Source organism: Tachysurus fulvidraco, chromosome 9 (assembly GCF_022655615.1).
Source record: "Tachysurus fulvidraco isolate hzauxx_2018 chromosome 9, HZAU_PFXX_2.0, whole genome shotgun sequence".
Lineage (NCBI taxonomy): Eukaryota > Metazoa > Chordata > Actinopteri > Siluriformes > Bagridae > Tachysurus > Tachysurus fulvidraco.
Window position 1 is genome coordinate 11,266,067 of NC_062526.1, and position 71,808 is coordinate 11,337,874.

The 71,808-nt window shown below is 38.5% G+C and overlaps 4 protein-coding genes across 6 annotated transcripts in view; 3 read left to right on the forward strand and 1 right to left on the reverse strand.

Moving 5' to 3' along the window:
- The first annotated feature begins 16,521 nt into the window (after window positions 1-16,521).
- On the forward strand, window positions 16,522-25,755 carry cdk7 (cyclin-dependent kinase 7). Its single transcript, XM_027138594.2, has 12 exons — window positions 16,522-16,678; window positions 17,546-17,605; window positions 19,293-19,326; window positions 19,453-19,520; window positions 20,379-20,447; window positions 21,134-21,244; window positions 21,939-22,057; window positions 22,165-22,264; window positions 22,730-22,816; window positions 23,196-23,345; window positions 24,659-24,803; window positions 25,518-25,755. The coding sequence occupies exons 1-12, from the start codon at window positions 16,613-16,615 to the stop codon at window positions 25,544-25,546; spliced, it is 1,038 nt and encodes a 345-aa protein (XP_026994395.1). The 5' UTR covers window positions 16,522-16,612; the 3' UTR covers window positions 25,547-25,755.
- Window positions 25,756-28,660: 2,905 nt separating this feature from the next.
- On the forward strand, window positions 28,661-48,709 carry serinc5 (serine incorporator 5). Its single transcript, XM_027138406.2, has 12 exons — window positions 28,661-28,846; window positions 35,564-35,731; window positions 37,724-37,902; window positions 38,569-38,651; window positions 39,396-39,489; window positions 40,697-40,908; window positions 42,492-42,584; window positions 44,573-44,696; window positions 45,429-45,498; window positions 45,643-45,679; window positions 46,145-46,292; window positions 47,359-48,709. The coding sequence occupies exons 1-12, from the start codon at window positions 28,820-28,822 to the stop codon at window positions 47,501-47,503; spliced, it is 1,380 nt and encodes a 459-aa protein (XP_026994207.1). The 5' UTR covers window positions 28,661-28,819; the 3' UTR covers window positions 47,504-48,709.
- Window positions 48,710-49,231: 522 nt separating this feature from the next.
- Window positions 49,232-59,751, reverse strand: thbs4a (thrombospondin 4a). The gene is made up of 21 exons (XM_027138405.2): window positions 59,500-59,751; window positions 58,822-59,019; window positions 58,336-58,583; window positions 58,141-58,243; window positions 57,966-58,048; window positions 57,809-57,860; window positions 57,527-57,681; window positions 55,922-56,059; window positions 55,224-55,301; window positions 54,952-55,146; window positions 54,767-54,871; window positions 54,551-54,658; window positions 54,294-54,453; window positions 53,179-53,297; window positions 52,413-52,465; window positions 52,156-52,337; window positions 51,833-52,060; window positions 51,465-51,661; window positions 51,054-51,226; window positions 50,382-50,521; window positions 49,232-50,295 (listed from the first exon to the last, which is right to left on the reverse strand). Exons 1-21 carry the CDS (start codon window positions 59,576-59,578, stop codon window positions 50,231-50,233), a joined length of 2,859 nt encoding a protein of 952 aa, XP_026994206.2. The 5' UTR covers window positions 59,579-59,751; the 3' UTR covers window positions 49,232-50,230.
- A 2,872-nt stretch (window positions 59,752-62,623) lies between these two features.
- The window catches only part of mtx3 (metaxin 3), an 11,094-nt gene continuing 1,909 nt past the window's right edge, over window positions 62,624-71,808 (forward strand). Inside the window, exons 1-9 of one of the 3 annotated variants that reach the window (XM_027138563.2) lie at window positions 62,624-62,740; window positions 63,332-63,401; window positions 64,919-64,995; window positions 66,105-66,197; window positions 66,363-66,545; window positions 66,974-67,050; window positions 68,428-68,585; window positions 70,066-70,154; window positions 71,638-71,808. The exon at window positions 71,638-71,808 is cut by the window's right edge and continues 1,909 nt beyond it. In XM_027138563.2, coding sequence (XP_026994364.1) covers window positions 62,660-62,740; window positions 63,332-63,401; window positions 64,919-64,995; window positions 66,105-66,197; window positions 66,363-66,545; window positions 66,974-67,050; window positions 68,428-68,585; window positions 70,066-70,154; window positions 71,638-71,745 — 936 coding nt within the window. In that variant the 5' untranslated portion in view covers window positions 62,624-62,659 and the 3' untranslated portion in view covers window positions 71,746-71,808. The remainder of the gene's footprint in view (window positions 62,741-63,331; window positions 63,402-64,918; window positions 64,996-66,104; window positions 66,198-66,362; window positions 66,546-66,973; window positions 67,051-68,427; window positions 68,586-70,065; window positions 70,155-71,637) is intronic. The other 2 variants (XM_027138564.2, XM_027138562.2) reach the window with 2 other exon arrangements.

Genomic DNA, 71,808 nt, shown 5'->3' on the forward strand with positions numbered 1-71,808 from the left:
CTTCAGTATGTTTGATTTACAAGGTGGAGGACTGCTGTGGAAGATGCTGAAGCGCATGAAGATTCTGTCAAATGTATTTATGTGCTTTCGAGTGCAAGAATTGTTCATCCCGTTCATCGAGAATGGATTGGAATTCGTTTTTAGCTTAAGATACATACTAATGATCCTAAAGGTGTATCCATATGTTTTACCCTCCAACTGCCAGTGAAATGAAAGGTGTAGTTTAACAGCCTTTATTCTGAGCCTTTGTGGTACCAACTACCTGGTTCTAAAATAGCATGGAATCGTTTGTTCTTCTTCCTCCTGCCTGTAACTTCTCAGTCCAGATACTTGAAAGTGCAAAAAAAAAATGTAGAAGGCAACATCTTGAATTGTTCTGAGTTTAACTAAACAAGCCAAAGCATGTCACGGCAGTTCACTTCAATAACGGCTCGATTAGTAACAATAAACTGTTGCAGGAACAGCCCTGAAGATACTTGTTTGCGAACCTAATACTCTCAAGTGATTCCCTTAGTGGTGCCCATGTTGTGTGAGCATTGATGGGTATTGACCAAGGACTCGGGACTTTACTCCTCTCAATGGCAGAGCTCAATCTTTTATCCTGCTTAACTGCTGCTGGCCAGCTGTCTGACAGCTCTCAGCATCTTTTTCCCTTACGGCTGCCTGACAGGTGACGGATGAAATGCTACTGAAAACAACAGCCATCACCTGAGTGCCTGAATCCACACTAGAATAAACGTCTTTGTTTATCCATCACATGGTGGCAGTCGTAATGGTGTAACGCTTGGACAATTCCAAGATGAGTCAAATACTACTGTTAATAAATCATTTTGGGCAATTAAGTCTATTACTGTGGCGTTTCCTGTGGAGTCTTGGGTGTTTTAGTAGGTTTATAGACTTCAAAGAACACATTTAGGTAAAATACTGCATGTATTGTTTGTTAGCTGAAGCAAAAAAAAAGCTTGTAATTATAGTTTAGGTGGAGCTGTTTGCGGTGGGTTGACGTGGCTATTAACAATACAATCATTGTCTTTTCCAACAGAAGAAAATATTGCCCTGCAATGCACTGGGGTATTCTTGCTTCACAACCAGTGTTCCCAAGATCCCAAGGCTCCGGAGACAAACCTGGCCAAATGAAAGGGAAGAAACTGTGAGCTACTGTGCATTTCCAAACACCAGCGTTCCTTTTTCTGGAGTTAACCCCATTGACCCCAATTCCCATTTCTTTGCTACCACTATGTTACCACACTGAACAGTATTTGCTTCCTCAGAGACACATGCAGCTACTGAATACTGCATCATTATGAATTTCTGCTCATGCTACTACTCTTCTGCATATATGGGGACAGAAGCTGCTCTACAGGACTCTAGGCTGTGGTATTAACAGGATTTGAAAACAAATATTATACAACAATACATGACCAAAACAGATAGACTGTACTGAACAAACAATTGTGTTATTATTGATTTGGGGAAAAAATTATAATCCTAGACAGAAAAAGAACAACTTCTCCACCATAAGCTTCTTCCTAGATAACCCTCTACTATATACAGAGACAGACATGGCTCTTCTAAAAACTCACAAACCAAACTAGTCTTGAAATTCATCTTTCTTTCTTTTTTTTTTTTTTTTTTGGATAATAACCACAATTTCAATCAGATCTGAGCCCAAAGCTTATATAACAATAACCCCTATCTGGCCCCAAGGGCAAACCAACTGTGAGCTAATTGTCCAAGACTACAGTCTGTTCAAAAATAGGTTTATTATTTTCACAAATATGCCAGAGGCATATGCTGGATTTTCTGCTAATTGCACGAAAGAGTTCTGTGTCAGCAACGTCGCCTCTGGCTGCTTCTAAAGGGAACAGATTCAGACGTTTGTCCTTCAGGGCCTTTGTGCACTGATCTGCTCTCTTCTCTTTCTGGGTGCATCTCAATTAGGACAATCACAGCTTTGTGTTGCAATTATCTGAAATGTACATTCACTGCACCAAAGAAAAAAATAGCCTTTAATCGGTACAATCACATATCCATTCTTGCTATGCAATGGATGTTTTGTTTTAGCAAGTTAACAAGCATTAACAATATTAACGCAATGTGAAAATCAGGCTTGGAACAAGACAAGCCGTTGCTGCATGGTGAACGACTGAAGCTCTGGAAATCCTTGACAGTAAATAAAGGAGTAAACATAAGATTTGGGCTGATTAAGTAAGCAGACTAACAGTGTTTGCTCCTCCCTGGGCCTGGCTATCACACATACTGTGAGTGTGAAGAGATTCCATCCAGTAACTCAGCCCCTTTTAAGGCGATGAACAGAGCATACTGAGACAGCCTCGCAAAAAAAACAGCCCTGCCAAAAAGTCGACATGTTCACACTTTGCTCCAGTGCAGTAATAAATACTGGGGGAAACCTTTGAGGTGTAACAACATCTCCTTTGAACTCAGGATGCCAAAGGAAGCAGTCTCCAAAGCCAAACACAAAATCACTATTTAAACCGTTTTGCTATTGGTGAAATTTTAGCAGCTAACAACACATATCCATGAAAACTGATGACTATTAACAGGACTAGAAGATGATATAAAAGAGGAAGCTCTCTTACAAATGGCAAGTCACGAATTCCATTCAGCACTTGTCTCATTACAGTCTATTCATCGCAAGCAGAATCAATGAGCCAGCGTTCAAACACTTGTCAGCTACAAGCCCAGTGGCATATTCATAAGCTCTTAGATGAGAACTTTCCAGAAAGAAGCTGTAGAGAATACACAGCTCACCACCTAGGGAGAACTGACCGTTATACCCGTCTACAGATCAGCATGTCTGGAGTAGCAGGGTTGACAGCTCTCCCAGTGAAGCCAAACAAATGCCTGGAAGTCCTCTACAAACTACTTAATTCATCTCCCTTCACCACAGTTGTTCAAGGCAGACCTCAATGGCCATAAAGGCAATGCAATACAGATGCAAGTCTGTGGCTTAGGCCAGCTAAATACAGTATACAATGCGTCAGAGGTTGAAAAGTAACATATAATCCGTCTCTTTTTGCATGATAGGATGACATTGGTTGGGTTAGACATGGCTACCATATGCCACTGTAAGTGTCCATGATTACATCCTCTCATTTTTGAAGCTTGGATAGCCACTAGCCATGGGTGAGGAAATGACGTACAGTACAAATCTGCTTTATTTAGGGTGCTGGGAAGAAACACTGAGTGCTGAATTTGAATGACTGGAGCAAGCTAACTCAGCGAAAAACATCTGTCAGCAAAAAAATCCAAAAACAGCTGGGATATTGTCCTAAGAAAAATCTCATCTGGCGCCGGTGGGTAAAACACCAATGATTCTTCGAATGAAAGCAAATTCCGTTCACCATCAAACCCATTTTTGTCTGACTTTGTGAAATAAAATGATTTATAGACAAAGAGGTTAAAATATAAGAACATTTTTTTCACTGTGTCTGTTCAGCATAACCACCTAATTACCCTGTATCAAATCCATTGATACAGAACAATCTATACATCCTCTATACATCCAGCGATGCATGAATGCCTTCATGTCATTATTTTTCTCTTGTGTTGCCATTATCTAATAGCCAGAGCCATATTTTTTCTTGTGGTCTTCTTTTCTTTTAGCAGAATAACTAATGCATTATTGTTAAGCTAGATTTTTTTCATCTGATGAGACAGGAATTTCAACCACAGTGTGGAAAACAAAATGGCTCAAAAAAAAAAAGTCCTCCTCCCCCTCCTCCTCCGCGTCTCACTGCCAAAAGGTGTTCTTGCTCTGATAGTCTATTTGGAGTGGCTGCCAAAAATGAGATTTGTCCTTGGATATCTCCCGCTCTTCCTTTGTCTCTTGTCAGGACTTGGACGTCCTCCAGTGAAACTCATCCCAGCCAGGAAAGAGGGAGATCTATCCACATACATAAACATCACTTGGATTTGTGCTTTAGTCAAACAGTGCTGCATTCCTGTAGTGCAAATCAAATATGCTATATGTGGCAAAAAATATATATATATATATATATATATATATATATATATATATATATATATATATATATATATATATATATATATAGCTTTGTGTTCAGGAGGGCAGAACTCGAGTGAAATGCAATGCCACTATATACACCAGTTTACTGCAACAAATATCAGTATCTGTATTCGATTTAAACATGAACAAAGTGGGCGGGGACTAAACCGGAGAGGTTTTCGCTTTCTTTTCAGATTTTAATATGAACTATGTTCCTAGAATATTGAGTAAAACTCAAATGTAGGAAAAATCGTCTGAATTCTGGCTACTTCAGAACCAGAGATTTTTTCTGACAAGCTATCATAATAAATAAGCCACACACTTCTTATTTATACTTACAGTATATTGGTTTAGAACATCGTTGATTTTGAACAATATATTCAATATTTGGTTACATCGCTACTAGGAATCTTCTTGTTATGGATTCTGTGACTGTGTTTAAGAAATGATCTCAGTAGCTTTTCACTAACCCACTGCCAAATTACCACAGCACACTCAACACACCTCTATCTCAAACCGAATGCTTACAGAAAAATGAGGGTCTCTATTGCATTCAATAACAGGCCCCACATGTCCCAGTCATGTTAAACCTTGCATGTGTACTGCAGAAAATCAGGTTGTCATGGCAACTAAAATTATGGCAAACAATGTAAATCATTCTCATGCATGCCTCAGTCCTGCCCCAGGCTAATACATAGCATTAGTCTCCATCTCCAAGACTATGGCAACCATAGCTTATAAAACTCCAGTTACTTGAACTGGATGAATCATCTCAGCAGGACTCTCACTGCTCTGGGGTAAACTGAGGGGTAAAAAACCTCCCCATCATTAACCAAATGCTTAATTAACAACGTTCCCTTAACACTCGTGTAACACACTGAGTGAATATTGAACCAGATGTTCATATACTGCCTCATATTATACACAGTCTTTCTACTCCACTAAGCACATTCACTGCTTTAAAGAGAAATCTATCACAACAAGGATACATTACACATAGATGTATGTGTAATAGCTGTATTTTGTATTATTCTCTTTTTAAACTTTTACCATCTACTGAACCATATTACAGAAGTGACCACAGGAAATATTATGCAACTGCTACATATACCTGATCTGATACTTACATCCTCGTCCTGGAGTCGACTAACTTCAAGCTTCTATTGCTTCAATATGCAAAATGTCAAAAGCATGATGTTAGTGTGGGTGAGTTAAGATAAGTTGTGCTGTGCATTTATGTGTGTCCTGTCTGTCAACAGCTTAGAACATTTCAGCATAAAAACACATGATTGGATCAAGGAAAAACAGACACTAATCCAGCGTTGCAAGCTTGTATCATCTAAATATTTGTGTTGCTGTATATTAAACATAGATTACCTCACACTTCATCCAGAATACCTCATCAGCTACTACAAGAGTCAAAAACCACTATGAATCAAAGCACTGCTTCCTGACTCCACCACTTTAATAATTATAATCAACCAATAATTTCAATAACCAACCAAATAGCATATATTGCTTAGTGGTGCTGCATCACACCTCCTGGATCACCGGGTTAATCCTGGCTTACTGCTTGTGTGTAGTTTCGCATGCTGTCCACAGGATTCCTCTGGGTTCTCAGGTTTTCTCCCAGCTACCAAAAACATGCCTGTACTTGGATTGGGTATGCTAAATTCCTTCTTGGTGTGAATGAGTGTACAAATATATATGCAAGGTGCCTTGCGATTGGAATTCTATTCAGGGTTTGCTCCTTAAATCTACAATAACTCAGACCAGGGTTTAAAAAAAAATATTCCTGAAGATGATGAATAAATGAATTAAATGTTACCATGTTACCCAAAAATTGCCAAACTTGCATTAATATATATTAGGATCGCACACCTGGGTGGGGTTTAAATAAAACACTGTGACATAGTGATTTAAGAAAAACAAGCAGATTATTGTTCTTCACTGTAAGTTCTTGAACTATCCATTTGGATGAATGTCCATAACATCCTAAAGTGCTATTAACCTCCTCTACGCGTAGCCTATTGGTGTTGGACTACTAAACAGAAGGTCATGAGTTCAAATCCCAGGTCCATCAAGCTGCCACTGCTGGGCCCCTAAGCAAGGCCCTTAATTGCTCAGTATTATAAACTGAAATACATTTGTAAGGTGTTGGACTACTAACCAGAAGGTCATGAGTTTGAATCCCAGGTCCACCAAGCTGCCACTGCTGGGCCCCTGAGCAAAGGCCCTTAATTGCTCAGTGTTGTAAATTAAAATACATTTTTAAGTCACTCTGGATAAAGGTGTCTGCTAAATACCAGAAATGCAAATGTGGAAATTCAGCCCACATCGTGGCTTCTAGTGGAAATTACACTCGATGTCGTATTTGCGCGCCTACGCGTAATGACAGTAAATTACCAAGAGATCCTCATAAACACCGGAGTCCTGTGGTACAGCATGACGCAAACCCTGTGTCCAGGAGCTAAAGGCATAAAGATCATCGCTTCAAAGTGTTACAGCATTTCCTAACTAACTCCCTGTTACATATTAAACACGCCGCTTCATAGTAACACAGTTTCACAGAACATCAACAGCTCGTGCCGACGCGCACAGAACTCTGATCCGATGCCAATCTGCATGAAATACAACTTTCGGGCCACATTTTTTTGGGCGCTGACTTTGAGGATTCTCGGACCGGATGGATGTCAATAAGACACGATCACTGAAGGTTTAGTCTCTAAAAAGGGAAACTTACCCATTTCCGAAGCGCGCGGTCACGTCCTTAAAAACAAATCCATCCGGTGACATGAACGTGATCACAGATGACAAGTTTGCAAGCGGATAAAAACGGTGTTTATGAAGGGAAAATGGCGTCAACTGAAATCTCCCGACGTGCTCAAAAGCAATAACAACAAAAATAATAATAAATGAAGAATCGATCGAGAAGGAAATTGAAACGCGGATGCAGCACGAAATAAGAGTGAAGCAGAGGAGACGTGCGACGAGCTGCAGGGTTTGTGTTCCTCAAATGGACCCAGAGTTCAACTGCAGGGGGGAAAAAACACAACACCGTCCTACTGCACTGCACTGATCCTCTTCTCTTCTCTCGAATCACACACACACTCGGGGGTGGATCGACTGGATCCTTTTCCACTGCGGAGGGGAAAAAAAACCAAACGTAATATCCAAAGTCCTGCTCGTGTTGCGCCACGACTGAATAGCAGTCATGCAAAAATAATAATAATAAAATAATAATAATTATAATAATATTAATATCCTGGTTTTGGTATTTCCTCGGTTTTGATATGAGTTCGATCGGACTTAGGTACGGCGACTAGCTCCTCTGGACTCCATCTGTATGTGCATGTGTGTGTAGTCTGTGTGTGCGCGCGCGCGTGCGTGTGTGTGCGTGTCGAGTCCCGCAGCAGGTTTTTTTTTTTCTGATAATGATCTTGCAGAAACACGCGCTGGGATTCTGTTTGATGAGCGAGTCATCGCGCGCTGCTCAGTGGCGCCACTTCCTGTCCGCTTTGGAGCACAGCGTTAGCCTGATGCTAATGACATTCTGTCACTAATAAAGTCGCTAGCTTGTATCGTTAGCTACACGTTTTATATATATATATATATATATATATATATATATATATATATATATATATATATATATATATATATATATATATATATATATATGACAATAACAGAATAAATTAATAGCCTCTGTAACATTAGCCCTTATTCAATATCTACTTGTTATTAATGTTAGACTTGTAAGTGTCACCAACATTATAAACGCTTTTATTTGATTTGTTAAAAGAGGTGTGTGTGTGTGTGTGTGTGTGTGTGTGTGTGTGTGTGTGTGTGTGTGTGTGTGTGTGTGTGTGTGTGTGTGTGTAAGAAATTATACATAAACACTGGCAAAGGCAGAGTCTCACTACTCACTTATTACAAGCTTTTGCTTTGTCGTTCTGCCCTTTCATAAAGAGGCTTTAGTGCATAACATTTTATGGCTCCTTGCCTTGTTATTTCCATCCCTGGCACCAGGCCATTGTTGCAGTATTGTTAGAGGTGCCAAAGATGAGCATAACAACAACAGACAGTCTGATGACTAAATGAAACCTTTCTGAGCTGATTAAAGAATATTGCTTTCTCCTTTCAACGTCACATGTTATTCGTTGCAGGTACAAATTTTCCTTAGACATGCACAAAAGGACTGTGCACAAATGCACTGCTGTTTGAGTCATAAACCAGAAAATCCAGAATGGGATCCAAACACACAAGATGATACCTGAAGAAGGAGCCTGAGAAAATAGCATATGCAAATATGCGCATAGTTTGATAAACTTTGAACAAATTAACATGGTACAGTTTTTACTAGAACAATATGAGACACTTTTCTTTTAACATACAATTCAGAGTGTTGTTGTTGTTGTTTTTTGTTTGTTTGTTTTTTTTGTTTTGGGGTTTTTTTTACCAGCTATTCGTGCCCTACTGATATTACATTTACAAATATATAGTAAAGCAAGGTTGAAAAAAAAACTGCTATCAAAGTGTCAATGAGTCATAACAACTTTTGTCAATGAGTCATAATAGCTATTACAGAAAAATAACATTGATAAAACCTAAATAAAATCTACAGCACTGTTCCGACCCACATTAACTCCACTCTACCTTGAAATATAATCATTCAAATACTTTTGAAATCTTATTAATTTTGCATTTATGTGCACAATCCATTTAACATCTCATGCTTGAAATGCCTTTTTTTCATGAGTCATCCATTACAGATTATGGAAAAAAAAATGATTTCTGGCATTGATTTCTGGCATTTTCTGGAATTTACTTGTGGTAAATTCTTCCACATTCACACCCAGTGTGTTGAATCCACTACAACCCTAACAAGGATAACGAATAAAAAAAAACTGAAGATGATTGAATGAATGAATGACATTCATCCTGAAGCATTCTTTACTAATGAGTGTCTCTTTCACATTGAACTGCATAGAAAGCAATCCAAAAAACCTTTATTTTTTACTATGTACTAGTATAGTGTAACTATATAGTTAAACAACTTGTGTAAGTATCTAATGTCACTGAAAGTTATCAATATTGTCTAAATCACAAATCAATATCTGTAATATGTGTTCGTATTATTTCCAAAGCCAAAATGTCATTTTCTATTAAATGAAAAACTGGGGGGAAAAATGCTCAGGTGCTCAAACCCCATGCTTCATGTTTATACGGATGAAAAATTCTCTAACAAGGACACACGCTATGTTGGGCATACAGTAATTGGGGTCTGGACCATTAAAATGTGATCAGCAGAAAGAAAAGAACATACAACACCACCCAAGTATAAAAATCATTTCCCAGCTTTTGTTCATCAATAGTTTAGAAGTGAAACAGTATCTCACAACACAGATATTGCCAAAAAAAAAAAAAAGGCCACCCCACAAAACTGAGCATCCATGCATGAGGGGAAACCACAGACATGCCAACAATCAGAATTTGAACAATTTGAAGAATTGCTTCAGTCATTTAAGTGGTTGAAAAAGGAATAAAGTACACCAGTCCAAAGTAAGAGATTTTCATGAAACTGGCCTGTGTGGGAGGGTGCCAGGAAGAAGCTATTACTCAAAAAGAGTCATGTGAATGTACATCTGGAACTGTATCTCTGAAAGTAAGAAAGTAAGTAAGTGAGAGTGTGACCTAGCTACAATGTGGGAAAATTTGTTGTAGTCAAAATCAGACCAAGATAAATCTTTTTGGCCAAAATTCAAAGTACTTTGTGTGGTGCAATCCTCGTGCTTCAACAAACAACATTCCTAAAGTAAAGTATGGGGTTGGCACAATGTTTATCAATCAGGAGAAAGGACATGTTGTTGAAAGTGAAAGAAGCAGAGCAAGAACACAATACAAGGAAATGCTGTAGTAGTCTGCAAAGAAACTGAGACAAAGTCAGTGATGGCTAAAGTTATAAGGGATTGACTTAACAGTTAGAAAGAAAGAAAGAAAGAAAGAAAGAAAGAAAGAAAGAAAGAAAGAAAGAAAGAAAGAAAGAAAGAAAGAAAGAAAGAAAGAAAGAAAGAAAGAAAGAAAGAAAGAAAGAAAGAAAGAAAGAAAGAAAGAAAGAAAGAAAGAAAGAAAGAAATCCATCAATAAAAAGAAAGTAATCAGTTCTGAAAAGTGTTTAGTCAGTGAAATTATTTTTCTCATTAATATGACATTGAACATTGCTGAAAAAATGGTAGAATCACTTGTCCAACTAAATCTGTATATCATCATTTATGTTTCACCGTTGTTGTTTTTTTCTCCTATTAAACAGCATTGTAATTGCACCAGCAATGTCTCATATCACCCTGTGATGTCATCATGACGCCAAACCACTACCATCTCACAGCATCAAAAATACAGCATTAACCAACTAATTGTCAGCAGAATGTTTAAATCTAAACATATTTATTGTGTTTAAGAGTAGAGTTTTCCTTTAATAACCTTCAAAGGAGGGTTGCATGCCTCTGTAAATATAGGGATATATGGCACATTCCCTGTAAGAATATGCATTATTCTTCTGATGCTCTTTGTGTAAGATGCTTTCCACACAATATATCCTTTCAAAAGTTAGTCAATAATATCGGTTAACATCCAGTCATGAGGAAGGCCTTGCCTGCAAAACTAACGCAATGTGGATACAAATGCAATTTCAGGCACTTAACAAGAGTAATAGAGCTTCACGTGAAAAGAATGAATGCTGACAGGGTAATTAATTTTCTTCTATCGTCTATTTTCATGCCGCTCTACATGCTTCACCTCTCTCAGACTCCATATGGGCTTATAGCTGAGCTGTGTATTGATTAGGAGGGTTTTGTAATGATACACTGAGACCTCTTCAATATAGAGGTCAGCTGCTGTTCCCCTGACAGCCAATCAATGTGTTGACTGCATTAGTAAATAATCCTCATAGGTCAAACCCAGGAAATCACAAAGACTGGCAGCGATGCAAAGAAGTCCGCCAATTTTTCCTCTGCAAATGTTGCCATGGATACCACATGCAAGGAGTTCAGAGACTCCAGCGCTCTGCATAAGACTATACATTTTTAATTCACTCAACACAAAGAGACACATCGATTTCAGCAGTGTGTTGTTTGCTTGTCTTTATTTCAACTACCCTGGAAACGATTCCTGTACTAAAATAGAAAATAATTGAGTATTCAAGTGACATTTCAGTGAATATTTGATATGAGTCAGACATTCTGCTAACTATACATACATTGTCAGTGATACAAACAATAATTAATGTCAGGACACGAGTCTGATTATTAATTATCTAATTATCCAGATTGGCAATCCTTTTATAGCATATAAAATAAATAATATCATCTACTCCTCAGTTATGAAATCAGAGCCTATTAGATATGTTTAGCTGAGGTTTTAAAACTTCAAGTGAAAATGTCAGCAGTTTCTAAATTACTCTGGATATGAATGAATTTAGATAACCCTGTTTTACATTTACATTTACAGCATTTGGCAGATGCCCTTATCCAGAGCGACGTACATAAGTGCTTAAATCTCTAACATTGAATACATTAATGCTGGTTCACTAGGTTACATACTTAAGATACCATGAGTTTAAAACATTTGTTCAAAGTTACTATGAAAAAGTGTTAAAGGTTGTGGGATTTTTTGTTTTTGTTTTTTAATGCAAAAGATAAGGAAAGAAGTGCTAGTTGGTCCATTTTTGGCTTTGTAGGCCAGCATCAGTGTTTTGAATCTGATGCGTGCAGCTACCGGAAGCCAGTGGAGGGATCGCAGCAGCGGGGTAGTATGCGAGAACTTTGGCAGGTTGAAAACAAGCCGGGCAGCTGCATTTGGATCATTTGCAGAGGGCGGAATGGGAATAACCCTTGCTCTCTTGAAAGTAGTTGGTACCTGACCAGATGCTATGGATCTATTGATGATAATTGTAATGAAGGGCAGAATGTCTTGCGAGATAGTCTGGAGCATAGTGGAAGGATCCAATGGTCAGGTGGTAGGATTGCAGGACTGGATGAGTTGTAAAATCTCTTCTGCTGCTACAGTTTAGAAATGTGACAACGAAGGTGTAGGGGAATCCATACTCTGAAATGTAAGTGCAGTTGGGGCTGAAGTGAAGGTCCAGCGGATTTCCACAATCTTCTCCTGGTAGAAAAAGAATCCTCTCTTTTCATACATGACACTGCATGATGACATGTTAATCAGTCTGAGTTAAGCAATGCACATTTGATCAGAGAAATAATGACTGTGGTGTCTAAACTAGACAGCTGTTTGGCAGCAGTCAGCTTTTTTTTTTTTTTTTAAGACACTTGCTTACTCATCACTGGAATGAATGTGCAACACCAGAGTGTGTTGATTTGGTTTCACAGATTAACATCTACTCGCTCACCAACAACCTAACAGTTATGGAATGAATCATTTTAAAGCTGAACAGTGAGTGAAATGACTAACATGTTCATCCAGCTTGACTGATCTGTGTCAGTTTGCTGTACCAAAGCTTTGTTTAATCCTTGTGCAAATGAAAAAAAAAGCCACACAAAACAGGGTGATTGGTGTGATACTAAAAACAAGCATAGGTTTTATGATCAGGGATGGATTATTATGCATTGTGCGAATGATGGAGGTAACACTACAAAGCTGTTGCATCATATTTTGTTTAACATTTGTAATGATGTGGCCTGGTGTCTCAAAAAAAAGCATACATGAAAATGAAACATCTCATTTAGGTTTAGTTTAACAGATTTGTTGCAATTAGGTGGTTGCAAAAATGCATTTGTGTCATGAAACCACACCAAAATCATTTTGTAATTTGAGGACGCAGAATCGAACAGCAGTTGGGGAAATTTATCTGATGGGGTTAGTGCACCAAACCACAAATGTGTTTATCAAAGTCAGAGGAAATGGGCGTTCTCTAAAGAAAAGAGCCTAAGCCAACCACTTCCTGTTAAGATGGGAAACTTCTGATGGTGTTATAAAATGTACAGTAAACAAGTCAAACAAAAAAGGTATTGAAAAGGAAGCAAGACTAAGATTAAAGGAGGATAATCCTTTAGTATTGGTTTTAGTAATCAATTTGCAGATAAACATATTTGACCTTAGTGTGTTACATTAAATGTTTATTTTCTAAGTACTTTCATAGTAGAGTTTCACTTGCTGTAAAGGCAATTTGCACTGAATTTCACACTCATGGCATTCAAAAAGAGGAGAAAAAAAGACTATGAACAAAACACACTTAACGCCTGTCAGTTTGCTAATTAGCTTCATGTAACTGGTCACAGAATATAATTTTATCATTTTATTCATTTGAGATAATATTTTTCCATTTAGATGGATATATTTGAAACCATAATAACAGGAAAAATATGGCTTTTGAGATGTGTTAACGAGGTGTAATAACAAATCATTTGCAAGTTTGTGTCCTAAATTCTACTTATTACTCACATAAACATACATGATCACATCCAGATGAAGTACTGAAGACTTTTAGCAAGGAACAGCTTTCTCAGAAAAAAAGCCACTAAACTGTGTTGTTCCCTGATGGGGCAACAGCATCAAATGTACACTCTCAGTATCTTTACTATGCATCCTTTGTGTAAAAATGTGCAGTTGTATACAGTACCATTTAAGCTTTAATGTAAATATTTATATACATATAAATATGTGTCATATACACATTCCAAATATCAACCACCTCAGAAAAAATGGGAAGGTTCGGGTTAGTATGCTTTTTGTTATACAGTCTATCTATCTATCTATCTATCTATCTATCTATCTATCTATCTATCTATCTATCTATCTATCTATCTATCTATCTATCTATCTATCTATCTATCTATCTATCTATCTGTGATTGGACTATGTTATAGTACCTAATTAATTTTACTCTCTCTCTCTCTCTCTCTCTCTCTCTCTCTCTCTCTCTCTCTCTCTCTCTCTATTATATATATATATATATGTGTGTGTGTGTGTGTGTGTGTGTGTGTGTGTGTGTGTGTGTGTGTGTGTGTGTGTGTGTGTGTGTGTGTGTGTGTGTATGTGCGTTGGTTTTTCAAAAGGACACTAGCGCCATCTGCAGGAATTACGAGTTAAATATCACAATAAACTTGCGCTTCAGCTACTTTTACTGCTTTTACTGCTAGGCACCACTACAACAACTATTAGCAGCAGCAGCAACTTGAGTGAATTGAACAACTGAAATGAACTTAGTCCCCTTTGTGCTTTAATGAAAGCATGTATTTGAGCTGACACGAACTCTATGTGTTTGTGTAAAAACGTATAATCCATTGTAGATCAAATCCATCAGAGTCGTCTCTAGGCACGCTGCAGTAAAAGAGATTAGACATGAGGAATATCTGATCTTTTTCTCCCATTTTCAGATTTAAATATAATATAGTGTAATGAACATAAAGACTGTTTACTCTGACAAAAATAAAATAAAGCACGAAAATCTCTTCAAGACCACAACAGCTTCAGTCTTAAGTTTATGGCCCACTTAATAAACATAAACTCTATTAAATAGCATTAGACTTTATACGTGCAGAGGTAAAGAAAGAAAGAAAGAAAGAAAGAAAGAAAGAAAGAAAGAAAGAAAGAAAGAAAGAAAGAAAGAAAGAAAGAAAATAGCAACAGAGAAAGTAACTACAGCAGCATCCTCTAAAAAGGCATTGTAATGCAGCCAGTGATGGACAGTGTTGTTCGGTTGGGTTTTGAATCATGCTAGATAAAATGTTGATGTTATGAATAATCAGGGCCCTTCCTCTCTCATGCTTCACGAGGAGCATTGGGCCCTGTTGCCCAGCAGAACAAAGAAATTGTGAACCTTTTTACTCTTGCCCATGCCTAAGAGTGTGCAATTTTCTCAAAACCTCACAATTTTCTCACAACAGCTGTATACTATATGCATCACTGCAATGGGCTACAATGTAAAGAAATACATATGGAGATGCAGTCTAGAGGGCATGTCATTCTGTGTAAACATTGGCCATGACTGTCCCTGACCGGCTGCATGAATCTCCAGCTCTGGGCTTGTTACTGTTAACTTCATACCATGTCATTTATTTCTCCTGTGAACACTGTTAGGGCTGTTGCACTTGGATTCACAAAACTACTAAATAATGCTCAGACAGTTAAATACAAGTAAAACAAACTTAGGCACCAAAAAGAAACCTTATATTGATATTGAGATCAATTTAAAAACAGGAATCAAACACAAACTTTACAGTACACTTTACTTTCCTTCTTCATAGTGACTCCTACTTTATTGATATGAAAGTGCATTAAGATCTATTCATTAATAACTACATGAAAATATGAATAAAGAGATAAAATTACATAATAAATATAGCATCAAATCTCATGCCGATAGAATGAAGGTACAGAAATAAAGGTAAGATCACCACTTCAGTCACAGTTTAACATTTAATTCATTACATTTTTAAGCACTATTGTACCAGGACAATGTTGTTACCAGGGCAGAAGCAACCTTCTCTCTCTATCGGTTCATCTGCAGAAAACTGGCTCATTTGTTTAACAGATAATTTTATTTCAAAATGTTTAATTAACACAGTATGTATTTTTAAAAAAAATCTAGATTCGTTTACGATTACATTTACTATTTTCAGAATTCAATGAACTGTTTTGTTAGAAGATTTGTGTAACTGGAAATTGCTTGAGACTTAGACTTTATTATTATATTCTAGTTTTATGCATACATGTTAAGAAAGTAGTTTAACATTTCTTTTCACATGAATTAACTTTACATAAGTCACCTATATTGGCCACATCTTTGAATAAGAGTTCATACTGTTGATGATATCAAAACCTTCAGTAGTTTAAGACCCTGTGTTATATATAATCTCTAATATATTCAATCCCACAGTTTAATTACAAATGCTTTTATTTATTATCAAAGCCTGCATTACAAAATGTCAGCCATATTACTTTATGTTACTGGCCATGTTTCAATAATAATTAACAGAGTAGACATATACACACACACACACACACACACACACACACACACACACACACACACACACACACACACACACACACACACACATATATATATATATATATATATATATATATATATATATATATATATATATAGAGAGAGAGAGAGAGAGAGAGAGAGAGAGAGAGAGAGAGAGAGTAGAATTGAATAAAATAGAATAGAACGGGTCATAGAAGTCAATATATATTTATACACACACACACACACACTTGTATATATTTATATAATTTATACTTATATAATTGTAATACTAATACTTATTTTTACAGGAAATGACATTAGAATTTATATGACATTTCTAACTCTAACTATAATTTCGAAAATTATATCCAAGATTACAGCTGTGACTTAAGAGATGCCTACAATGATCATTTTCCCAATTTTTTTTAATACACGTTTTTAATAATCCACCTTTTTGATTGAACCTTAAAAACATTAATAACGCGCCCTCGTGTTCCTAAGGACTCTTGTTTCACCCGGAAGTATTTGGAGATCTTTAACTCAGCTGCAAGTCGGCGTTCAAACAAAGGATTGAAACAGAAAATATGGCTTTGGACGTCAAGTCCAGAGCTAAACGATATGAAAAACTGGACTTTCTCGGAGAGGGTCAGGTAAATGACATTGTTAGGAGTAGTATGTGCTTTAATTTGCGTTTCAGAACAGACCTCGTGTGAATAGAACACAGTTAGCTTAGCATTGTAGCCACATAATCAACAGCAGTGCAGGTTTGTGCTGCAGTTACAGAGATCAGCAGCTCCTGGGAGCTTCAGCTTTCATTACGTTCTGCAGTGAAACATGAGGAAACATTTGTGTAGTCGGGTCTAGAAACATCACTTATAATACTCATAATAATATAATATATAATATAATACTCATAATAATATAATATATAATATAATGCTGAATACTTGGGTGATAAAAATGAAAACAGCCACTTGTCTATAAATTGTACAGAAGTGTCTTTGCACAAGATTGTAAATATAACAAACTTTTTTTTTCTACTGCCTCTTTGACCTGGATATGAACAGGTTTGCACAATAAATTTGATATTAATAAAAAACAAAACAAAAACAACCTTTCTACTTGTGCTCCTGTGTGTAAAACCTCCAGTTCAAAGCATATCATTTGTATGGATTTCTGACTGCACTTACATTTCTGGAACATACTGTTGAGATTACATTGCTATTTATTTGTTTTTGTTTGTTTGTTTGTTTGTTTATTTAAGCATTTAGCTTTAATCATTAGTCACTCTTATCCAGAGTTATAGAACTTAAGCCAACTTGGTTAATGTAACAGTTGAGAAAAAATGTTTGTGTAAATCATTTGCTTTGTATTATTGCAATTAATTAAAACCTGTAAACCTGTAAATAAATTTTTTCCCCACTATTATTTCTTTGACATTTTTACCGCTTTTTACCACACCGTTTCTGATACTAATAGATAATAATACAGTGCCTGGTGTTCTGTGTATTTTGCAGTTTGCCACGGTTTACAAGGCGAGAGACAAAATAAAAAACACCATCGTCGCGATTAAAAAGGTAAGTGATTTTAATGGCTGTGGGATGTCTTTAGTAAAACTACTCACTGTAAATGTGAGTAGTTCAATCAGGCCTAAACCTTCATCTAGTTTGCTGTAAGCAGTCAGGGTAAGACTCTGCCTCAATGCAAGACTGTTTTTTTGCAAGACTAACAGCAGAGTTCTCCTAACAGCAGAGTTCTCACCTTGTGACTGTGATCCCAATGTCACTGGTCTGTCCTTCACTTGGTTGCCTACTGTACATATTTTTTTTTTCCTTGTGGTGTTCTTTAAGTTTCTAAAGCTTAGGGTGGTTTCTTTTGTGAAGGCTGCTTAGATCTCAGATTATGCCCCGTTCTGCTGATGTTTAAGGATTCAGTTTGCTACTGAGGATAAGAATCTCTCAAACTCACTAGACCATTTAATCTGTAAAATCTGTATGTAAACACTGAGCTCTGTGTGCCTTCACAAATATTCAAAAGTGAGGCACAGCTCAGTGCCGCTAAGTTACAGAGAAGTCAACTGACTCTGATAATTCGCTTTCATGATTCACTTTTTTAACGATTCCTTGAGCAATACAGCAATATTATAATCCCTACATATTACATTGCCACATCCAGTGTTATTGTTGAATATATATATATACTATATTCATATTTTCGAGGTGCACTGCATTATGGGTATTGTGGGATGGGGTGGCTGTGGGCGACAGAGATGTCTGCCACCTTTTGCTCCTTCAGCACCTGCATTAGAGGAAGGATGATGAACAGTCAGTCATGCTGAGTCCAACAGTCTGAGATGTGCACATCACGCCTCGCTGTTAGTGCTTGTTAAAGATGCTCCGGTCATAACCGATGTTGGCACTGATCACGTCCTTCAACTCTTTATGTTCCAGAAATACACTGGAACATCCTGCCCTGAATGAGCCTGGTTATTGTTTAGTTACAGTTCCCACACTGCTGCATGCTGATACAAACAATAAGCCACGTGACTGTTCTAATGATAGTCAAAAATCAAACACGAGAGAATAATGAAGCTCATAATTACTGTCACTGTCAAGACACACTCTTCTGATGGAGCTGCTTTAACAATAAGAAAATTAGCAAGAAACAAGGAATCAGAGCTTTTTCTTTTGCATCCTAATTCTCACCCAAGATGAGAGTGGGAAAGAGGAAGAACGTGACCTTTTAGTGTCCTGTTAAAGCAGGTCACTGCATTTCCCAAGAAACGATCGTGTAGAATATTCCCTAGTTTTGTAGGATAGCAAGAAAGTACAAATTGTGGAAGAAATATAACTTATTCTCTTAAAAATCTACAACCATAAACATTCCTTCTATTGTTGATCAATTTAATATATTTGTAATATTTTTAACCTGAAGATTTTGCTCATTTTACTTTGTGGTAACGTAGGAGGTTGTACAAAAACCTTACATACGTTACCTGCTTTGTTGCCTTTATCATTTTGTAGCAAGGCTATGCAAACCTTTTTTACACAACTTATCACTGATGATAAAAGTCCCGACTGTGATCAATCAAAGACTCATAAACTTTCAGCAAATGATCCCTGCATCTTGAATATTGTCCTGAATTAAAGTAGCCTGTGAAGTGTGTACTATAATTAGTCATTAATCTGTGGGCATAGTGAAATTATTGTAATCATTTCATTGTCTTTCCTTTTTTTTTTTTCCTTTGTTTTTATTCCCAAACAGATTAAAGTCGGACACAGAACAGAGGCAAAAGATGGTTTGTACCCAAAGCTAGATTATTTACTTGAAAGAACAATCTCCTGGTTAATATAATGAATAGATAAGAAACACTATCTGTTATTGTTTATTCCTCCTAAATTTGATCTCATGTGTGTCGTTTCAGGAATCAACAGAACAGCCCTGAGAGAAATCAAGCTGCTGCAGGAGTTAAGTCATCCAAATATTATTGGAGTAAGTGCATGTAGAATTGTTCAGTGGCTTTAATTAAAGTATATCAGGAATACAACACCCGGGCTTGCTGTTATAGGACAACATCCCAGGCCCTGGTGCTGTGATACAGACTGACATGAGGCAGAGTTCATTCAGTTCAATTTTATTTGTGTAGAGCTTTAAACTATGAATAATGTTTCCAGCTTTTTCGCATCAAACGTAGGCCAACTTCATGGATTCTAAGTGATACCATCAACAGAAAGTACTTTTCTTACTCCTCAGCTAGTTCTTTTCCAATACCAGCACATCTCAAAGTCTTTATCACGTATTATGATGCTGCAATGCCCGTGGATAGTTTACAGTTAAATGGTGTCACTTTTTTTTAACCATTTAACAGCATTCACTTACATTACTGCAGTAGTAAAGAGTTATTCCTTCCACAGCTTCTCTTTTATTCACTCTCAAAGACGATAATCTCTTTTTAGAATTTGTCAAATTGGAAATCAATCTTTCTCTGTAAAAGTTACATGAATGCCTCCTAACAGAAAGCTTTGCAATATCAGTGATAAGTCTTGTTAAAAATAAAAACACTTTTTAAGTTAGTTTAATTATCTGGAGCATCAGACACAGTCCCTATGAATAATAGTTACTATAGAAATAATGACTAAAGATAATAATGTTAGAACAACTGCATTAATCATTAATGTGAACGTTCGGTGTTAAAGTCAGACTTATTTCTCAAGCTGTGCTGTTAGATACAGTAGTCAACCACTGTTGTGTGTAACTTGGTCATCTCAAAGCTCCTGGGTTTTTGAGGATGTATTTTTGTACAGTATACATCATGTTATAAACATTTAGAATCTTTTGCCGTTTCTGCAGCTCCTCGATGCCTTTGGACATAAATCCAACATCAGCCTCGTGTTTGACTACATGGAGACTGACTTGGAGGTAAACAATACAGCCAGTTTCCCATCCTCAAGATCCCTGGGTCTGCTATAAACTTCTTATCGAAACGCGACCATCTCAGACGTCAGCCTGAGAACTAATTGAATTTTGGCTGCACGAGCAAGCAGAGTTTCCTAATAGCACTTTAAAAATCAATGTAGCGACCTTTATCACTTCAGCTAAGTCCTTATCATGAATCTAGAGGACAAACTAAACCAAAAGCAGACATGTGATGTGATTGCAAAATACTGTATGAAGTGTTGCTTTTTTTAGTTAGTTTTTTAACCTGTTGTTCATAGGAAAATAGTGTGAGGACAATATTAATTTATTAATTTGGTCATGTATTATTTAGAGAGGGTTTTTTTAATGGACTTCTCATCTTCTCACTTCTTAGATCTTTGTTTTTATGAAAGTAATGGCTTGTGCGATACCTATTTCTGATCTGCTGAATTATTATTAATTACACATTGGCCGTATCGTTCTATTGTTCTGTAAATATTTTCATATATAATGGTTACTAATCATAAATCTGGGTAACCTAAAACTTTCCCTTATTGTGTTCTACTACTTCATAATAAAGAAGACTTTAGCTGGCTAAAATGGAATAGTGTGCTTTTCAACAAACTGTGGTTTTCTGTCCGCTTTGATGATGTACGTGCAGAATATCATCAAATGCTTTTCTGTTTCAGGTTATCATAAAGGACACAAGTCTTGTACTGACACCAGCCAACATTAAAGCCTATATCCTGATGACGCTGCAGGGTCTGGAGTACTTGCACCATCACTGGATCCTACACAGGGTAAGCACAAAAGTTGATTCAAGCTCCATTATATACCATGTCACCACTGCCAGAAGTTCTTGATTAATTTTCTGACCATAGTAAACGCTGGACACAAGACAATCCTACTTACTAAGACAAATAAAACCGTTATTATATTCCATGTAATCCTTTATACCACAGCATGCTCGAATGCTCAAATCTGATACACAGGTAGTTCTGGCTGTAACATGAACTACAGGTTAATATTAAAGCGCTCGTTCTAATACATTGTCAGTTCTCTACTAACTGCTTCTACACACTGTTGTGCATCTCCGGCGTCACGTTTGTGAGTCAGAAGTACAGCTCTTCCATGACATTTCCCTTCAGCAGAGAGGATCTTGTGCTTTTTGGTTTCTCTTTGAGAGCGTGAGAGAGGGCAGGGAAGAAGCTGGTGGAGGAATAAAAGACTAACTTATTTTGTAGATGCTCTACATGATGATGTAACTAACTCAATAAAATGTATGATTCTGCATGAGAATACTGTAATAATAATATACACCATGAGGCGTGTTCTACGGTAACAATCAGCTTCAGGCTGCTAGTTCACGCTGCTTCACGTCAAGACTCTTCACACCACCCTTACTTACTTGCTTATTCTTCTGTTATGAGCTCTCACTTACAGTATACCTTACACTACAATCACTTTTGTAACTATTCCTGTCTGTTCTTCTAGGATTTGAAGCCAAATAATTTACTGCTCGATGAATATGGGGTTCTGAAACTAGCTGATTTTGGATTGGCCAAAGCCTTTGGGAGTCCTAACAGAGTTTATACACATCAAGTTGTGACCAGGTATTCGTATACTACAACATTTCTTCTTTATTTTATGCAAAATCCCATCTTTACTTCCACACTGAGATGCAAAGAGTGGTTTATGGAATTGCATTTAAATTTTTCAGATGGTACCGTGCCCCCGAGCTGCTCTTCGGAGCCAGGATGTATGGGGTGGGTGTGGACATGTGGGCAGTGGGCTGCATCCTCGCAGAACTCTTACTCCGAGTAAGTCACAATGCATTTATGGACGTTAACTGCTTTATCCACGTGGCTCTATTACTTAAGCGAAACAGACAAGTATTAAACCTACAGAGGTTCCGCAATTCAATAAATGTTCCATCTCAGTGCCCACATGATCAATGTATAATAGTTTTTAGTAGGTATAAACTGTTGTTTGTCATGGAAACCAAATTACAACATATTAAGCCTTGGCATGATGGATCCTTGCATCACAGCCTGTTTTTTTTTTTCAATAATGTTTATATAACTACATCTGGACCTATGTCTAATATCGAGTCATTATAAGGCTAATTGTGTACAATTTAGGTGTACAATTAGTTTATCCTGCAAGGCATTTAATGATGCTACTCATGTCATTAGATGCACTTCTGTGTGTATGTGCAGCTAAATATGCTTAACATGTTTTATTCAGTGTTTTAAAATGATCTTTGATGACCTTGATGTTTTAAGGTCCCCTTTCTGGCTGGAGATTCTGACCTGGATCAGCTGACAAAGATTTTTGAAGCTCTTGGGACTCCAACAGAAGAAACTTGGCCTGTAAATGCATTTAGATCTCACTGTGCTACACTATATGGCCAAATGTTTATGGGCACATGACCATCACCCTCATATGTGGTTCCTCCATAAAGTGTTGTTACAAAGTTGGAAGCATACAATTGGGCATTGGGCTTGTAGCATTGCAGTTTTTCTTCATTGGAGCCACGAGGCCCAAACCTGTTCCAGCATGACAATGCATCAGTGTACAAAACGAGCTCCATCGTTGTCAATGTTGGTTTTTGGATAAATTGGGTCACAGACTCTTGTTCAGTCAGGACACATGAGTGTGATGGTCAGATATCCACAAAAGTTTATAATTCTTTTTTATGAGTGACTGATATAAATCGGAGGCTAACTGCTTGTGTTGGTTTGTTTTTAGGGCATGACCAATCTCCCAGATTACGTCTCCTTTAAACCGTTTCCTGGTACACCTTTAGAGCACATTTTCAGCGCAGCGAGCGATGACCTCCTGGAGCTCCTGAAGGGCTTGTTTACCTATAACCCCTGCACCCGCCTAACCGCATCAGGGGTAACCAACACACAGCTGCTTTCTTTGACTAAGATTGATTCAAACTCTAAATTATAGTTTCTAGTGTCTAGTCACCTTGTTCATATAGGATTGCAGACTACACAGCCTTTACAATCACAGTAATGACCCACACTCGCTTTCCAGTGAAGCCAGATTTCAGAAAACCTTCGTACAATTGTTCACTTGAGAGATTCCGACCGATCCTTGTGCTCGATCACCAAATGACACTTTCTCAAGGAAATAAACACTGTTGTGGAAATATTGGTTGGGAAAATGCAGGTGATGAGAATCTGAGAATAGGTCTAATGATGGAATAATGTTGTCCTTTTTTTGGGCTGTTCCTAAAGAAAGTTATTGCAAATCATAGAAAAGTGTAGTAAACATGTATAATCAGATTCTAAACAGATCTAATCTCATTGCAAGATATTTATGAAATTCCACATTTTGGATGTGAATCAGCAAAACATCTACTTTTTGTTACGCTTTCTCAATTATTTGAAGTCAAATCTGAATCTATTTAATCATCGTAATGAAAGTATATACTGTATTGAAGAAAGAAGCGAATATTTTCAATAGGTGCAATTATTGGAGTTCCTCTCAGTAGTTTTGTGTCAAGACAGCTAGCAGGTTTTAGTGCCATTTGGGAGAAATTCCCAGATAAGATGTGTTGGGAACATTGACCCTATTGTGAACTGTTTAATATACTGAGTGAACCACTGACAGTTCATATTTATATGCTATGTTCACCGTGTGAAAATGCTTCTCTGGATGGTGAGAGGAAAAAAAAAAGTTTAATGACTATCAGAACTAAATGGTGCAGGAAGAAGTCAATTACTAGTCACAGTGAGCGAAAGTGATACTAACAGGGTTGAGTTCACACCAGAGGCTCTCTCTTACCCTGGAGGAATGAAGTTTCATCCAAAATGAAAATGGAAACCTCTTTATCCTGCATCATTATGCAGTCGATTTGCAGTTACATCCTGCTTGTTCAGCAACTTCACATCTAAACTAGTCTAACAAGTCTCATTAATGTCTCTGCATGTGTGTCTGCCTGCCTCCGTGTGTGTCTGCCTGCCTCCGTGTGTGTCTGCCTGCCTCCGTGTGTGTCTGCCTGCCTCCGTGTGTGTCTGCCTGCCTCCGTGTGTGTCTGCCTGCCTCCGTGTGTGTCTGCCTGCCTCCGTGTGTGTCTGCCTGCCTCCGTGTGTGTCTGCCTGCCTCCGTGTGTGTCTGCCTGCCTCCGTGTGTGTCTGCCTGCCTCTGTGTGTTTCTTTTCACTCTAGAAGATTTCACGGGTTCATGTTTGTTAATTGTAGGCATTGAAGATGCAGTATTTCAGCCAGAAGCCAGCACCTACCCCAGGCCCTCAGCTTCCCCGACCAAACTGTTCAGCAGAAGCTCTAAAAGAAAAAGAAAATCTCACCATCGGCATTAAAAGAAAACGGGACACGATCGAACAAGGTGAGAACACATGTAATGGTTTAAAAGGTTTGTTTTCATACAAAACATTCAGTACAAAACATACATGTAATGTAAAGAAGTACTGAAGCAGCTGTAGTGCACTTTAGTGTGTTTGACACTTACCTTTTGAATTCTCAAATCTGATTGGTCATTGGCTGTTTATCAATTTTGTAGCACTAAAAAAAGTTTAATTAATTTAAAAAAAAACACACACAATCATTGATCTAGTGAAGGTTTATGTAACATTTCAAGAAGCAAATTTCCAGGGTGAGTACTTATAATGGTCATTAAGGAGGCTTTCACACTTTCCTGAAACAGAGCACAGTTCTGAAAGCTGTACTCAGGCCTGCATTTATTCAGTAAATAAAGTAACCTGTGCACATTATTTAAGCAGTGACATCATTAGTTCCCACAAACTAATTTACAGTGGCAAGGGAACTGCCTTAATAGTGGCAAAATAGTAAAAGATAAATAAGTCAGTCTATTTGGTTGTGTTCTCTGTGTGCATTTGTGATGTAAGATGAACACAAATACACCGGGGTTCTGATAGAATCAAGTGAGACAGCAAGCAGAATAACTCTGCAGGGGTGAACCGGGTACATGCCAAGTGTGATCCACATCTGTCCAACTTTCAGTCATCTTTAGAACTCTGTAACTGTTTGCTTGGACTATGATTTAGACTGATTATAGATTTTTGTGTTATTTACTCTTTAGGCACTCTGAAGAAAAAGCTGGTGTTTTAGGTCATGTGGTTTGGAGACATTCGTCTGCTTTTGAGCCGTACGGCCTCTAGTGCTGCTGCAGACGTCCACTAATAAATACATCGGTCAGCCTTTCAAGTAACTAATTGTGACTGCTGGAACGGGCATATTTATGTTGATTCGATCAATCATATTTTTTCATTTATTTTTATACACATGGTATGTAATTAAATTATAGTGAAAAAATGCTACATTTGTGTACTGATTGAATTTTAAACTTTTAGTGCACACGTTCATTTAGACTCAAAGTTCCGATCAAGTGAATTCAGTTGCTTCCTTCATTTGGCAGATTTAATATATTACCTTTCAAGAAACATTCTCTTTATTTTTTAAACCATGTATTCTTAGACATGTTAACATTGCTTGGGTAAAAAGCTGTCTCGGCTGTCCGATCAGCAGCCCAAGAACTTTTTCACCAAAAGACATGTCCATTGTTTCATGATGTCCATGTCAGTAATCATTTTTCTTTAATAACTTAATATTGGATTTCTAGAATTTGGACTCCAATTCAATCATGATGTACAGGAATTTTTGTAGCAGACATTGTGACAAAGCTTCCTGATGTAGTTTTGGACCCTGATGAGTAAGCCAAAGATGGCAGTGGTGAGGAAAGACACCTTGAGACTATATTTAAAAAGAAGCCTTGAGAAGATCTGGATTAAAAATTGTACCCACACCCTTGGCTAGATAAGATAGGATTATAAATCAGTACTCTTCTATCTGCTCTGAAGTGTTTTGAAAGGATAGGAGTATACGTATATGGCCAATGAATCCTGGTATTAGATCATGATCACAACATCTGTCCTTAGGTACAAGTGTACGGCATGACGGTAAGTCAACACTAGTTGTTACAAGTATGAATTAGGCTTCCAGCTCTGTTGGAATTTCTTCTCTGGAAACTGAGAAATGTCTGAAATGTTTGTCACACTACTTCTCATGTAAATGTTTTTACACTGATTCATTTCTTGGCAATCAAGCTGGGAAGGAGGTGCTGTTTTACACAAGCTCATTTGCAGGTAAGTGTTGTGCTTGATGCAATTCTTCATCACATTCTGGTGTGAAGGGCATCCAAAAAGTACAGGCTATTGTGGCTGGCATCCAGCCATGCCAGCGTTACCTTTTTTTTTTTTTTTTTGAAGGGAACTAAATCCGAAATGGGTGTGTGACTAAAATAGGATGGGTCTAATAGCCATCGCTGTTTGTTTAGTCTGTACAGCAATGTATTTTCAGATTAATATATTGTTTTGTATTTCATATCTATCCTTTCATTACACAGTTACATGTGCATAACAACTCGAGACGACATCTTAGTCCTTCCTCTTAGCTTACTGTACCTCAATTTAAAGCTTAAATGATTATTTAATATAATTAACATATAGGAACATGGTACACACTGTCACAGTAGATAACTACTATACTATTCCTCGTGTTAAATTTTAACCACTGTAAACAGGTTTTATTTCATATAGAAGACAATTTAAAGAAGAAAACCTCAACATTGTGCAGTTTAGTATCTATCGAACCTGCACCATCATTTTCTCTAAATAAGATCTGATTGTCAGATTTACATTTAGCAGACGCCCTTATCCACAGCGACTTGCATTATCTCATTTTTGTACAACTGAGCAATTGAGGGTTAAGGGCCTTGCTCAGGGGCCCAACAGTTTCATCTTGGTGGACCTGAGATAGAACTCACAACCTTCCGATTGGTCCAACACCTTAACCAATAGGCTACCACATATTACAATTATACTAATTCTTAGATTTCAGCATGATGATATGGTCAATGGATGGTTCTTTAACATCGCATTTAGACCATCTGCGCGTGACTTAATACCGTGGACGGATGCTGCTTTTAAATGAGCTTTTATCCCTCCATCCATCCATCTATCTATCTATTTATTTATAAAACAAAAGGTTCTTCTTTTGCCTGATTAAGCTACAGTTGTATTAAGCACATGCTTTATTCCCTTTCAGACTTTAGCTGGAATGTCACCTTTTCTGTCAACTTGTATTAACTTTGTTTCCTTTATTTATGCTTCTTCTCTATTATTATGTTGGCTTTGTAGAAGACAAAGCCAACATAAGTTCCTATATAAGCTTATACATTTATCAAGAGTAACTCCTCCTAGGGCTTTTGAGCCACATGCATCAAATTTGGATATGTTGTAGACCCTAGTCTGAAGTTTGTTGCTATTACTTTTCTAAGCGATACGAGTACCTGTACTTCCGGTACCGGATCTCAAAGTGGCAAGCTTTCGAACTATCTACACCAAACTCGGCCAGCTCCTTTAGGGTGATACTCTGAACAAAGTTTTAGATTGGTGTACCGACTGGCCTTTCGGTTGTGCCACAGCCCCGCCCCTAAAATATGCAAAATCAAAAAACTTTTTACAACGTGGACATGTGACATATCAAAACAGAACAATGAGGGGGAACGTCCTGACAGGGTATTCTGATGACGTCACGTGAAAATAAAAAAATTGCACAACATGGACATGTGACATCAAAACAGAACAATGAGGGGGAACGTCCTGCCAGGGTATTCTGATGACGTCACGTGACGTCACATGAGAACTAATAATTAGCACGACATGTGACGTATCAAAACAGTCCAATGTGGGGAACTTCAAGAGTATTCGGATGACGTCACAAGCTCGTCTCCACTTACCTCCAAATGTTCTGTCTACTTGCTTCCAAAAGTAACACTGACCCACAACAATGTCCACTCGCCTCCAAAAAGCACCGGCCTTTGCGAATACTTGCATCGTCAAAGCCAACATCTAAAACACAGCCTGTTGCACTAAATGTCGCACAAATGCACAAGATTCTCCTAGCAATCGATCTTGTTTCTCACTTTACGAAGGCAAACGTTCCTTTGATATTCAGAGTATGTAGTTAACATTTGCGTATATTGTTAGCCGCTAACAATGTATAGTAAGCTATAGTATCAAATTAGCATTTATGTAGCACGAGCTCTGTGGTGATGGTTCCGATTGTGTCCTTGTTTTAGTGTGTAGCTCCCTAGATAGGGTGCAGGAGCCATGCTATCGAGGGCGCCTATAAAGGGAACACGCAGTGATTTGAATCGTTCGTCAGCGCACCGTCGTTTATTGTGTACTGGACAAGACGGCGCGTGCGTTCGTCGGGGGGAGCTGTGCAGTGTGGCAGGGTATTTTTCCCTTCTCTTTCTGAGGAAAACATCTGTTCGGAGCTGTTCATGTAAATACGGATTTTTCGGACGTGGTTTTAAAGATGTGTATCCCTTGCTGTTTATCTCAGGTGAGTGTCAGACACGTTTAAACGTGTGAGCGAGAGATTTGAGTTAAAGAGCTGTAGCTTTTATTCGACTGTCTTATTTGTCTGATTTTGTTTTGGACATTTTTTTTTTTTTTTTTTACAAAACTATCGCTAAGTAACTGCTTAGGTGTTGTAAATACGGTTAAAATCTAAAAACGTTGTCAAAACAAACCTCATTCTGCGTAAGTTATCTTGTCACACGAATCTTTTGTCCGTGTGTAAAAAGAAGCGACGGTTTATTCGGTCGTTAGCTAACAGGCTAACGGAAAGATATCAGTGCTCAAAGATCCACGTATTGTGGATTTAAAAATATGTATATTTACACTGACTTTGTATTCAATTTATTTTAATTTTGTTAAATTTATGGTGTGGGAACTTTTGCTAAGCTACAATAAGAGTTCGAGTTGTCAACACCGTTAAAATGAATGTACGTCTTTACAGCCAGCTGTGACTGCTGTTGTCCCAAAATACACCACCGTAAAGCATCATTAGCTTTAATATAAAGGAATAAACTCTTTCACACCAGTCACAAAACCATAAACTTGCATGTCACTGATTAGACGAACACGACTTTTAGGTTCAGACCTACTTACTGTGCCATGAAATCATCATTGATTTAGATGTGATATTCTTCACTATTTCATCCTTTACAGAAAGTGGAACATTGTTCCAGCACAAAACGAGTCCAAACTGACCAGATTAGTCACAGGTAGCACAATTAGGCAACAGTTAAAGTAGGATGTAGCTGATCTGTGGAAAAGGAAAACAAAACATTTGTCAACATGATCTCTAACACATTCTCAGTGTGCTAATTTCTGCCTCAAGTGGCCCACATTTCCTTGTAGCCTCCTTTTGTGTGTTGCGTGATCCACGGGTGGTCTTTTCATTTCCTTGTTGGGTCCATGAGGCTGCTTGTTTGCATAAGATTAGCTGTGGAGAACGGCAGGCTGGCAGGCCTGGCTCATTAAAGGATAAGTCTGTCAGGAGTCACTGGCCCACAGGCGCCGGAGACACCTCTCCACAGGGCATGATCGGATCACCCGCACCTTTTGTGCCCATTCACCTGATCACTTTCTTTTGTAGAATCAGGAGAAAACAAGTCTAGAGGTGTCTTTCAGATCCCCGAAAAAGCTTTTCAGGACTGTTAAAAGGCATGCATACTAATTTGGAAACAGATGAATGCATATGTTTAAAGCCAAAAACAACAGGGACAAGAAAAACACCCTCATACATCAGAGATTAGGATGTGGTTCGTTTAGATTAGAATGAGTCGTTACATCCTCTGAGATGCGTATTTTTCCGGTATCTAGAGCAAAGAAACATTTCTCGCTGTCATTTGGAGGGTATTTTTATCTAAATAACGTAAGCAGCCTGACTGGGTTGTGTCTGAGTAGTGCTTTGCTGGTGATAAGTTGGTGATTGCTTCATGATTCGGACTGAGTGATGTAATCTGTGTGCAACTAGGAGACCTCACTGACATGTCAAATCGGTGCATTTACGAGAATTATTTATTTTTTTATAGTTATAGTGTAATTGTTGTAGATAAAGATAGCATGCATTGCTGTATGATTTATCTAGAGTAGGGAAATTTATTGAAAACTTCTTGCTTACAATGGGAGTAAAAGGCCTGAATGTGGCTAGCAATTAAGTCCATGGCTCTGTGTTTTATGTAGCTTCATTTTTTTTTTTGTAGCAACTTTGTTCTGGAGAAATGTTGTCTCATTTCACTGTATCAGCTATATATGACAATGATTCATGACTTGACTTGAACAGTGAAAACTCTTAACTTTTTAGTAACACATCAGTATGTAGTGCGTTTGCTTTGTTTTACATTTTCAAAGCAAGAACAAATGCACACTTTGCAAAGTTGAACTAAGGCCAGTATTTTCCCCCCATACCACCAGACTTTTAGCGCAGTGAGCGGATCCTCCCTTTAGTTAAACAGCAGATTGTTTTGATATCTTGTCACAGCTGGGATCTCAGCACTTGATTAAACTCCTCAGCACTTTTATATAAGATGGCAGGACTGGTGGCAGCGTTACATTTTATTATTATATCACAACCTTAACACAGTTTGTAGTGTATTGTATGACCATTTGTCATTGGTGTGTGTGTATGTAACACATTCAAGTTAGGTATCGGAGTCGTTATCGGGATGATGAGATTGACTGAATGATCCACACTTTTGCAGTAGCAGTAGTAGCACCTCTTCAGCAGTGGTGTGGGAAAGCATTGTGGGAAGTGCTATCTGTTGTCAGGCTGTTTAGGATTTCACACATGCCATCTCATCTCATCTCATGTATGTGAGAGGGCACAGACTGAACTCTACTGCTGAAGGAAAATCGTTTACTCTTTTACTGTCTTTTCCCCCTAATGCTCCCCATTTGCAACTGAAAAAGACATTTTGCTCATCAGACAAATGATCGCAGAACAAACTCCATCCATCCATCAACGTCTTTAACCCATTGATCCGGGCCTGAAGGTGACCGTTTGAATGTTTAGTGTAACTATGGTCTCTGAAAGAAAGAGAAGTGGGTGTGTGTAAACAGTGCAGTAATACCAAGCCAAGCCGTACACTTTCCCAGAGAACATGTCAGAGAAGGGTTTGTTTCAGCACTAGGTAAAATTTTTCCACGTTTCGACAGGGAAGTGGTGCATTTGTGGACAGTTACTATTAAAGATATTTAGTATTTATGTGGTTTGTCTTCAGGCCATTCTTTCAGTAAACAGTAAGTTTTGAAGAATTTGGAAGAGGTTTGTCAGTATTGTTACTTCCAGGCATGAGAGGAAATTTATTTCAAGGTGCCGTGATTCATATGCAAAGATTGTTTGTTAGAATGATTGCCTCACACCCCTTGGGTTTGTGGTTTGATACCTAAATTGTCTAGCGTGTGTGTGTGTGTGTGTGTGTGTGTGTGGTGGCACCCTGTACATGGGGGGCTGCCCTGGTGCAGACTCCAGCTTTCTTGTGAGCCTGTGTGGGAAAAGTGCTACAGAAAATGAATGGATTTTTAGGTTAAATAACAAATTTTGTCTACTGAAATCACAATGAATATTAAATAAACAAAAATATCACGTTTCATCATTAGACTCTTTTATTTTGTAACCACTGTCACATTTCATGGGAATTTTTCTCTTACAATGTTTTATTAGCTCTACAATGCAGTGGTATTAAGTCATATGTTAGTTTGATTACCTAATACAAGATTAAGGGACTTATTTATATTGCCATACATTATTATATTATATTGTCAGCTACCACTTTTTGGCTTCCACAGTTATGATCCTGACTGAGTTAAACATGGGTCTGAACAGCACACTGGGGCCTGTACTTGCCATCTCAGTGAATTTGTGATTTGTGATCAACAACATGCCAGTAGCAGCTTTCTCAGGGTAAAAGTGTCATTAATAGCTGCAAAACATCTGAATCTGCCATCGCAGTGTGGTGCTAAACAGCTGATGAGCTGCCAGAGAAAGTCAGCTTTGTGCTTTCGTTTTCATTCCATTCTGTTTATCGATGAATTGTTTCAGCCAGATGGATTTTTTTTTGTGTTGAATTATGGATCATGAACATGGTACTGCTTTTGAAAATAAGCACATGTGAGCTGATTGAGCTGATGAAAGTTCAGAGTAGTAAATTGTTCAAATTAATGCTTTACTGTGGAATCCTGGTCTCAGTGTGGAAATTACTGTTGTTTCTCAAGCTGAAACTTTTCCATGTAGCTGTAAAAATTCTCGTCCACTGATTTTTCCACTCTGGGGGAGTTTCCCAACAATACAAGTGAACGATACAAAGCCAAGAGGACTTGTGGACTTGAGAAGCTCTCAAGCTTTGTGTTGGATTCATGGTGCAGGTTAGTGTCCACATCACCTTTAACCCAGACCTCTTTGGACAGCTGGAAAGCACAAAAAGGGGGCTTTGGGAAAGGGCTTTGGAAGGGTTTTATTACTGTCCCAGTTGGAGGTAGTGGGGGATGGGCTTTCTCAAGGACGAAGGAGCATGAACCCAAGCACCGGCATGTTGAAAGGCCACAGAGAAATGAAGGCTTTCAGACCGGCCACCTGTCATCTTTAGCAGAATGAGTCACTATCAGCATTTCTACCGCTGTCTAGATCACATTACTGGAATTTCTTTTGTCCTTTGTGTCACTCTGTAGATTTCTCTCTCACACATGGGATAGATCTTTACCACATAAATAAACCTGTAATTGTTTATGCAAGAAAGAGCTCCCAAGTCACTACCTTTCTTGCCTTTCTGAGCACAAACACTTGTTCTAATATCATTTCGATCCCAGTGTCTACAGCAGGGGTGTCAAACTCAAATTCACAGTGGACCAAAATATAAAACTGAGATAAAGTCACGGGCCAAACTGAATATTTATTGAAAAATTAACTGCAACTGATATGTAATGTTCAACCTTTTTCATATGGAAACAAACTTTTTACTTTTGCTTGAACACAGGATTTGAAACAACCAGAGCTTGCTATTACAAACACATAAGAAATTAAATGTGAAATAAGACACATCAGTGGTGTTCATTTCTTATTTAAATAAATAAAATAAATCATGCCTCTCACTGTCATTTTAAGTTCCTTTTTGAAGTGGATCTTTTTCAAAACCAACAACAAAACAACCAAAAATAATTGACTATTAACAGTTCATGCCTTGGAGTAGAAAAAGTGCATAAAGAAAACATATATTCAAACTCTGTTTGCTACACTCTGATTTACTCTGCACATTGAGTGATATCATAACCTTTTATCTGGGCACACGATGTCGCAAACTTACACCATACACTTTTTAAGAAACTCTCCCTCATTAAAGGGCCGGGCAGATTTTGCAATCTCTGCTGCCGCAATAAAACTCGCCTTTACAGCAGCTTCACTTTTTGATTTTGCTTTCATGAACATAGTCTGCCAGGAGACCAGACTTTTTTCAATATAATTACACGGGCCTGAGTTTAACACCCCTGATCAACAGTGTTGGACTTTACAAGTGTGGCAAATCACAATCCATACAGAAACCTGTTAATCACATCACATACTTGACTTTTCTATCATATGCAATGTAAATGGGAATATTTCTGCAGTTAAGTCTGTAGCAGCAGGTCTTTAGAGGTTAGGTGCAGTTCTGCAGGAAAGCATCGACAATGAAAGCACAATCTGTCAGAAAATCCAGTCGATGTTAAGCATGTGAATCTGTTTCAGAAGATAAAATACACATCCTTGTTGAATCAGGAATGATTCAGTGTGAGCATGTAGTTGCTTCGTGTGCACACCTCCCTGTCTGCAGACAGGAGATTAAAAAGATAAAGACACTCCCAGACCGTGTATACTCTCAGGGTGTTTAATGGTGTTGAAGGCATTCACGGTTGTGAGTGAAACTCTCTGTGCTGATGAGCTCAGGTTCATAGTAACAGCCTTGTCCTAGAGTTGCTCAGCTGTCCAATAGCAGCTCATTATTTCTGCTGCTAGGAGTGAAATCAACCAATGAGGATTGTGTGTGTGTGTGTGTGTGTGTGTGTGTGTGTGTGTGTGTGTGTGTGTGTGTGTGCGTGCATGTTGTTTCAGCATGTAATACCTCTGCTGAATTTGCTCACTGGTTTAGCTGACGAAAGAAATGTAGTAGTCTGTCTTGAGAGCAAAATATCTCAGAGACATGGACTATCCTAGACTAGACTATACATTTCTCATTAGTTTTTGTTTAACTCTAAGCAGATCTAACTGTTATGACAATTAAAATCAAAATGGCTTAAGTCATGAAGAGTCCACATACACATATATGTATGTGTGTATATACACACACACAGTATTTTCCACACCATAAGGCACACCGGATTATAAGGCGCAGTCTCAATTACGGGGTCTATTTCTGTACTTAACCCATACATAAGGTGCACCGTATTATAAGGCGCATGCTAAAACATACGGTCTACAAAAAATGGTAACAGAAGTAAAACAGTGACTTTAGTTGAACTTTATTCTACTATTTAACAATCTTCTCCCAAAAGTCCATCAAAGTCCTCATCTACTGTGTTTTCTTAACTTGGCGCAGTACATTTTCTTGCTTCCTGAACTTCCGAACCATAGATTCATTGATGTTGAATTCTTTCGCAGCTGCTCTATTCCCATTTACAACCGCGTAACTGATAGCCTGTAGTTTGAATTGTGCCTTGTAAGCATCTGATTTTTATTGGCGGATGGCAAACCAAACTAAGGTGCATTTACCGCCACCTACTGGACTGGAGTGTGGAGCGCATAATGGTTAGGAAGTGTCAAATGTTGTTGGTAGTATACTTACCGGAGGCATGGCAGAGGTAAGCGTCCGTACTGTACATATTACGTAATGTTTTCTGATTGGTTTATCGCTGCCAGCGTACATAATGTATGTATTACGTCCCTGTGTCAGCGGGAAATGGTCCGACAGTCAATCAAGCGGAACGCTTACCAAAGTCTCACAACAACATTTTTACAGATTTTTGGAACTCGGTGCACACACAAGGCGCACCGGATTATTAGATGCATGGCCGAATTTCGAGAAAATTTAAGGCTTTTAGGTGCGCCTTATAGTGCGGAAAATACTGTGTGTGTGTGTGTGTGTGTGTGTGTGTGCGTGTGTATATATATATATATATATATATATATATAAGCTGACCATGCTGAAATCTGAAATGCTGTCTTGTGCCTTTCCTCCCAAAGTTGGCCTGCTGCTGCGGTTCGGCTGCCTGCTCACTGTGCTGCGCTTGCTGTCCCAAGATCAAGCAGTCGACAGGGACACGCTTCATGTACGCTCTCTACTTCATGCTGGTCACCGTCATCTGCGTGATCATGATGTCACCCACCGTGGAGATGCAAATGCGCAATAATGTGAGATTTTTCAGGTCTTCTGCATACTTCATAATGCCAAATATCACTTTCTCATCATGTTGTAGCCTTACCCATGATTACTGTAAGCGTTTGAAGCATCACCTGCTTTCCTAGAGACAACCTTTTTTCCCTTAAGTTGGATGAAATATACATGAAAATGAAATTGCACCTCTCTTCATGTCCTACCATCATTCCACCATCTGTGTTAACTAGTTGTTATTAGAAAGGCTTACATTAGTCTCAGATAAACACAGCAGGGTTTTCAGTGTCTTTTAATCGAGTTCCATTTGTTTTTGTTTTCTCATCTCTTAATGTAACAGTAGACAAGGCTAAAATGAGCTAACTGCTGACTGTCAGTCACCTGAGCACCTTATTGTTGATAAGTCATAAAGTGACAGTATGATGTAATATTTGTTACAGTTGTCATACGGCCTTCTTTTAATCAGCTTGTACACATCAGCCCTTGTGTTCTCCCATGTCGGAGAAAATAGTTCATGACAGTTGACAGAGCTAAAGGTAACCTGTCCTTCAAAGTGCTCCTTTATTCTCTTCATCTCTATAATGTGACACATATATATGAAACTGTTTGAATCAACTGTAAGTTTCTTCTCTCACATACTCATGGATCTGCAAGTGTTGTCTAATCTGTCCAAAAGCAAAGATTACAGCCCTTCTTCAGAAAAAGACCTTTTAACCACAACAAAACAACAAGCACTGTTGCTATGGCCTTTCAGACACTTACTCATGAGGAAGACTAGCTTTAGAAATGTGAAGTCTCTATCTACAGTCAGCCAGCACACCAGTCCAAACCACAGCTATGCAGAGAACAGTGCAGCACCGCGGGAGAATAAAAGGCATGGTGAAGCTCGCTGTGCCGTCTACGTAACACCCCTAGCAGGAATTTTTAGACTTTACAAAGTGCACAAAACAGACTGCTTATTATTTTCTTCTCCTCACTGAAATTGGGATGAATCCATGCGAGCCAGAGAGATGGTCACCCAGGAATGTTGTAACACTGTGTAGTGTGGACCCAGCCATTATGTTCTGGCCAAGCCTTTCTTTTTGTCCTTCCACTCGCCCTTTGCATGCCCGCTGTGTAAATGCCAAGCAAGAACAAGAGCCTGTAAAAGTCAAGCTCAACCCAAGGCTGCCTGTTGTGAAAAGCATTAAATGAGCTTAGAGTGATGAAAGAAAGAGAAATGGATCTTCTGAATGTGTTTTTTCCCCTAACTGTTCAGATCTAAACAGTAAAATATCAGAGAACTGATTGTTTTATGTGATGGAAACTTAGGATTAAACACCTTGCTTCTTTTTAGAGAATGTTTTATTTCAGAGACCACAAGCAAGGAGCAAAAATATAGGGCTTGCACCCAATTTAGCATTCTTTTAGACAAAACCGTTATGGTTGTACTTGCTCTCTCTAAAGACCTGACACTACAAAGAGGCCAGTTGTGTGGTTGTGTCTAACGTTTTCATTTACCCTGAACCTCAGTTTTGGAAGCATCTGATCAAAGGAAAGAGGATTTTTTTTTTTCATTCTCATCCATTATTCATTTATCATTCACTGTCTTCAAGTGAACATCTCTGTCCTGTGTGGTTGCTGTGCAAAGAACAATTGCTTTTGGGAGGCAGATAAAGCTTTTTGTCCTCCTCCAATTCCTTTCATTATCAAATAATGTAAATTAATATTTAAAAGGTAATACTGATATGTATGTGCCACATTAAAGCCACTGGTTCATTAGCATTTTGACACAAATGGGAATTGTGCATTTTTGTGTAGCATTATTCGGTATTCCTTCTGTACAATCTTATGGATATTTGAAAGATTTTGATATTTGAGATAAATTTTTTTTTCGAGTTTTAAAAAATGGAAACAGTATTTCATATAATTCCATAAGTAAAGTGATTGGCTTCTCCATACAGAGTAGTTTCCTTATCTATAATGTTTTTCATTTTCCGCACAAGCAGTAATTCTGTATCATCCTGTTATAGATTCCCTTTTATCAAGAGATTTGTGAAAAGCTGAATGCGGGAGAGAACTGCAGCGCTCTGGTCGGTTACTCCGCCGTCTACAAAGTCTGTTTTGGCATGGCGTGCTTCTTCTTCTTCTTCTCCATGTTCACCATCCGAATACAGAGCAGCATAGGATGTCGGGCGGCTCTACACAACGGGTAAGAAGTATAGTTTATTTTCCTTACAAGCTAGCCTTGCCTTCTCTGTCACCCTCTGCAGCCATCTCAGAGTCACCGGAGGTCCACAAGGCCATGTATCATTTGGCTGGCTTTTTTCATTCACTCTACATGTTCTGTTTCACGCTCCTCCTTCAACTCCATTACCCACCCACTCCCACTGCACTGAATGGTGGTATTAATTAAACGCCCGTCCGGAGAAAATTTCATTAGGAGGCGAGCTTTATTTTCCTCATACGCAATGGCTTGGGTCCCAACAAGAGCTCTACACTTTGCAATAATCGGATCTTTGTGTTGTATGCAAATGGTGTGAAGGAGAAGAGGAAGTGGCTTGAGGTCAAAGGCATGCAGGAAAGCACAGAGTAAATGCCTGCTGTCTTCAAACAATAAATCCAGAATAGTTACCTTGTCTTTCTAAACACTTTTCTAAAATACATGCCATAGTAAACAAGTAAGAGAAATGTTCACAATCAGACAGGTTTTCATGGAGAAGTAATATTTGTGTATGATAAGCCATGCAGCTAAGTTTTGAAAATAATTTACCCTGAATGTTTTTATTTTTTATTTTCCCTTCAATGATCCATGTCCACTAGCATGTGGATGTGCCCTGATTATTTTTAGCATCATCTTCTCTTTATCTCCATTCAGATTCTGGTTCTTGAAGTTTTTGGCTTTGCTAGCCTGCTGTGCAGGAGGCTTCTTCATACCTGGTGAAGAGAAGTTTCTCGAAGGTATTGTATTGCTTCTTTTTAATTTTTGTTCTCTTTCACTCTTATTCACTCTCTGTTTGTCGTAGATATTGGCTACCACTTGTACTTTTCATGAGCTTTAAACCCGCTATGTAATGACTTATCAGGTGACAATCTTCATTTTCCTGAACTGAGATCTTGAGTTGCAGAAACTTCAGAAAGGTCTTTGAAGAGTGCATGAAAGCAAATCTGTGAAAATAATCTGATCTTTAAGATCCAGGTTTATATTGAAGCACTGGTTCTAAAACTTTATCTAATACACAGGGACTTGTATTAAATCATGTGATAAATTTTTCTCCAAGACTTTTATTTTGCAATATGTTGGACGACATGTAAAGTATCAGCATTCTGTAACAGGCAGAGATGACACAGACACAGGAATGTTTTCATGGTGTGAAGGGATTCATGGTTTCAAGTTGTTTTTTTTTCTATACAAGTTTGTCCAGCTTTTTTGATAATCATACCAACAGCACTTTCACTACAGTCCTATGATACTACATGGTGTAAAAAGCAAAAAGTGCCCTTCACGTGTTTCTTTGTGAGTCATGTAGTTATTTGGATGTGGAATCGTGTAGTTGTTGTCAGTAGAAGCGAGCAGCAGTCTGGAAAGCTGCCATCAGCACAGAAAGTGGGAGTCACAGAAATAAAAGGAGTGTCGAGACTGACAGCTCAATGTTCTCTCTCTCTCTCTCTCTCTCTCCTTCCCTCTTCTCCCTCCCTCTACAGTGTGGCGTTATGTGGGAGCTGCCGGAGGCTTCCTATTCCTAGTAATCCAGCTCATGCTCCTGGTTCAGTTTGCACACAGATGGAACCAGAACTGGTAAAATTAATCTCTTGCCATTGTTCTTCTGATCCTCTCTCAGACATGCTATATCAGTGACGGAAAATCATTCACTGGGAAAGTGGCTTCCATCTCTGCATCCAAAAATCCCTTTTTTTTTCTTTTCTTTAGGAAAACATAACATAGCACAACTGGAATTCATTACACAGTGTAGAGAGAGGGTAGTGTACTCTGTCCAGCTGTAATTTCCATAGTAAGGGAGGCTGCGTAGTGGGTGGTCTGGTTTTATACACTATATGTTTGTAATATAGAATGTGTACAGCAGTAATAAATGGAAAGGAAACCATTTGTAAACTCAGCAATCAAAACATCGAGCTTAATAATACAGTGCTGTAGGTGTGGCCTCCTAAAGCTTTCAGCATGTAGGGTTCAGGATGGTTTTGTTTCCAGGAAACAAAAATATGGGTCTGGGTGTGACACTGGAGCACAAGCTAATGGATTTACGATTCATCTACACCTTCAGTCTATTGTTATATTTCGGAAACGCTGAATGTTCTAAACTGTGCTTTTATATACGAGAAGTACAACCATATAAATATTACTGTAAACGAACCATGTTATTTAGATGGCATGTTCCTCTGTGTCCTATTTGTTTTAGAGAAGTGGCAAGACGACTACAGTGATTCAATCACGTGAACAGACTTTTCATTTATGTTCCCCGAAGCCCAGTATTCTGGGAGATTTTTGCAGCAGTGACACATGCTTATGCATCACCTGTGCTTAGTTTTTTGCAAGTAAGAGCCAAACAGACAACTAGAGAAACAATCCAGAGGAAGCACATGGTAGAACTAAAAGGCAGAGTCATTTCCTGTTCACAGTAAGCACTGTGTATTGTGATTGTGGTACAAGAAGGAACAATATTCTGTGTCATCATGTCAGAAACCAGTGTGTAGATGCACTATGACATTAAGATGGCACTGGTGAGGGGTCCAGAAAACAGAAATCACTATAACTCAACTAAAATTCATTCATGTAGCCACAGCATCCCTACAGCTGACTGACTTAAAAAAAAGCTTTAATTTCAGTAAACAGATATCATTGACAGATTTTATGTTCATAAAATAAACCTTAATTTTAATTCTACAAAGTTTTTTTTCTTCACTAAAAATGTAAGATTTGCTACTGTAGGGTTTCATGGCCAGTTAAATAAACATTGTTTTTTTTTCTTCTCCCTGTTCCTCTGCAGGAGTTCAGGTGTAGATCACAACAAGTTGTGGTACGCGGCGCTGGCTCTGGCCACATTGGTGCTCTTCTCTGTGGCAGTGGGTGCTCTGATCTTTATGGTCATGTACTACACACACCCTGAGGCCTGCTTCCTCAACAAGGTCTTCCTGGGTGTGAACTCAGGTTTATGCATCATCGTCTCACTGCTGGCCATTTCACCCTGCATTCAGACATGTGAGTCAGTGTGACAGGAAGTCCCGGCATTCACTTCTTCTTCTTTTTTCTGTTTTTGAGTTTGGACATTTAAATAGGCATGGGCCAGCTGCCTTGTTTGTGTGAGTTCTCAAGAAGGAAGATATGTGCCATATGATCAGTTTTGTCTAGATTTATGTTTGTGTACTATTATTACAGGCTGAGTCTTCCAGAAGTAGCAAAGGGTTATGGGTCGCAAACATGCAAACTGTCATCCCTACAGATATATGATCAGATTACAGTGGTCTTTCTAATGTTGTATGTGTTTTTGTGCCCCATGATGTCTTAAGTCATTACTTTTTAGGGTAAAAAACTTTCAATGTTATTTCAAAGTCTACCTAATTACTGGGTTATATCTGATGACATTTAAAGGTCACATGGGTCTCCATGGTGGAAACGCACCAGCACCCTGGCGACTGATCACCATTTCATACACACGAGCAGTTTTGAGACTGCATGGCAGTAAAGGCTGACGACAGAATACACACACGATGTGATAAAGACAGTCAGATGATATGTTTGGTGCACTGGTGTTAAAATGAAAGTGGTCATATGCCTTTCCCCTCCTACCTTTTATTATTTGGTTGAAAAACTCAACTTTTCCTGTAACTATAGAAACATACTGTACATCATGTATTATACTGCAAACAATAGATCAGCACCACTCACTCACTCACTCATTTTCTACCGCTTATACAAACTTCTCGGGTCACGGGGAGCCTGTGCCTATCTCAGGCGTCATCGGGCATCAAGGCAGGATACACCCTGGACGGAGTGCCAGCCCATCACAGGGCACACATTCACACTCACACACTACGGACAATTTTCCAGAGATGCCAATCAACCTACCAGGAAACCGGAGTACCCGGAGGAAACCCCCGAGGCACGGGGAGAACATGCAAACTCCGCACACACAAGGCGGAGGCGGGAATCGAACCCCGACCCTGGAGGTGTGAGGCAAACGTGCTACCCCCTAAGCCACCGTGCCCCCCAGATCAGCACCAGCTGCAATTAATTAAATGATGTACAGTATGTTTCTATAGTTACAGGAGAAGTTTTTCAATTAAAGGCAGGGTCTCCAATTTTTGAGGAATGCTTCAGAATACTGAGTCAGGCCGAAAAATAAACAAAACAAACGTGTAGCCAATGAGCAGAAAGGGGCGGGGCTTGTCAATATGCGGTGGAGAGAGTGTTCAGTGTGCATGTGTGACATGAGCAGAAAGTGGTTTTAACATTGACATGGCGGATAAAAACAAAGAAAGAAAGCGAAGAAAGGCTTACGATAAGGCAAGAAGTAGGACCGTGTTAATAAGGATCAGCTTTCCAACGCTGGAGAGACCTGAAGGAGCGGGAAGTTGGCCGCATATTCACAGATCGGAGTTTCCCGAGTCAATAACTCCTGAGCTAAACGCTGTTACTACACAAATAACACCTCTTTTCTATCATAGTAATGTCTTCCCTTCTTTCCTTCCCTTCCCTCCTTCCCCTCCTTCCTATTGTGTATGCTGTTAGTTTGCATCTGGTGCTAATGTAAAGCAAACATGTTTCATGTGCTGTTCTCACAGTCCAGCCAACCTCAGGCCTGCTCCAGCCTGCAATTATCAGTGTCTATGTCATGTACCTCACCTTCTCAGCACTGTCCAGCAAGCCCATTGAAAGTAAGTAACTGTGTATGTGTTTCTGTGTGTGTTTTTGTATGTGTCTGTCTCTGTGCATGTCTGTGTGTGTATCTGTCTCTGTGCGTGTGTGTCTGTGTGTATCTGTGTCTGTGCGTGTGTGTGTATCTGTGTCTGTGGGTGTGTGTGTATCTGTCTCTGTGCGTGTATCTGTCTCTGTGCATGTATCTGTCTCTGTGTGCGTGTGTCTGTGTGTATCTGTCTCTGTGTGCGTGTGTCTGTGTGTATCTGTCTCTGTGTGTGTGTCTGTGTGTATCTGTGTCTGTGTGTATCTGTCTCTGTGTGTGTGTCTGTGTGTATCTGTCTCTGTGCGCGTGTGTCTGTGTGTATCTGTCTCTGTGCGCGTGTGTCTGTGTGTATCTGTCTCTGTGCGCGTGTGTCTGTGTGTATCTGTCTCTGTGCGCGTGTGTCTGTGTGTATCTGTCTCTGTGTGCTTGTGTCTGTGTGTATCTGTCTCTGTGCGCGTGTGTCTGGGTGTATCTGTCTCTGTGCGCGCGTGTCTGGGTGTATCTGTCTCTGTGCGTGTGTGTCTGTGTGTATCTGTCTCTGTGCGCGTGTGTCTGGGTGTATCTGTCTGTGTATCTGTCTCTGTGCGCTTGTGTCTGTGTGTATCTGTCTGTGCGTGTGTGTGTATCTGTGTCTGTGGGTGTGTGTGTATCTGTCTCTGTGCGCGCGTGTCTGTGTGTATCTGTCTCTGTGTGCGTGTGTCTGTGTGTATCTGTCTTTGTGTGTGTGTGTCTGTGTGTATCTGTCTCTGTGTGTGTGTCTGTGTATCTGTCTCTGTGTGCTTGTGACTGTGTGTGTCTGTCTCTGTGCGCATGTGTCTGTGTGTGTCTGTCTCTGTGCGCGCGTGTCTGTGTGTGTCTGTCTCTGTGCGCGTGTGTCTGTGTGTATCTGTCTCTGTGCGCGTGTGTCTGTGTATCTGTCTGTGTGTATCTGTCTCTGTGCGCTTGTGTCTGTGTGTATCTGTCTCTGTGCGCGTGTGTCTGTGTATCTGTCTCTGTGCGCGTGTGTCTGTGTGTACGTGTGTCTGTGTGTATCTGTCTCTGTGCGCATGTGTCTGTGTGTATCTGTCTCTGTGCGCATGTGTCTGTGTGTATGTGTGTATCTGTCTCTGTGCGCATGTGTCTGTGTGTATCTGTCTCTGTGCGCATGTGTCTGTGTGTATGTGTGTATCTGTCTCTGTGCGCATGTGTCTGTGTGTATCTGTCTCTGTGTGCTTGTGTCTGTGTGTATCTGTCTCTGTGTGCTTGTGTCTGTGTGTATCTGTCTCTGTGCGCGTGTGTCTGTGTATCTGTCTCTGTGCGCGTGTGTCTGTGTATCTGTCTGTGTGTATCTGTCTCTGTGCGCGTGTGTCTGTGTGTATCTGTCTGTGTGTATCTGTCTCTGTGCGCACATGTCTGTGTATCTGTCTCTGTGCATGCGTGTCTGGGTGTATCTGTCCTCTGTGCGCGCGTGTCTGTGTGTATCTGTCTCTGTGCATGCGTGTCTAGGTGTATCTGTCTCTCTGCACGCACATCTGGGTGTATCTGTCTCTCTGCACGCACATCTGGGTGTATCTGTCTCTCTGCACGCACATCTGTGTGTATCTGTCTCTCTGCACGCACGTCTGTGTGTATCTGTCTCTCTGCGCGCACGTCTGTGTGTATCTGTCTCTCTGCGCGCACGTCTGTGTATCTGTCTCTCTGCGCGCACGTCTGTGTGTATCTGTCTCTCTGCGCGCACGTCTGTGTGTATCTGTCTCTTCTGCGCGCACGTCTGTGTGTATCTGTCTCTCTGTGCGCACATCTGTGTGTATCTGTGTCCTTTTTGTTGTCTATACGTCTATGCGTATTTATTGGTATCGTTTTACAGGTTTGTGTGGTTGCAGAAATGGAGTTTCAAATGTAGTTTTATAGACATTTTTACCACATTATGCCATCTCAACTCTCCTGTCTCTCTCTCTCTCTCTCTCTCTCTCTCTCTCTCAGTGGTGGAGCACAATGGAAAGAACGAAACTGTCTGTGTCTTTAAAATCTCTGGATCAGAGGTGGACAGAAATGTAGCAACGGGTGTAGGAACGGCAATTTTATTCGGCTGTGTGCTTTATTCATGGTATTAACCTTTAATTTCCTTTTTCATTTTTACAATTTTAAAATTTTGTGTTTCTCTTATTTTGTCTCCTTTGACCTTTTTTCACCCATAGTAACTCCCATGTAGTTTAGCCATTAAAGCAAATCCTCTCAAAGAAATACCAGATCATTTAAAAGGGTGTGTAGAGAGACCAGTCCCAAAAGTACTAAAAACATGCAATTATCTGGTTAAGACTGTGTTCATTTCGACATAAAAACAGGTATCCCTGCTGAAGCCGAAGCACAGATTAAAGCCTTCTTCATTTAGCTCATACAAAATGGAGGAGACTCACATGTGTTTCACATTAAAAGCAGACATGTCTATTCAAGATGTCTCTAAGGCCCGAGGTTCTATTTACACACAGCCGGTACTGGTGGAGACGTGCGTATATTCTCAGCTCAACTTGAAATGATTTTTCCAAATAGTTTCAAGTTGTTTTTTTTCCACCCACAAAATGCAGAAGGAAATAGGGTACTTTCAGCTAATGCTATTTTAAAGAGTTTCTTTAGCATAAAAGGTCTAAATTCCGAAGAAATTTTCTGCTAAAAGACCCAATGAGAGTGAGTTTTATGTGTAGACTATTTTTAATCATAGACATGAGCTTTATAGAAAACAAATATATACTTCCCAAACGAGCAGGTCTGAGGTGACGGTGTCAGGTTTATTTATTTATTTATTTATTTATTTATTTATTTATTTATTTTCTTTGTACAGTTTGACCTCCACTACAAAGAGGAGCTCAGCAGCATTACGAGTGTACAGAAACTCCATGCAAGAAAATGAGGTCCGAGTTCTTTACCTTGAAATATTTTGTGTGTTGAATACAATAATGATCTGCTTTGGTTTCATTTCTAAAGTTTCAAAAAAAGATGAAATATATGGTGAAGTGATCTGCCTGACTCACTGAGTCCTTTTATCATCCTTTCAGAGAGCACGTTGCTGCTTCTGCTGCACTGACTTTGCAGGTAAGAATGAATTCATCCTCACTTTATTCACTTATTTTATTTTATTTACATACATACATACATACATACATACATACATACATACATAGATAGATTGATTTGTTGTTCTGATGGAGAAAAAATTGTTTTGTGATTAAAATAATCTGAGCCAAGGCCTGTGCTAGAAAGCTCGATGGTGCCTCCCTGTGGTCATGTAGGACACAGTCACTTGGAAGAGGAAGAAGCCTTTATTGTGTCATATATACATTACAGCACAATGATATTCGTTCTTCACATATCCCAAATTTGGAGGTTTGGGTCAGTGCACAGGGTCAGCCATGATACAGCACCGCTGGAGCAGTGAGGGTTAAGGGCCTCGCTCAAGGGCCCCAGTAGTGGCAGCTTGGCAGTGCTGGGGCTTGAACCCTGATCCTCTAACCACTTTACTCTACAGTCAATGCTGATGGAACTGTGGGTTTGTTGCAGATGACTATGAGGAGGAGGAGAAGGCTGCAGGAGGACAGAATGTCTTTTATGATGAGAAGGAGGGCACTGTCTACAGTTATGCCTACTTTCATTTTGTCTTCTTCCTCGGCTCTCTCTACGTCATGATGACGGTCACAAACTGGTTCCAGTAAGTCATTCACACACACAAGGAATTTTACTACAAACCGATTATCCCAAATGTTTGTGACTTTCAAACAATAAGAGAAAAAAGTTTTAAGTTTATAAGGGTGGCATACTCTCAAATGAAACACCATCTCAGATGGATGATCTCAGAGAGCTCCTGATTCAGCTTTAAAAAGTTCTAGCTAGGAATCTTCGCTTAAGAGTAATTCAGGACCAGTGACAGATCAACTCTGAGCAAGGTAAAAACAACTACTTCTGATCTTAAAGAGGAGGTGAGGCTGACTCCGTTGCTAGGTATGACAAGTTCTTTTGAAGACTGTGATAAAAAAAATATACAGAAAAAAGAGTGCTTTTAAAATATTCGTATGTTATAAGCTTTAACTTTTTTCTATGTGAAGATATTTGAGGCTGTATCGTGTAGGGATTACGCTTGAGACGATCATATTAAAGATGCGCTGACATCAGTATGTTACAAATATAACACAAATAATGTAAATGAAAACATCCCCGAGACCGAGCCGAAATATCATAGTGTCAAATTCTATCATTTCTGCTGCTATGGCATTTCAGCTCTGTTTGACATGTTATTTCTAATTGATTTGATGATTGATCACAAAAATAATCCCTACATGATCTAATCTGTAGCATTTTATTAACTCACTGTCATTATTACATATTGTACATTATACAGTACATGTCTTCACTTTTTTTGGCCATTTTCTAATCTGCTAACTCCAAAGCCTCTTAAAAGTCCTCCTCACTACTCCTAAGACTTTTTGACCTCAATCCATCTTTTAAGAGTTAAGATGCGTTGTGAATAACATTTATATTTACTGGGATCTTCTCTTTATTTTTAATGGGAAGATGTACACATTTCTAAGAATTCTAAGAAGCATCAAGCGTCGGCCTAAGAAAGGGTCCAATGTTCAGAAAGTCGTGATTATTAATCAATTGATTATTAATCAATCCGAACAGATCTAGTTCTCGATATAATGAAAGCAGTTCTTGCCTATACCTCACTGACACACCTGAACTGATTTCCTGTGCTTCCTGTGTGTGTTTCTTTGCAGTTATGACAATGCTAAGATAGAGAGATTGTTGGAAGGCAGCTGGTCAGTGTTCTGGATCAAGATGGCGTCTTGCTGGGTTTGTCTCTTCCTCTACATGTGGACCTTGGTGGCCCCTATGCTCTTCCCAAAGAGGTTTGAAGCATAAAGGCAGTTTCCAGCTCCGCAGCACATGTGTCCTACCACTAAAGAGCTCTGTTTATCTTCTGTTACCTCTCCTTAAGTGTTCCATCTAAATGTTTTTACTTGTACTCTAACCTGCCTGAAAATTTAAAGACAGACCAGTGGAGATTTGTTACATGTTTGGGTTTTGATGTTCTTTTGCTTACTTAGTATTCAGGAGGACATTGTGTTTTCTTTTCTTTTGATAAGGAAATAGAAACCATGAGGGTATGAAAGCAAAGCCAATTGCTCAGGCTCTCTTCATTGTTACTGTCTTGTGGGTTACATTTGTATCTTTTGATAGATAAAGTATTCTATGCAAGTCAACCAAGAGCGTGTGTTTAATTCCAATCTCCATCTATTTTCTGTTCACGTTTGTCTTTATATGCCATTTTCATTTTTATATACTATTCATACCAAAATGCTAGATAGCTATGAAGAACATTATTTCCAAGTGTATTATGTATGTTTTAATAGTCTAATAGAATAAAATAATTGTTTGGGTAAGCAAACATTCCTGGGGCATTCTCCCTTTAAGTTTAGGCTTCTGAACATTTAATTCGCTAATGATGATGAGCGGTTCGTATTGAGCTTCAGACTGGCTCTGTGTGCTAAAATCATAAAGGTTCTCACAGGTACAGCTAGCTTGTGGTGATCATAGCCATTCCATTGCTTTATTCTTTAGCATTACATCCAAATGTGCCTTGGATGCTCTAAATTATTTGACCATATTAGAGCCGTACTCATGCTCAAGACTTGCATGGATTCCTCCCAGTGTAAATAAAATCCATTTTTCACTCTGCACTACATGTAAAGTCATTTTACGCAAAATGCTCCAAATTTGTAAAACACGTTTAATTAATCAGAAATTGTTTAATGAAGGAAACTGAAGTGTTTTGTTAGTTTAAGCTTACAGCTTAACAGTACCCTGTAAGGGTTGTGTTTGCATTCGCTTTATCTGTTTATGATGCGTGTGTTTGTGTGTATGTCAGTACTAAGAAGGACATGTGTGAAACTAAATATTGAACTGGAATTCTTTTTTTCTGTATGTTGTGGGGGTTTTTTGGGTTTTTTTAAAATCTAAAATTCATTCTTTTTTTTTCTTTCTTTTTTTCTTTTTACACACGTTGCATATTGGTTTGGATTTGAACATTGGCATTACCTCTAACAATTAAAATGAAGTAAAGATTTATGATCCTGTGTTGCTTTTCTTAAATCTTAAGTCTGTTAGACTGTGGATCTTCTGGCACTAAAACAAATTCCTCGCATGTGAAAACATGCCTGGCAATAAAGCTGATTCTGATTCTGATAGTACAACTGAAAATGCAAAGCAGTCAACATGTGAGCTTCTCTGAGTTACCACTACATCAACACTGTATTCAATATTATCACTTACTGAGGTATAAACTAATGAGCCGAAAGTTCACATGGAACTTAAACATATATTGACCTATTGATGCTTTGCTGAGTCATTTTCAATTTTTTTTTCTTAAAAGCGCATTTTAGGTTTTAGTTTCAAACCTTATTTTAAAAAATACACAATTTCTGACTATCAAGATAAATGCAGACTTGCTTTATTCTCTGTCTACATGTATATCTGTGAACTATTTGGTGCTCTATATCGTCACATGGTGTATAGATGAAATGAAACAGAATATGCTAAAGATGAAAGATAGATCTTTTGTGAAAAGATATCCAATTTCTTTTATTGTTCAAATAGGACCACTTTACACTATTTACAATGCTCTCATGTTCCTGTGTTTATATTCAACTTTGCATGGCATGGACTTACTTTTTCAAAAAAAAGTGTATATATGTTTACAAAAAGTATGAGCTTCATTAAAAAAAAAAGCCTTTTTATGTTTTCTTACTTAAATCTTTAGTTAAAAATTTGGAGAAAATTGTTACAGACCCAAGTTTAATTGTCCGAGAGAAATTCTGTACTTTTGAGGTTGTTTGTTTGACCTTTAAATAATAAATAAATAAAAAAGCGACAGAGACATTGCAGAAATAAACGTTGTGTTCATTTTCTGTGGAAAAAGAAGTTGGCTTTTAATTGCATTTTGGAAAAAGCTAGCAAAAGATTCTACAGTATGACACTTGACAATTTTAAAGCTTCCCAATCCTTAAAAAAAAAAAAAAAAAAAAATCACAAACCGAACCATGTCCCATTTCAGACCTTTCTCCTAGTAAGCATAGCTATTTGTAGCTTAACAGTAGCTATAGTCTTAAAACTCTGGCTTATTATTTAATTATTCATCTTAAAGCATGTTATTCGGTAAGCATTAGGAATGATGTAGTATTCTTATGATTCACAGTGAAACTAATAGGAATTTTCTGAACAAGAGTAAATAGGAGAAGCCAAGTCAGGCCACAAGGTTAGTCATTAGTTACTATCAGGTTTGCTCACTGTTTTTCTATAACACTGAATACATCCAGTTTGTGAGTAAAGCCTGAAGAAGCATTTCTGCACTTCTGCATTCTACCTTCAGAATCTGACTCATTTTGTGACCTACATAAAAGCAGACATTTACCCAAACAAAGCAAGTGGAGTTGGGATATGATAGTGGTCCATTTTAATCCTACCTCATGTTAAGGGATAATAATATGTTTTTTCTTTTTTCTTTTTTTTTCATTAAATATTACCATTCCCTTCTTTCCCCTTCAAATGATTGCCTATGGGAGGCATTTCTGGGCACTGTGTTCCTTTATGTTACTGTGTATTGTTATCCTGTGAATCCTGTGCAACATTCTTCTGGTAGTCTTCAGGTATTGTGTCTGTAAATGTAACACATTTAATGAAAAAAGATTCAATTCCTTCCGGAAATCAGAGGTGCTGAATTAATCAAGTTCAGTTCACTCACCATTGCAGCGATATTTCAAATTGGACCAGATGATGTTTTCCTGGGAGAAGCAGAACACACCGAGACGGCCTCCCCTCATGCTTGTGTCGATGACCATGCCGGAGTCTGCCACCAGGATGGTGCCTTCATAAAAACGGACCCTTTCCAAGCCAATCAGAGGAATGGTACATAAAAGATGTATAATCTTTAGCAAACTATATGTAAAAGCTTTTCAATGTTCCATCTATTGTGTTAGTAGAGAGCAGGAAATATAGACCGCAATATATAATTTAATTTTTAAATTTTAAATTTTTAATTTTTAATTTTTTTGGCATCCTTAGATTCATTTCTGTTAAGTATCTTAAGGAACTAAGTGCATAAACAGCATTTTTAATTTCCGAATATTTGCATTTTGGCATCAGGCTAGATGTTTTGCATTCAACAGTCAACAGATGCACATGTGCTGGGTTAGAACACCCGAATGCTTCTTTAAAGAGGCAGAGCTTTCTGATTGATGGACAAAAATGACTGACAGGCTGACAATTAAACATAATACTGTAGGTTGAGTACTGGTTTTAATTCTAGCTTTAACGGAAAGCAGTAATTTTCATTTGAACAGCTATTTTATTGGCATCTGCCACAAATATCTTTATTACATAATTGACCATCGACTCATTGCCTAAGCGCTCTCACCTGATGTATCCGACTTGAGGCCGATGCTGCAGGTTCCAGCGGTATGAGACCTTGTCTTTCCAACCCACATTGCGAGGATCTTTCCACAGCAGCTGTACTTGATCTTTGGTGTTCCCCGTGTGCCATAAAGAATTCCTCAGAAACTCACCAGGCCCCGTCATGGATTTCACAGCCTCAAGTAAACAAACAAAAAAAAAAAGACGACACACTAAGCTAAATTATGCCGATTCACATTGACAAACCAAGTAAAAACTTATTGTTCACTCCAACTTGTTCCTGCAAGCTCTGAAAATACCATGAAGAGCAGACTGATGATGATCACAGAGACTAATGAGAACCACAGCAACGGAATGATAATTGCATTATTTATCACAAGCTAACAGAAGTAATAGTAATGGACTGTTGTGAAACCTTGAGCTGGATGCCAGGTTCAGCCACGGCCCGGAAAGGCACAGCCTGCCAGTATGTCTGCTCTGTCTGCTTCCACATAACCACGTAGAAACTAGAAGAGTCCTGGTAGCCGAAGATGAATCCAGCATAGTCATCATCAGTCACTGTGTTCACATGGAAGGTTCCCTCGAAATCTACACCATTGAAGGCTGTATAACCTGTGACGAGCATCATGCACCATTTAGATTATGATTGAACATTGGCAAAAGCTTAAAATCTACCGGCACTTTCTAGAGACTATTGACTATCCTCACTATTCAATTTTACTTAATATAAAATGCCTCTGATGTGGTCCACATTGTTTTTGGGATTGAACCATCCAGACCTACCCACTGCAAGCCCTGGATCGCTGTTCATTGTCTGAACGATCTCCATGCCCTGATTGAGGACAACCCAGTTGGGGTCAATCTGAGCCTCTCCCTCTGGGTCCAGCACCACAGTCTGATATGCTCTAAAGTCCGTTAGTGTGATCTCTGCATTCTCAGGACAAGTGTCGATCTTGTCAATCACCCGGTCCTGGTCAAAGTCTCCAGTACAGGCATCTCCTACATTGTCATCTAGCCAGCATACAGAAAAATAGAACTATGAATTAAGACAAACGTATAATATACATATACATTTCCATATATAAGCCATATTGTCTGATATGTACCGTCATTATCTGCTTGGTCCGGATTGGGCACCAGTCTGCAGTTGTCTTTGTTATCTGGGATGCCATCGTTATCATCATCATCGTCACATTCATCGCCAAGCCCATCTTTGTCTGTGTCTAACTGAGAGCTGTTGATCACTGTAGGGCAATTATCTTTGGTGTTCTGGTGTCCATCCCCATCACTGCGATCACATTAAGTGTTAGGAATAGTGGATGAATGAGTCAAGAGCTAAAAGTGAAGAGTGACATGCATGTACCTGTCAGTGTTGGTATCACAAGTGTCTCCTACAAGGTCATCATCGACATCTGACTAGAAGACCAAGCAAACGCAAGCAATGACTGGGTGGCAAGCAAAGCAGGATGTGTAACTTTCTTCCTACAAAGCCCTCAGCTGAGAATGTACTCAAAGTACCTTTTTTTTTGGCTTTTCTCTTAATGTAAATGTATGTAGATATGGGGGCTTTATGGAAATAGAGAGTTATATAAACTCTACCTCCCCTCAACACTAACTCTATTCATGTGCCTCACATGTTGTTACATGAGCAGCCTATTCTGTCTTTGTTTGCATTTCAAAGTCAATATATCCTGGCATACTGTGCAAATGATCAATAAACTTGTCTAAGAACCGTTGCTGTATTTAGAACTGCAACTTGCGATGCTCCTACTGAACACCTTCTCAACACTATTAGTACTTTCAGGTTATAGAAGAATAATTTGGTGTCACCCAGATGAGGGTCCTCTCAAGGCTTCTGTGTTCTCTGGGAGCTTTTCAAGTCTTGTGCTGCCTTTTGCTTTGCACACTTAAATTTGAAATGTACGACTGGAACTGCTGGAATATCTATTGTTAAAAGCTGTTTTGTTGAACTGAATCACTACAGGTCACTTAGCATGTCTGATAACCTGCACTGCAGGAAAACTGGTAACCAGAGCAGTTGTTTTGCCTTTTCTTCCGAATTTACATCTTTTAAGATTAGTAGTTTTCTAGAAATTCTTTATAATATCACTGTTTGAGCTGTATTGTACCTGGCTAGGGTTTGGCACATCAGGGCAGCTGTCACAAGCATTTCCAACACCATCATTATCAGTGTCAACCTGGTCACGGTTGGGAACTTTGGGGCAGTTATCCAAAATATTTTTCACTCCTGATCAATAGAACAGAATGGACATGATGAGTAACTGGCAAACGTCATTACGTAAACCCATAAGCACAGTTAAATATGATCAACGTTTCCTATATAGCCTCAAATTAATTGGTGAGGCAAATGGATTCAGGCATTTAAGAATTTTGATGTACACAATACAATAATGCCTTTGTGTATGTGTTGCATATTTCAAGCCATGCGTCACAAGGTGGCAGTGTTTCAGTTAGACTCTTGCAAAATAGTTTCCACTGGTCATTAGCTCCTGGCTAAGCTTCACGGTGGAAATGTGGTTTTGCCCTCAGAGACACGACCAGCATGTGAATGATTGAGTCAAGTGTCTGGAGTCATGCCTTTACGAACAGACTATAAATGTCGAGTTTTGCCTGGGTTTGTTTTTTATGTCCCTCAGACTGGAACACATCACTGTGCTTTAGAGGAGCTTTGTCGATATGGCACTTCAAAAGGGTTGCCAGTAAGAACACCCTTCAGGCCAACTAAAAACCTAACAAGGAGCCCCTTTAAAAAAGAAAGCTGCTTTTAATTACCGAAGTATTAAGTATGGCTGAGCTGTTGCACCATTTCCTCTATTTTACCTCCATAGGAAATGACAAGGAAGTGCAAATCTGTTCAAAAATAGGCCAAAGCAAATATCACATAAAACACCATTCTGTGTCTCAGACAAAACTAATATGTTTGGAATAAATTAGAAGGAGGAGTGTTTCAGTCGACTTAAAAATGTTCTAATCTGAACTGAACTATCTTTGTATGTATCTGATGTACAAGAACAATTATAGCAACAATATTAAATCAATAAATCAGGAGCATTGCACAAATTGTAAGAGCTAGTATATTATTAGAAATGGAATTTATTGCCATATTTGTTTAACTGACTTTTAAAGAGGCTGCTTACACTTTTTTGATCTGTCTACATAGTATAGTTTCACAAAACTCTTACAATAGCTAAAATGTCTAAATATCACATTGTGCAGCTATTACCATCGTCATCCATGTCATCATCACATTCATCTCCCACTCCATCCCGATCTGTGTCTCGCTGGTCTGGGTTGTTTAAGTGTAGGCAGTTGTCACACGCGTCACCATGAATATCTTCGTCACTGTTCTTCTGGTCTATGTTTGGTATCAACCAGCAATTGTCCTGTTTTTTGTTTTTTTTAATTACACATGTACAAGGAACGTTATTTGAAGTGCTTTAAAATCTCCTGAATTAGGGTGAGATGATTGATGGTGTATACCTTCTCATTGCGGATACCGTCACTGTCTGCATCGTCATCACAGGCATCACCTTTTCCATCTCCGTCTGCATCTTCCTGGCCTGAATTAGGTACAAACATGCAGTTGTCCTGGAAGCAACATGTATGCGATCAATCAAATAGCTAAAGATAAAGAAAAGGCTAAGTGGTGATATAAACATTTAGTGGTATGAAATGAAAATTATAAATATGGGTCACCTTTTTGCAGAAAGTATCCTGGCACGGAAGCTTTCTGTCAGGGTAAGCATCAATGTCCGTGTCCTTCCCACACACGTAGCCGTTACCGGCCCAGCCAATGTTGCACTGATTGAGGAAGAAGGATTTAAATCATGCATGCTCTAACCCATCTTAACCCATGACATGCATTTATCTGCACATCTTACCGAACAGCTGAGGCTTCCATCTCGCTCCACGATACACTCAGCATTGAGGTCGCAGGGGTTGCGCTGACCATTTCCACACAGCCTATTAGAGAGCCCAGCAGGATCAAGACCAGGTCCGGGGTCAGATATCTGTTTGCAGCCGCTTGTTTGATCTCCAGTGAAACCAGGTTTACACTCTCCACAGTAGAATGAACCCTGAAAGTAGCTTGTTCCTTTTATTAACAAAATATAGACATCATCATAATCAGTGAGAAAATCTCTAAGTCTCTTACCTTTGTGTTGTGGCAATAGGAATTAGGAGTGCAGCCTCCGTTGTCCACACTTAGACATTCATCTATGTCGGAACAGACCTGATATGCAAAGATTTGGGTAATAGAACAGGATATCTGATAGACAGTGAATTGAATATAACCTAACTAAACAAATAAACTGGATTAAAAATTCATTGCATGTGTAATGAGGGAAATCCGCAGGAAAATTTGATTCGATAATGGACTCCAAAGTGATCATTTCACAGTGATTAGGGTTCAAGGGAGTCAATATTTTTAAAGGGTATAGCTACTCTTGTCTAGTGCACTAGAACCCTGAATGGATCTCAAAGAGTTTCTCTACCTGCTTATTGAAGATAAATATAAATTTTGAGTTCAAATTTGATCATTTCTATTCTGAATGTTTATATTCCTGTAAATCCGCTGTGTGATAATGTCCATTGTTAAAAATGCTGTACAAATAAAATTAAATAGAATTGAAATGAACAATTAACCATGTAGAACTAATTTATCCTTTACTAATTTAATCCATTTAATAATCATCACTCTTCTAAAGGTTTCAGTTGAGAAATGTGAGTTTTCTGCAATGCTTCACCACTATGTGACCCTGCTTCACCACCAGGATATCAAAATATCCCGCAGAGGACCGAGATCAGTACAGACAAATGTAAGAAACAGTTAGACAGCAATAATTTCCTCACCTGCTTACGTAACTGAGCTGAGGCGATGCCTACACCCTGCAGCTCTGGCCCACTGTACCCTCTGGAGCATCTCTCACACCGGAACCCTGGGGCTGTGTTAATGCATCGCACACCAGGGAAACACGGGTTGAACTGACACTACAAGCACAAAAATCACAACACACCACAAAAAAAAAAATCTCTGCATATTTCCATTTCATAATATTATGCCAGCATTTGAATGACTGGGTTTGGAAATGATTTGCTCTCATGGTGAGGGATTACCTCATTCCTTCATAAAATCTCTTTTATAACCAAATTGTTCCACTCAAAACAATGGCTGTCTGAGTGAGGCGCAAATAAAGTCATGATAAAATGCAATTACATTGGTTTTATTGAAGTATTTGTTTGTCCTACTAAAACAGAGCCCTGAGAGCTAGCAGAGCATGTTGCTGTGTGTAATGGAAAAAATAGAAAATCACTTTTTGATCACTTACAACTTGAGGTAAGGAAAATGGTGTGTTATGAATGCATGGTCTCTCCACGTCTGTTTAGAGGAGGGATTTGATTTGGCAAATTTGTAGATAATAGGGGTTGAACACAATGCCACTGTATCGGTATCTGTATCTATGTAGTGCTTAAAATAATGATATCTGGATTTGAATTTAAACCCGAATAAGTGTGACTTTGTCTCGCTTAGCCAGACCTCGGACTGGCAAAAGAAGGTCTGGACTCCACAGCAGCTTTTTTTTGGCCAAGGACCGCCAAAGATGCCGTCTGATTGACATGTAAAGCAGGTTTAGAGGCATGAAAATATCAAGTCGATGCCCATACAAAAACAGACCGACGTGCAATCGTAGATCGTTCTTTTAAGAAAGTCAGGCAAATGAATGAGTCTATACTTTAACTTTTACATCATTTGGAAAATCCTGGTCTTCATATGTGCTCATTGTGGCAGCTGTAAACACAATGGCTTCCTTCTTCCATGAGAAATAGTAAATCATGATGAATTTGTTTCCATTAAAAAATGCGACACACACATCTTCTGAAATATCCAACCAACCAGATGATGACTCCAAGACTCCGAAGTGTTCCAATTTTGTGTGTTGGATGCATCAGACATTCAGCCAATGGTTTGTGGGTATGATGACCTAGGATGATATTAGGTGTGGCCAAAACCAGAAGGTGTTTTTTTGAAATATACAAATGTGAGCAGTTATATTTTGTTTCAAAATATGTCTAATATAGATGTATTAAATTGACTCATTCAGGTTGATAATTCGCTCCCACAAACTTCATATCCAACTGCTCACCTGCATAAAAGTACTCAGCATATTCATGTAGAATGCCATGGGAACCTTTAATTCCCTATCTTGTAATTGTTTCAGTTTAGAACACATTATCTGTTCATTCTGAGCAACATATTCATATCACCTCTGGTAGATAAGGAGCAACACACAGTGGTATTAGCACAGCTAGGCCATAACAAATTACGTTAAAAAAAAGAAAGAAAGAAGCTTTGGGGAGGGACATCTACAGACATCTACAGAAGCTACAGTAGAATGACATTAGTGGAACACCCTTGCTAACATGTCTTTTTTCCAAGTTGATGTTTGTAAGTTTTACCTCATCAACATCCTCACAGTAGAATCCATTTCCTTCATAGCCTTCAGGGCACGGTGCGCACTGGACACCTTGCTCTGTCTCAGTACACATGCTCTGCTGGAAGCAAACTCCTGGAGCACACTTGGTTTGGGTGTCTGTCCTCTTGTCTTGCCCATCTATATATCAACCAGACACATGTTAGTCTGCCTGGATAATTCATTGTCCTCATTATTAAGCCTGAGTAAATGCAGTTGAGCATATGTTTCTCTCAGGCCTGAGTGGGTGAGTGACTGAAAGACTTACCACATGGAACACACTCCATAATTATTCTCCTTAAATTTGCAGTCTCCTGGATCTGTTAAGATAATATTACTAGAAGCGATCTAGGAAAAATCCTTTTTCCTATGGAATTCTTTAATTCAGGGTCATAAAATAGATTTCTGAAAAACATTTCTGGTACCTGCTTCTCCATTTTCTCTTTCAGTTCATGGATCATCTGTACAAGTTCAAACATGGGGCCTGGCTCCAGTTTTGATGAGATGCCTGTACAAATGATTGGCTTATAATAATGTTTTTTCTCCGTGCTATAATAACAGATCAGAAACTAATGGCACCATAAAAAAACAAAAACTCACCCATTAATTGCAGGGATTCACCCTGCTGAAGAGAACAGTCTTGGAGCTCCACAACATTCTCTATTGATTCACCTAAAACTAGCTTGAGGTCTGACACACTATCCTGAAATAATTTCACATCATTAGAAATCTATTATCAGGTCAAATAAGTCATTATCAACAATAATATTGGGAAAAACACTGGCTTACACATACCTCTGATGTAGTGGGCATGGTTTTTAGTGCGACTTGATTAGGGCCAGACGGAAGTGTTTTAAAGGCAGCTGGAAGTTCCTCCACTATCTCCACAAGCCTACAGTCCACATACAGAGCCATGCGAGGTGTGCCATGCGTCAGTCCACTGAAGTGCAGCAAGACATTGTGTGGCTGGCCGTCAGCCAACGGCACATTACTGAAGGTGCTTGTGCCTGTCTTTCCATTGCTTTTCAGATACCTCAAAGAGACTGAGAGAGAGAGAGAGAGAGAGAGAGAGAGAGAGAGAGAGAGAGAGAGAGAGAGAGAGAGAGAGAGAGAGAGAGAGAGAGAGAGAGAGAGAGAAAGAGAGAGGTTTGAATACGTCTAGACATCTGGACTTATCAAAGTATTTTTGGAATTGAGTCCAATTCTGAAAACATCTCAGTTTGAATGACTCAATCAGCTATTCCGAACTTTTCCTTAGAGACTCGAATAGAGCAAAGTTACCTTTGTTGAGCTTCCCATGTACAGTGAAATCTAAATAATCTGTGTTGTCTTTAGGGTTGTAGATGCGAAAAACACGCACTGGAGCTTTATTGTGGACCTGAACGCTCGTCAGAATATAAACGTCATTCACGTTCTTATTCTTCAGTCCTCCTTGCAGGAGATCAGGCAAACAATCTGGTGATGCCAGGAGATCATAGACTGCAAACACAGAGCGCTGATTAATCTCCAGTAGAAAATCATAAAGCAATACTTACACCACTGAACTGACTATCTTTTAGTTTTCAGACTTTTTTAATTAAAAAAAAAAAAAATTTTTACTTCCATAAGAACTGATAAAGGATACCACCACTCTTCATTTCCGGGTTTGCTTTCAGAGATAGTATGACAATAATCAGAGCCAGGTGAGATGTTTATAATTTAGGCTTAAGTTTTTGTACATTTCCCGAGTAATGATTAAACCCTTTTGTTCTATATTTGCACAAAACATCTACAATATTAGACTCGTGCATCAGAAAATATTTTCTGGTCAGAAAATAGCACAGCATTTTTTTATTATGTAATTCTTAATGCCATTTAATGTTATTAAGACTGTTCCATAACTTTCCACTGCACTTTCAGTTATATTCAATCACAAATTATTTCAGTGCCTTAGTAACCATGCCAAAGTTATTCACTTACCAATTCCTTGGGCAGTCACCATATAGGTTAGCAGCATAACCACATGTACACTGAACACAACTCTTGCCCATACGACCATTTTGATGCTTCACGTTGAAGAAACAGAAGAAATGTTGTATCTCGAGTCCTGTTAAATGCAGATCCTGTCTCTACAGCAGCATCCGCATATGTGGAGTAGCAGTCAAAACAGCCGTGTTTTTTCCTTTGGATCACTGCAGCCCAGCTGCTGAATGAGAACCAGATAGGTGCCTGAGAGATTTATGCTTTTCAGATGTCATTCAACATGGAAGGTGTGACCAAGTACCTCCTCCAGTACTTTCTCCAGCTCTCTTCCCAGAATGTATCTACTTTACTGTAAGGGTTGCATCCTGAAAAGGGATTTTAACTGGATAAACTTATGAATTGTACCACACGACTATCGGGTTATATGTAAATGTGTTTACTGGTTTGTGTACACCATCACTTAATGTTATTTATAAAACTACAAGAGATATTATCAGTTACACATGATATATTTGAAAGATCTTGGTTAATTGAATATAATGGTTATGAGCACAGCAAAAGAAGAGGCCAATTTCCTCCCTTACTAGACGGCCTTACGGTTTAACAATACAATCATTAAAGTAATTCTTTCTCTTAAAGTGTTGCATGATGATTTTCTTTTTTTACTTGGTAGTAAGAAGACTGTAGTAAAACCATATTTCAGACATAAAACCTGTCTTGGATTCTGGTTCACATTTACTGGAATCGGGTAACTAAGTGCCTTGTACACTGAGGTTCTGCTTCAGCTAGCCATATTAAGCAGGATAATACAACAGAAATCTCTGAATAATTGTTGTGGTCTTGTCACTTGACATGTGGTACATGTGGTATCTATTATACTTACTATTATCGCTTACTGTAGTCCATTGTAACAGTTAGATTTTATTTCGTATGTGAAGAACCATCTCTGTCGTTTCGTATAAAATATAGTCCTTCATTTGAATAAAACACCAGCCACATTGCACAAGCAAACGCAGAAACAATGTGACATGGAAATTTGAGTCTTTGAGGACTGTGGCTAGAGATGACCCATATACAGTATGAGTTAGACTTTAATTCCAGGGCCGTCTCTAAACCAGTGAGCAGTTTTTATTATGTGCACTTGAGTGATTGTGGCTATCAAAAATCAAAATGTGAGTAATACTAGTGTAATTTGATGGTGTAATTCTGTTGATGAATATGCTGTCAATTTACAGGAAATAAATACTTAGGGTACTTACAAAAAGTGCACAATGACCTCAAAAGGTAGATCTCTCTCTCTCTCTCTCTCTCTCTCTCTCTCTCTCTCTCTCTCTCTCTCTCTCTCTCTCTCTCTCTCTCTCTCTCTCTCTCTCTCTCTCTCTGTGTGTATGTCTGTCTTCCTTTTAGCACCAAATGAAATGTGGGTTAAATGTTTCATTTATCGTGTGCCTGGAGGTGGAAAATTCATTTCAGCTTAAAAGAGGTGAATTATTCTTGCAGGCATCACCAACTTAACACACTATAAAAAGCATTAGTAGTCAAGCATTAAGTTAGAATTCATTTATATATCTTAAAGTATTGTTTCCTGAGAGAATATTAAACAATATTTGGATCACACTGGCATATTACAGATGTGTCCCTTTTTCCTGTTAATTTGTCCTTTTGGTTTAAAATATTTTTTCCCCTAATATTACAGTTAGATTTACCCCTCTGTACCATTTAGCAGGTAAAAGTAGAGCCTAGCTCATAAAGTTTTTTTTATAGCAGTGAGCAAGCAAAGCTACAAAACACTGGCTTCAGAGCAATCCCCTACTGTGAGTCTTTTTTAATGGAACAGATGCTCATTACTTTGTGGTTACAAACAGATAAGTGTGGAGACTCACTGAGAGAAGTGGGATTTCTACTTAGCCCAAGAGAAAGAAATGTGTATACTTATAAATGTATTTGTAGATCTACATTACCTACATGTCCAAGTCTCCTATTGAAAAAAACTCCAATATAAAAAAAAAGACTCCAATATAAAAAAAGTAAAACAACAAAGAAAGAAAGATATTATTTGATGTTCTTTCAATTTGAACTGAATATTGTTTAATTCAAAACATCAAAACTGTGTGTGTGTGTGTGTGTGTGTGTGTGTGTGTGTGTGTGTGTGTGTGTGTGTGTGTGTGTGTGTGTGTGTGTGTGTGTGTGTGTGTGTGTGTGTGTGTGTGTGTGTGTGTGACCTTGGTTCTGGGATAAAGTAGAGCACTACCAGAGTTGTTTCCTTTGCATTAGTGTGCTTTGGAAAGCTGTGAAAAGGTCCCTGTTATGTGATGTTTGTCTTGTGTCCATTCTCATCATGAGAATTACTTGAACTCACTATAGAGCATATCTGGCAAACCTAGACAGTAAGCTCCCCTTTACCACTTCTCAAATTTATAAAAGTAGGTTCAGCATTCAGTTTGTTGTGTTTTTTGAATGATCCACCATTAGTTTCATTGTGGAAGCCTTATACCAGCTTGGCAGCACATTCTCTGATCATCAGAATGCTCTGATTGCAGATGAGTGTAGATGAGTGTAGACGAGAGTAACTCAATGAGAAAATGAAAAGCAGCTAATGAGAGTACATCAGAGTCTGTCTGTATATGAGGAAGCTGTAGTAACTCCAGACTGAACAACATGAGCAAGAAATAAGGATTATCGTGCCATGTGCCTAGAGTGTACAGAAGAAAATCCACTGTTAATAGCACTATGCAAATAAAATTAAACTGAATTCAATAAGCTACCTATACGGGTTGGGTTCAAGGATGACTTTTTTTACCTAAAAGTTTGAGTACACAGGATTACTCCAGGAAAAGGGGAAAGAGAAAGGAGGTCAATAGCCATAAATTAAAGTGAAAAAAATTAAAAGAATATAAAACAAAAAGATATGTATGAAAAAAGTACTGAAAATTGTCCATTGTGTAATGTAGGGATTCATTTAAGAAATGTTTAATTTTAAAGTATTTATCTGTGAATACTTCAATATATTGTTTAACACATATTGATTACTTTAACTTTAATATAATAATCTGTATAATTGAACTAACATTTCTGTAGAATATTTCATATCATTCTCTGAGGCAGAAAAAGGGGGCGGGGCTCCGCTTGTTGTCATTGGCGTTCCAGCCAAACAAACATGGCGGCACCCATGGAGCTGCTGTGCTGGGGAGGCGACTGGGACTTGCCGTCTGTACACACGGAATCTTTAATTGTGCTGGTAACTGACTTACTATCTATGAAATCTGACGTTTGTATTAGCGATAGAGCAGTTAGCGACAACCCAGTTTGGATTTTATTTTGGGAGATTTCAGCTAGATTGCTACTTAGCTAGCTGGATAGCTAACCTACAATAACAATCACCTTGTTATCATTCTTTCTGAACAGGTCTGTAATATCGACTCTTCAATGATATTTGTGTAAATAACTCAAAGACGGGCTTTTGACACCTTAGGTATTGTTTTGGGTCATTTTACCGAAGTTTTTACTAGGTCATGGTATAAATATAACCTTTTGTACAGCTTTTCTCTGATCAAGGTCAGATAATAATGGCTGGCTGAAGACTTGGTAGGTTTAAACTTTCATTTATTAGACTTATGAATATTAGTTTAGATTAATATTAGATTTCCTTGGCTTGTGTTTCTTGGCTTTGCTGTCTTGTGGGGAAGTAGAAATGCAGACAGACGTCCAGTTCTGTTTAAAAACAGTAATGTTTAGTAGTATTAGTCAGATTGGTGTTGACTAAATAGTGTCAGAACCTTACAGTGTACCTTTCATCTGACATTTCTCTGGTATCATTGTTGAACTCCAGGCATATGCAAAATTTGCTGGCGTCAACCTTACAGTCAAGCTAGTGGACTGGACATGGAGGACTATCACAGGTAACTGATTATTTATGCTTGGATGATGAGAGGAAAATTGTACTTTAAATTATGTTTCATTTTTTTGTCGGTTTGAAATATTTCTTATGTGCATTGTGCAATTCTGGTGCTAACTGGTTGTCTGCATTTTAGTCTAAGAGGTTACAACAGAGTTAAGCAGAAGAAAACCAGAATCATCACAAATCTCAAACATAGGTGATAATGCTCGGGTATTGCTGTCGTTTTTACAAACGAAAGAGAAAGTGCAGAGAGTTAATTTTTTATAGATATGGCAGTGAGGACAGGGCTCAATAGTCTAAACAATGACAGGTTGTTCTTGATATTTTTATTTTGAATTCAAAAGCCTTTATTTAAATCATTAAGGTTATGTTTTCATGTCGAAGATAAAATAGGACATGTTTGGATATTGTCTGATAGTCGATATAGTAGTTTTTTCTCTATAAATTAGTGTAAAACCTAAAAAAATAAAAACACACTCTGAACACATTCTCTGAAAATGCAGATAGGTTATGTATACATTTTAAATCTATCTGGGGTGAAGAGATTCTTTCCACCTTACTCTGAAGATATAGATTATGAACAGTTGCTGAGACACGGCGTGTCTAGTGAGTGATCACAGATAAAAGAAAGCACACAGTGAGGTGTTACACATGGTAATTGCTTGAACATTGAATATTTGGAAGCTGCATGTACAGATGAGGAAGTGAGAGAGTTGGACAGACTAAAAGAGTAAAGTGCTGCTGCATCGTTCTCTTCAGAGAAAGATAAAGTGAGAGCCACACTAGGTCACACTGGTGTAAACTCTGAAATAAGTACTACAAAACTAGTACTATAAAATAAATCTTGGTTGTGATGATCACATCAAGTTAATTATTAGCATTAATCTGAATGTGATTGAGGTTGGATTTGTCCATTCTTGGCAGCAATGCAGTCTAAGTGGTGATGTTGAAACATACTTTAAACACTCTCAGTCTGAATGTGTGTGCATGTATATTTTATGTAGCTGTGTTACCTGTCAGTAGGATTTCTATTTAGCACACTATTACAAGTCAATTGTGATTGTTTTGCAGTAGTAATATATTATGCATTGTATCATTTACACCATAATTTATTGTTGTTTGTACCTCCTTGTTCTTCCTGTTACCATCTTGCACATGTAACTATTCAGTCACTTGTAACTATTAATATCAGAGTATCTCATTTCATATTTTGCTCAACATATCAGCCATATTGTATAAAAGGGTATTCTTTCTCATTAATAATAATTGTTGCCATTACATTGCCTTTGTTTTCTGAAATTATGTACTTAAAGGTAGAGATTATATATTGTGTGCTGAAGATGTCCCATGTATTTTGTGTGTTTATCAAACTTTTTTCTTTTCTTTTCTTTCTTTCTTTCTTTCTTTCTTTCTTTCTTTCTTTCTTTCTTTCTTTCTTTTCTTTCTTTCTTTCTTTCTTTCTTTCTTTCTTTCTTTCTTTCTTTCTTTTTTTTCTTTTCTTTTCTTTTCTTTTGACAGCCACAGTTCCACAACTGCACCATGGGGGATCTTCAGTAACAGAACCTACACAGATTCTCAACTTTCTCAGGCAGAATGTAAGTTGAAGCAGAAACTGACATATTCGTAAACATCATTTTGTGTTGCTGTTTAAATTTGATTGTTTTTTTGTTGTTGTTTTTAATACAACTAATAATAATTGATCACAGTGGGTTTGGTCACATAATTAGCACAATGTGGCATATCACTTTCCACAGATTTTATTAATCAAATTTTATTTGGGGGGAAAATCTCCAGAAATGGGCAAAACAGCTGTAAAAAATAAACAAACAAACAAACCATTGTGTGTGGATTAAAACAATTTGCACACATGTGAAAGTGATTGAAACAGCACTTGCTTAGAACAGAAACATTTGCTTCCAGTTTGTGTTGAAGAGATGTTGTTGGAAATGGAAAACTGCCTGCTATCACTTTGTCCTTCTATTCAGTGCATTTATTTGATTAGCAGGTTTAAAAACTTTTTTTTTTTTACACTAGTACACCGTTTTTCCTTTCCACCATCATTTTCAATCAGTATAAACAAATGAATTATTTTATTTCAGCTGATTTTAAATGAGTCAGGACTCCGTTGGCTGTCAGCATGACGTGTTAGTTACACCGGATTTTATTGGGTGAAGATAACACCTTCACACTTTAAATTATTAGGATCAAGCACTTTGGGCATCTCAGAGAGCAGAAATAGAAACATTTGAGTTTTATTTGGAAACTTTCTATGAATATATTGCCCCAGTAGACTTGGGCCATATTCTAAAGTCCTCAGTCTCTACTTTTATAAGAACCACTAAACACTACTGTGGAGTGATATGAAAAAGAAATTCAACTGGAAATGGGCACAAGAAAACAAATACAAATTTCTTTGGCTTCTGGTAAAAAAAGCTAATATAGAAATTGTGATAAAGAGCTAGACAGAAATCTGGATGTGGACAGTGGTAAGGAAAACCTTGTTTATCTTCTACTTATTGTCTAATATATATATAGAAGTTAAATAGCACTAAATTTGCTGCAATGATGTGAGTATATTGTGTATAAAAGTCCTGGGATAAACACAGGACAGTGTGTAGGATCATGTTTTTCGGCCACTGATACGTTGTGAATAACATATTCAGAAGAACGTATTAACACTAAGTATTCTTTATGCACCGAACAGAGATTCAATGCAGATTATGAGCTGTCTGCTAAGCAGGGAGCTGACACCATGGCCTACATTGCTCTCCTGGAGGAGAAACTGAAGCCAGCTTTGGTCAGTTCAGTTATCTGAAACAATTTGACCAACCTAACTTTATTCTGTTGTATTTAGACTTTATTGTGTGTGTGTGTGTGTGTGTGTGTGTGTGTGTGTGTGTGTGTGTGTGTGTGTGTGTGTGTGTGTGTGTGTGTGTGTGTGTGTGTGTGTGTTTGTTTACAGCTCCATACATTTTGGGTGGACGCTGAGAACTACGCCAACCTGACAAGGCCTTGGTTTGCTTCTCACTCTCCGTTTCCTCTCAACTTCATTGTACCAAGCCGCCAGGCCAGTGTGGCTCTGTCCAGGATTCTCCTGACCAAAGCGGAAGCTCCACTACATTCAGTCGCAGAGGTGGAAGGAAAGGTAGAATTTATTAAAAACACTGTCGAGTTTCCATTTCGATAATGATTGATAACCATATTAATATGATTGTAAAATCACAGCTTAAAAAGTCCCTTAATGAATTAGCAAAAGAGACAAAAAATGTGCAAACGGCTCCGTTCTAAACGTATTCTGTTAAACGAGTGACATTAAGTTTTGATGGCTGGCTGCTGTTAACTGGTCTCCCGAGCTGTCTGCGCTCTGTCTGCGGTTTTTAGGAAGCAGATGGAAAATAGTTTATAACCATTAGCTACTGCTGCAGTGAGCTCAAAGCTCCCAAATTTTTTGCATGTTTAAAAACTTGCCAGCTTCATATGACTGTAGAGCACATTCTGATACAAGTCCAGCAGTCTGTGTATTTCCTCGGTCTGTGTATGTCTGGTTTGTCAGTGATGTCATTTTATATGCAGATCTACAGTGAAGCCAAGGAGTGTCTGAATTTGCTCTCTCACAGATTGGGGTCCTCACACTTCTTCTTCGGAAACACGTAAGTTCAGTTCCGAGCCAGTATTTAAATGCAGCTCCAGCTGTGACAGAGTTTTTGTAATCTGTGCGAGATTCTATAGAAATAACTTTACATTAACTTCACTTCTCTTTTATTATTTTTTTGTTATTTGTTTTTTTTTCTGTGACTGAAATGTCCATTAATATATGCTTATTGAGTACTTTATTAGGAAGACTATAGTCATATAGGCTAGGGTATGTCTTTGCTCTGAAAACAGCCTCAAGTCTTGGTGGCCTGGATTCCACAAGATGTTGGAAACTTTCCTTTTTGAGATTCTGGTCCATGTTGACATGTTAATTACATCCTACAGATTGTTCAGGTGCACTTTCAGCAGTGGATCTCTTTCTGCCACATCCCATAGGTGATTTATTAGATTTAGAGCTGGTGACTGAGGCTACTGAGGAAGACTGAGCTCACTGTTATACTTATTAATCCAGTCTGTGACGACTATGTGACGGTGCATTATCATGCTGAAAGTAGCTATTAGAAGGTGGTAAATTGTTGCCATGAAAGGATGCACATGCTCAGCAACAATACTCTTTTTGGGCTTAGGACATTCCCATTGAGGTGATGATTGATTTTGATTAAAGCCCAAAGTGTGTCAAAAAGACGTTTCCTGGACTGTGACACAAGACAGATCAGGTCTATGGATTCAAGCTGCTGGCACCAAATTTCTGACCCTTACCACCTGTGTTCCTCAGCAGAAATCAAGACTCATTAGAACAGGCTAAGTTTTTCCAAGTTTGGGTGAACCTGTGCCCGCTGCAGCCTCAGCGGTCTGTGTTATGTGGTACCACTACAACCAGATGTGCTATTCTGCTGTCGTGGCTCATCTGCCTCGAGGTTTGATGCGTTGTGCATCCTGAGATGCTTTTTTGCTCACCACAATTGTACAGAGTTGTTACTCTATGTCACTCTAGCCATTTCTCACATCAACAAGGTGTGTCCATTTGTAGAACAGCCAATTACTGGATTTTTTTTTGTTTTTCTTTTCTTTTGCTTTTCTGAGTCTAGAGACTGTTGTTTGTATTATCCCAGGATATCAGCATTAATAGAAATACTCAAACCAGCCCATTTGGCTCACACAATCATGCCACAGTCAAAATCATTGCAATCACATTCTTCTGGTTAATATGTAGAAGCTGCAGGTCTACGTCTCCATGATTTTATGCCTTGCACTGCTGCCACATGATTGACTGATTTGATAATTGCATGCATGTACAGGTGTTCCTAATAAAGTGTTTGTGAGTTTAACGTATTGTTTTACATCTTACTGTGACTTGTGCAGTCAGTGGTAACTACTGAAATAAGAAGAACATGCTGTTCTGGCACATAACTCTTGTGTTTTATGTGCTGTAGGCCTACAAGTCTGGATGCCTTTGTTTTTGGCTACCTTGCACCGCTCCATAAAGCCAGTTTACCCAGTGTTCAGCTCCAGCAGCACCTAAAACAGCTTCACAATCTCTGCCAGTTCTGCACTAACATCATCAAAAACTACTTTTCTGAAGCTGCCTCTGGTAAGACAACAAACTGTGGTTTAGTGCTGGTACTTTTACACTTTATGCAGACAGGCATACAGTCAGTTTGATCAACACTCGACCAGATTTTGTGAAAAGCTTTACTTATTAAATGTTGAGTCTCTGCAGTGATTTGAATCGTTTGAATTCAATTAAACGATTCATTCAGATTTGTTCACTGATTCACTTTGCCGTCTAAAAGCAGCCAGGTCGAGTAATGTAACTATAGCTAATAATTCCTGCTAGCTAATTTGACGCTCTGATTAAATGAGGATGAGAATTCACTGAACACACAGAGTCAGAGAACAAGAGAAGGAAGTCAATAATTCATGTCCGTTATGTAAGCCATCAGCAGGAATGAGTCACCGCATAGCAGAGACTGATACAGCATCATGTGGTAGCTCAGTGGTTAAAGTGTTGGACTACAGGTCGGAAGGTTGTGAGTTTGAATCCCAGGGCCACCAAGCTGCCACTTCTGGGCCACTGAGCAAGGCCCCAAACCCTCAATTGCTCAGCTGTATAAATGAGATAAATGTAAGTCGCTTTGGATAAGAGCGTCTGCCAAATCCCGTAAATGTAAATTAAAATAAGGGACTTCTAAGTTACTAAGTTATTGCCCATTGGTCATTAAATCATGAGTCAGACCTGATTTATTCCACTGGCATCCATAGATGACAAGGGAACAAAATTGCTGTGTCTGAGCTCATGTATGTGAGCGAGGGCAGATAGCACTTTCCCCCCAAGCGTGTGACACTGACCTGTCATGTAGCCTGAACAGAAGTTCAGTGAGATGTTTGGCTGACTTCGTGTGTCTCAATGGAAGCTCCAGTTTTTCACCCTCATTGGCTGGCATCTGTTATTATAGGGAGGGCTGACTGGTGGGTGGGAAATGACAAAAACGAATCATCTGCAAACAAATAATATCTTTAAAACAGTAGCTTTTGGGCATAAAAATCCAATCACCATTTGTTTTCTAATAATTTATAGTTCTAACAATAAGACATTAACTTTAATAAAGTAAATTGGTCAAATAGTGAACTAGTAGAAGTACAAAAGAAGTTATAGTGTAGTTCAGAAGCATAATGACTAAAAAAAAACTTGTGATCTTATAAACATAAAAACAAATCTTATGTTTTGGACTCTTGTCTTCTGGAAGATATCTGTGTTCATTGGGAAAAGAAAATAAATAAAGAAAAGAAATTTTGCTCAATCTCAACCATCAAAAAAACCACAAAGATCATCAGCTTTGCACAAATCACTCTCTTCATTCCATAAATCACTGACTTCTAATCATTTACTTCATTTTAACACTGATCAGTATTATATGTGGCTTAGCGAAGTGCACCGGTCTGAGGTATTTATGTAACATGCTGTTGTCTCTGTTTAGGAATTCTTTGTACTAACATTTCTTCCATGTGTATAAAGCGTATACACTCTGTTACTCTTTCGTCTTCTCTTCCCATGTCCTTCCTCTTGCTAGGCTCTCCTCCCACTAGCCAGGACGCAGTTGATGCAAACCTCCAGAAACTGACGCAGCTTGTTAACAAAGAATCCAACCTTATTGAAAAGGTCTTGCTTTTAATCCTGCTTGCACTTTTCTAAGATTTCGAGTTTCTACTTACTGTCCGTACACCACTGTGTGTGTATATGTGTGTGTATATGCGTGTGTGTATATGTGTATGTGTGTGTATATGTGTATGTGTGTATATGTGTATGTTTGTATATGTGTATGTTTGTATATGTGTATGTTTGTATATGCGTGTGCGTGTTAAAGCTGTCGCAATGATAGGTCACTCTATTTAGAATACTTACATTTTCAAGGGCAAAAAAATCCGCAATCTATAATATTTAAGAGCCCATGATTAGTCACCTATAAGTAAAAGTTTGCAAATAATTAGTGACATTGATAAATAATACAGTGCATTTCCATCAGACATTTATCAGAATTGCTGGTATTCTATAGTTCTGTTCCACATTATAGTTGATCACATGGGTTCATGTAATACCCTATGTAGTCAAGATGGTGGAGGTTTCCTGCTTTACTTAAGATTTTATGATGCAGCTAAATATCAGCAAAAACAGTATGGTTTGAATAATAGAAAAAAAAAATCAGAAACTAAACACTAATTGAATGCACATTGAAAAGAAACTTAGCAAATCTAAATATCACGACTGTAAAAACCTTCATAACTTTAATCGCTTTTATACAATGCAAACACATTATATGTATGTTTGGCATCTCAGACAGAAATGATTTGATTCTAGGATTTTGTAATAAAATGCATTTTAATGCTAAATCTTTTCCAGATTTAACAAAAAATACTCATTTTAAATTATTTTGATGCCCTAGTGCACAGTTGTCAGTTTATTTGCAACCCGTATTGGTTTGTACATTTGTCAGTAGCTTGACCTTACATCTGTCCCACCTTTTCACCCATCTAAGAAATAAGTAAAGGAAGCACTATTGAGCAGATCTTGTTCGTAGGAGCTCATCAGCACAGCAGTTTATGGGACCCTTATATGAACATCTCACTTTCAGGCAATGTTACTGCCAACAGTGGGATCAATACTCGCTGGGCTCCAAACACTGAGCACTAATGAAGTGTTTGAATGTTAGAGGTGCATGGTGTCTAACAGACATCATGGCAACAGAAGGGACATAGTTCATTATTTGACACCTTTTACAGAAGGTGACATATTGCGGTGCTGAAATACCAGACAGTATGCTGCGAGTTCAAATCCCAGGTTGTTCAGTTATATAACCCTCAGTTGCTCAGTTGTATAAAAAAATGAGATAAAATATAAGTCACTCTGGATGAGCGTGTCTGCCAAATGCTATAACTATAATGTAAACATAATGAAGTATCATCATGGCAGCAGAAGGGACATTATTATTTAATTTTTGTTACACTTCATTAAATGAACAGTGAATGTGTTAAGTGTACTAATAAAGTGGCAACTGGATGTACACACACCTGAACTACTCAGACATGACTGTTTGAACATCGCCATGCTTGTCTTGCTGTAACTGATGGCTTTGTGTGTTCTACAGATGGATGATAATCTGCGCAGTAGCCCTCAACACAGACCCAGCCGACCCCATAAAACTGAAGCCAAATCTTCATCTCTGGCAACTGATAGGAACTTATCCCCTGCCTGATAATCTCACCCACACAACACAGTGGTATCGTTCCTTACCTTTTTATTTATGCGTATATTATCC

Bases quoted from the DNA above. Each gene is read 5' to 3' on its own strand.
- cdk7 (XM_027138594.2), top strand. From the start codon at position 16,613: ATGGCTTTGGACGTCAAGTCCAGAGCTAAACGATATGAAAAACTGGAC. The intron at 20,448-21,133 runs GTAAACAATACA...TTTCTGTTTCAG, and splicing joins ACATGGAGACTGACTTGGAG to GTTATCATAAAGGACACAAG. The intron at 22,817-23,195 runs GTAAATGCATTT...GTTTGTTTTTAG, and splicing joins CAACAGAAGAAACTTGGCCT to GGCATGACCAATCTCCCAGA.
- serinc5 (XM_027138406.2), top strand. From the start codon at position 28,820: ATGTGTATCCCTTGCTGTTTATCTCAG. The intron at 39,490-40,696 runs GTAAAATTAATC...GTTCCTCTGCAG, and splicing joins CACAGATGGAACCAGAACTG to GAGTTCAGGTGTAGATCACA. The intron at 45,499-45,642 runs GTCCGAGTTCTT...TCATCCTTTCAG, and splicing joins ACTCCATGCAAGAAAATGAG to AGAGCACGTTGCTGCTTCTG.
- thbs4a (XM_027138405.2), bottom strand. From the start codon at position 59,578: ATGGTCGTATGGGCAAGAGTTGTGTTCAGTGTACATGTGGTTATGCTG. The intron at 51,227-51,464 runs GTTTCACAACAG...TGTTTACTTGAG, and splicing joins AACCTGGCATCCAGCTCAAG to GCTGTGAAATCCATGACGGG. The intron at 50,296-50,381 runs GTGAGTGAACTG...TTACATTTACAG, and splicing joins TTTGAAATATCGCTGCAATG to ACACAATACCTGAAGACTAC.